This window comes from Oncorhynchus clarkii, chromosome 11 (assembly GCF_045791955.1).
Source record: "Oncorhynchus clarkii lewisi isolate Uvic-CL-2024 chromosome 11, UVic_Ocla_1.0, whole genome shotgun sequence".
In the NCBI taxonomy this organism is placed as follows: Eukaryota; Metazoa; Chordata; class Actinopteri; order Salmoniformes; family Salmonidae; genus Oncorhynchus; species Oncorhynchus clarkii.
The window spans coordinates 16,388,885-16,459,441 of record NC_092157.1 but is presented as its reverse complement, the minus strand read 5'-3'; the positions used below and the strand labels follow the sequence as shown (position 1 = coordinate 16,459,441).

The window sequence follows — 70,557 nt, the reverse complement described above, 5'->3', positions numbered from 1 at the left end:
GCCCTCAGATCCTCAAAAAGTTATACAGCTGCACCATTGAGAGCATCTTGACTGGCTGCATCACCACTTGGTATGGCAACTGCTTGGCATCTGACCGCAAGGCGCTGCAGAGGGTAATGCGTAAGGCCCAGTACATGACTGGGGCCGATCTCTCTGCAATCCAGGACTTCGATACCAGGTGGTGTCAGAGGAAGACGCTAAAAATAGTTGAATACTCCAACCACTCATGTCATAGACTGTTCTCTCTGCTAACGCATGGCAAGCGTTACCGATGCATCAAGTCTGGAACCAACAGGATCCTGAACAGCTTCTACCACCAAGCCATTAGACTGCTAAATAGTTAGTTAAATAGTTCATCAAATAGCTACCCGGACTATCTGTATTGACCCTTTTTGCACTAACTTTTTTGACTCATCACATACGCTGCTGTAACTGTTTATTATCTATCCTGTTGCCTAGTCACTTTATTCCTAGTTATTAGTACATATCTACCTCAATGACCTCGTACCCCTGCACATCCACTCTGTACTGGTACCCTGTGTTATCGTTACTCATTGTGTATTTATTATTACTTTCTCTCTACATTGTTGGGAAGGGCCTGTAAGTAAGCATTTTACTGTTAGTCTACACCTGGTGTTTACTAAGCATGTGAAAAATACCATTTCATTTGATTTAAACACTAGCCATTACTGGTGTTTTGTGTGTCTATGTGTTCCCTGTCTAGAGGTTAACTTCCTGCTGACGGTACAGAAACAGAATCTCCCTGTATCTCCATGACAACAGACATCCCTCTATCACCATTTGAGGAAGAAAGAGGGAGTATCAGAATTATGCTCTAAATTTAAACAGTCAGATTTTTCTTAAAGGCAGAATTTGTAGGGGAACAAGACCCGTATTCTCAAAGCGTCTTAGAGTAGGAGTTCTGCTGGGATCAGTTTTGTCCTTTAGATCATAAGTATATGGACGTGGATCAGCACTCTTACTCTGAGATGCTCAATGAATACAGGCCCAGAGTGTGACTGTGACAAGGTCATGTTGATTCAGATGGAGTGGTTCAGTAGATATCTGGCTCTGGGGGACAGGGGGATCCCTAGGTGGGGCTCTGGGGGACAGGGGGATCCCTGGGTGCGGCTCTGGGGGACAGGGGGATTCCTGGGTGGGGCTCTGGGGGACAGGGGGATTCCTGGGTGGGGCTCTGGGGGACAGGGGGATCCCTGGGTGGGGCTCTGGGGGATAGGGGGGATCCCTGGGTGGGGCTCTGGGGGACAGGGGGATTCCTGGGTGGGGCTCTGGGGGACAGGGGGATCCCTGGGTGGGGCTCTGTTTGGCCTGCAGCCCCTCACTTCCTCCTTTGCCTTTCTTTCTCTGCATCCATCTCCTCCCTTTTTTTCTCTCCCTCTCCTCTCTCTTCTGTCCCTCCCTTCCTGTGTCTCTCTCATAACTCTCCCCCCTCTCTTTCTCCTCCCTCTTCTCTCGATTAAAAGTGTCTGAGGGAAACTCCTAGAAAACCCCTCTGACCGTGTGTGTGTGTGTGTGTGTGTGCATGCAATATAATTGTTCTTAGAGAGTGTTCCATTCAGGAAGTGTGGCGCCTGATACAGAGATTGCATCATCACCTTGTGACCTCACAATAACAATCCCACAATGCTTCACTCTCATGAAGAGCCCAATGCCGGTAACAATCCCACAATGCTTCACTCTCATGAAGAGCCCAATGCCGGCTGTCCCAGTCTCTCAGTACTGTGTTGCACAATGAAATGAAAAAGAATATAGACAGAGAGTGTGTGCATTGCGTCATCCCCAGGGCAGTGATGAGCATACATATGGCAGGTTCTTTATTTTGGAACAGGCTCATTTGATATTTTTGGTATTATGTATTTATTAGGGATCCCCATTAGTTCCTGCCAAGGCAGTAGCTACTCTACCTGGGGTTTATTATGGATCCCCATTAATTCCTGCCAAGGCAGGAGCTACTCTTCCTGGGGTCCATTAGTTCCTGCCAAGGCAGCAGCTACTCTTCCTGGGGTCCATTAGTTCCTGCCAAGGCAGCAGCTACTCTTCCCGGGGTCCATTAGTTCCTGCCAATGCAGCAGCTACTGTACCTGGGGTCCATTAGTTCCTGCCAAGGCAGCAGCTACTCTTCCTGGGGTCCATTAGTTCCTGCCAAGGCAGCAGCTACTCTACCTGGTGTCCATTAGTTCCTGCCAAGGCAGCAGCTACTCTTCCTGGGGTCCATTAGTTCCTGCCAAGGCAGCAGCTACTCTTCCTGGGGTCCATTAGTTCCTGTCAAGGCAGCCGCTACTCTTCCTGGGGCCATTCGTTCCTGTCAAGGCAGCAGCTACTCTACCTGGGGTTTATTATGGATCCCCCATTAGTTCCTGCCAAGGCAGCAGCTACTCTACCTGGGGTTTATTATGGATCCCCCATTAGTTCCTGCCAAGGCAGCAGCTACTCTACCTGGGGTTTATTATGGATCCCCCATTAGTTCCTGCCAAGGCAGCAGCTACTCTACCTGGGGTTTATTATGGATCCCCATTAGTTCCTGCCAAGGCAGCAGCTACTCTACCTGGGGTTTATTATGGATCCCCCATTAGTTCCTGCCAAGGCAGCAGCTACTCTACCTGGGGTTTGTTATGGATCCCCATTAGTTCCTGCCAAGGCAGCAGCTACTCTACCTGGGGTTTATTATGGATCCCCCATTAGTTCCTGCCAAGGCAGCAGCTACTCTACCTGGGGTTTATTATGGATTTCCATTAGTTCCTGCCAAGGCAGCAGCTACTCTACCTGGGGTTTATTATGGATCCCCCATTAGTTCCTGCCAAGGCAGCAGCTACTCTACCTGGGGTTTGTTATGAATCCCCATTAGTTCCTGCCAAGGCAGCAGCTACTCTACCTGGGGTTTATTATGGATCCCCCATTAGTTCCTGCCAAGGCAGCAGCTACTCTACCTGGGGTTTATTATGGATCCCCCATTAGTTCCTGCCAAGGCAGCAGCTACTCTACCTGGGGTTTATTATGGATCCCCCATTAGTTCCTGCCAAGGCAGCAGCTACTCTACCTGGGGTTTATTATGGATCCCCCATTAGTTCCTGCCAAGGCCACAGCTACTCTACCTGGGGTTCAATCACATTAAAGTCACTTACATTACATATAAAACAAAAGATAAAACAGAACATCATATAACATTATTACACCACTACATATCTACAATACAACATGTATAATACCACCATACAACAATATTACAATGAGTGTGTGTGCTAGCACTTATGCATATGCGTGTGACTGTACCTTTGTGTGTGTCTCTTCACAGTCCTCGCTGTTCTGTTTTTTAAATCAAATTCTACTGCTTGCATCAGTTACTTGATGTGGAATAGAGTTCCATGTATTCATGTCTCTATCTAGTACTGTGCGCCTCCCATACTCTGTTCTGGACTTGAGGATTGTGAAGAGACCTCTGGTGACATGTCTTGTGGGGTATGCATGGGTGTCTGAGCTATGTGCTAGTAGTTTAAACAGACAGCTCGGTGCATTCAGCATGTCTCTCCTCCACTTTGAGTCAGGAGAGATTGACATGCATATTTGGGGCGGCAGGTAGCCTAGTGGTTAGAGCATTGGGCCAGTAACCGAAAGGTTGCTAGATCGAATCCCCAAGCTGACAAGGTAAAAATCTGTTGTTCTGCCCCTGAACAAGGCAGTTAACCCACTATTCCTAGGCCGTCAATGTAAATTAGAATTAGTTCTTAACTGGCTTGCCTGTTAAATAAAGGTAAAAAAAACAAAACAATTATATAATAATTAAATATCATTCATGTTAGTGTCCCTGTGTCCTTTTAAGGTTCAACCGTGCTGCCCTGTTCCCTCTTTGTGGCACCTGACCACATGACTGAACAGTAGTGCTGCTGTGACAAAACTAGGGCCTGTAGGACCTGCCTTGTTGATAGTTGTTAAGAAGGCAGAGCAGTGCTTTATTATGGACCGACTTCCATAATAAACCCCAGGTTGCCTTGCTGCCTTGGCAGGAACTAATGGGGGATCCATAATAATAGCTACTGTTGTATCAATATGACAGTTTATAATCCAGGGTTACACCAAGCAGTTTAGTCACCTCAACTTGCTCAATTTCCACATTATTCATTACAAAATGTAGTTCAGGTTAAGGGTTTAGTGAATGATTTGTCCCAAATACAATGCTTTTAGTTTTAGAAATACTTATTCCTCGCCACCCATTCTGAAATTCTTTACTCAAAGCCAGTGGCATGTCATTAGTAAAGATTGAAAAAAGTAAGTGGCCTAAACAGTTGCCCTGGGGAATTCCTGAATCTTCCTGAATTATTTTTTCCAAAAGTTTACTAAGGGTTGCTAACAGTGTGATTGGTCAGCTATTTGAGCCAGTAAATGGGGCTTCACTATTCTTAGGTTGCTAAATTACTTTTGCTTCCCTCCAGGCCTGAGGGCACACACTTTCTAGTAGGCTTAAATTGAATATATGGCAAATAGGATTGGCAATATCGTCCGCTATTATCCAAGGGTAATTTTCCATCCAAGTTGTCAGACCCCGGTGGTTTGTCATTGTTGATAGACAACAACAAAAAAATGCACCTCTTCCACACTCACATTACGGAATTCAAAGTACAATGCTTGTTTTCATAATTTGGTAAGATATACTTGGATGTGTAGTGTCAGCGTTTGTTGCTGGCATGTTATGACTAAGTTTACTAATCTTGCTAATTAAAAATTCATTAAATAATTGACAATATCAGTGGGTTTTGTGATGAATGATGGAGCGGAGTTTGCCTTTTTGCCCCAAATTTAATTTAAGGTGCTCCAAAGCTTTTTACTATCATTATATAATTTCTCTTTGTTTCATAGTGTAGTTTCTTCTTCTTTTTATTCAGTTTAGTCACATGATTTCTGAATTTGCAGTACGTTTGCCAATCGGTTGTGCTGACAGAATTTCAAATTCATTTTGCGTCGTCATCCCTCTCAACCATACAATTGTTAAATTTCTCATCAATCCAAGGGGATTTAACAGTTTTTACATTTGACTGATGGCCCTTTGTGATCTAGAACAATCTGGCTAGACAACACACACACGCACACTCTGAGGGCGTCTCAGGGGGAGTTGGAACATGCAAAAATTCCCATTCACACATGAGTATAATACACACTTGTACATGTGTGAAATAGGACAAATATAAGCACCCAGCAAATTATGTATGATTATTATTTTACACATACATATATACACGCACAAAAGCACACACATACATACACACACACAAGCACATAGGTCTTAAGGTTGATAAAGGCTGAGTAATATATCCTTCCTGTTTGGCCCTGTCCGGGGGTGTAATCAGATGGGGCCACAGTGTCTCCTGACCCCTCCTGTCTCAGCCTCCAGTATTTATGCTGCAGTAGTTTATGTGTAGGGGGGCTAGTGTCAGTTTGTTATATCTGGAGTACTTCTCCTGTCCTATCCGGTGTCCTGTGTGAATTTAAGTATGCTCTCTCTAATTCTCTCTTTCTTTCTCTCTCTCGGAGGACCTGAGCCCTAGGACCATGCCTCAGGACTACCTGACCTGATGACTCCTTGCTGTCCCCAGTCCACCTGGCCGTGCTGCTGCTCCAGTTTCAACTGTTCTGCCTGTGATTATTATTATTTGACCATGCTGGTCATTTATGAACATTTGAACATCTTGGCCATGTTCTGTTATAATCTCCACCCGGCACAGCCAGAAGAGGACTGGCCACCCCACATAGCCTGGTTCCTCTCTAGGTTTCTTCCTAGGTTTTGGCCTTTCTAGGGAGTTTTTCCTAGCCACCGTGCTTCTACACCTGCATTGCTTGCTGTTTGGGGTTTTAGGCTGGGTTTCTGTACAGCACTTTGAGATATCCGCTGATGTACGAAGGGCTATATAAATACATTTGATTTGATTTGAATAATTGAAGATAAGTTGTGAAAAATGACTAGTCGCTGAAACACCTGACTGCACACCCCCAATTTATTTTATTTGGGGGGGGGGGTATGATATTTATGCCTCTAACTCTCTCACTCATAATTTTCTACGATTCATTCATGATTATCCATAATCATGGTAGCATCCATGTTAATGTAGAAGTGCTCAGAAACATATTACATTCTTATTTACAATAAAAGGGACTCCAAAATGGCACAATACATTCATATTAATTTCTATTGGGCACAACATCATCCAAAACACAACAAGTTTGTAGAATCACAACCTTGATGTAGTCATTGTGTGCTAGGAATGGAACAAAATACTAAACATTTGAATAAATGTAACACTATAAGTGAATTTGTCCAAATACTTATGACACCTTCAAATAGGGGGACTAGATACATAACGTGCTTACACATGTTTTACCATTTAGAAATGTATGAAAATACCCTAAAATAAAAGGTGACATTCTGTAATGTCGCCTCATATTAAACATTTGATCTCAAATCCAAAATGCTGGAGTATAAAGAGTATAAAAGTTTCAGCTTCACTGTCGAAATAAATATGTAGGGTAGTGTGTGTGTGTGTGTGTGTGTGTGTGTGTGTGTGTGTGTGTGTGTGTGTGTGTGTGTGTGTGTGTGTGTGTGTGTGTGTGTGTGTGTGTGTGTGTGTGTGTGTGTGTGTGTGTGTGTGTGTGTGTGTGTGTGTGTGTGTGTGTGTGGGCGTTTAAAGACGCCAGAGAAAGTCAGTCCAGATGGCCTGAGAAGATTAAATACCATCTGCCAGCGAGCGCTGGACACAGCCAATCCCTCTCTCTCTGTCTCTCACAGACACATGCACACACACACATACACACACACGCACACACACACACACAAAGTATAATATACATCACATACACACACACTCTCCATAGGGACTACAACACACAGGGTCAAATACAAACTATTTTAGATTTTCTTGGCGTAGCTTCTTTAGGTCTATTCCATTGTTTCCGTCATATCAGGCAATCCAAATCACGTGTGTGAAAGAATTTGACATACATAAATGACCCAGATCTGACACACAAACACACACTTCCAGAAAAAGAGGGGGTTTCACAGTCTGTCTCCGTGACAACAGGGTGCGGCATTAAAGAGCTGTGGTCAGAGTGAGAGGAAGACCCCACTAAGATGCCCCTCGATGTCGTGTGTGTGTCCCTCTAGGGATATTAGTAATAATACCTGCTCAGCTCTTCTCAGACGGCAGATCTATAAGCCATCTCCTCTGCATTTAAATGTCTATACATACAGCTGACACACATACAGAGAGAATGAGAGAATGAGAGAGAGAGAGGGAGAGAGAAAGAGAGAGAGAGGGAGAGAGAAAGAGAGAGAAGACAGGCTATGTGCACACTGCCCACAAAATGAGTTGGAAACTGAGTTGCACTTCCTAACCGGCCAAACGTATGACCATATTAGAGACACATATTTCCCTCAGATTACACAGACCCACAAAGAATTCAAAATCAAATCCAATTTTAATAAACTTTCATATCTATTGGTGAAATACCACAGTGTGCAATCAGAGCAGCAAGAAGTGTGACCTGCTGCCACAAGAAAAGGGCAACCAGTGAAGAACAAACACCATTGTAAAAACAACCCATATTTATTTTCACCTTTGTACTTTAACTATTTGCACATTGTTACAACACTGTATATAGACATAATATGACATGTGGAGGGGGGAGGGGGGGGGGTTGAGTTTGTAGACTTACGTTACAGGACATAGAATCATCCTCTCCAATAGAATCCTCCAGAACATGCCGATGGGCATCCTGCAAAAACACAATAAACAACTATTAGTTATTGTAATGTGCATTTTAGGTCAATTTTATTTCAAAGAAGTCAACACAATTTCTAAATACCTGGTGTTGCTAGATGTAGTGAATCCCAACGAAACAACGTTGTAATGTATAGGTTATTACTGTGTCATTCCCATTTCACAACGTCGCTAAATACTTGGGAATGGATGTACCGTAAAATATAGTGAAACTGTTGAAGTGATTTTTGTACTGGCGCTGTCAGGTTACATGTTTCTTTAATATGAAAGTGATTGGATCGCTCAGAATAAACTGAGGCTGTAACATGGTTATTATTCATAATAGTAGCACTTATCATTATTATTACTTAGTTCAGTGCAGCAGTAAGCCTGATAAACATGTAACAGGATGATTGAAAGATAGAGAGAGGACGGGAGAGAGGGGGGGAGAGAGAGAGAGAGAGAGGGACAGAAAGAATGGAGAGGGAGAGGACGGGAGAGAGGGAGAGGACGGGAGAGAGAGAGAGGACGGGAGAGGACGGGAGAGAGAGAGAGGATGGAGTGAAAAGACAGAAAGTCATCTCACGGCCTCTGTCATGAAAGAGTTAATGTCTCTCTGTCATGAAAGAGTTAATGTCTCTCTGTCATGAAATGGTTAACTCTCTCTCTCACACATACACTCACTCACACACAGTGTGATACAGTGATGGCTATCTAATGGACCAGTATCGACTGAGGGCCCAACAGTCTAACAGTCAGTCTACCTGCTGCCAAAACTCATTTATTGTTAACTTGCTTAGTTGAGTAGGAATGATTGAGTGAGTGAGAGTGCTGTTGTGCCCTAGAAACATTCTCCCACAAAGCACTGAGAACACACACGTTACCAATAATATGTCCATCCTCTTGTTATCGAGCATGAGATACATACTGAGATAGACAGAGAACAGAGAAAGGTAGAGAGAGAGGGAGCTGTGTACAGTAGTACACTAGGGTATAATTATGAATCAAATGTGAATCAGAGAATGTCTTCAGACAATCATACGCGGGCGACTCTACTCACTTCTCTTTAAACACGTCACGCTTGCTTTAACCGCATCATCCAGGAAACACACACGCCCGCTGAAAGCCGCATCCTAAATCGTGCGGTCTGTCGGATGACCGCCCACTCGCCTTTCTCTCTCTCTATTATCCGAGGCTCAGCAACTTATCCATTTGGTTTTAGTAGCCAGCCTCAGACCCGTGGTACTACGCGTTTGTTTATATCTATAAAGTGCAGCTCAGAGACAGTCAACGTGACGCTTCAATATAATAATAATCTGTTCACATCTTTTCCCGCAGACAGTTTTCTGGTGATGGAAATGAATACTATCTCTCTCTCTCTCACACACACACACACACTCTCTCTCACACACACACTCACCTCGCTTGCCGCCCGCCCCAGTGCCATCTTCTGCCAGGGATCTGGCAATTGTGCCAGGGGCATCTTGGCGCTCGAGCTGTCCTGGTTTCCTCTGATCTATTCTAGTGTTGTCTATTAGTTAGAGCGCTAAAGCTCCACTCCAGACAGGACCGTAGGCAATCAATGTAGTAATCTAAAACTCTGTTCTATTCTAGTAGGCTATCGCGTTAGCCCCGAATGGGAGGAAAAATCAGTTTCTAAAACAGGGGCCGCCCCGTCGTTCTCTAGCGGAATAATGTTCACTACATTACACTAGCTGAGCTAACGCCTTTTACGGAAAACTGTCTCGCTCTCCACTTTCGCCCTTGTGTCACTATGCCGTGTTTCCACTGCCTATTCTCTCTCTCTCTCTCTCTCTCTCTCTCTCTCTCTCTCTCTCTCTCTCTCTCACTCACTCACTTCCGTTTTGACCCAATATGGCGCCGGGTGTCTTACCTGCCTGTCAGACTGACGAGTCACGCCTGCGTCATATTTGGGGGCGGGGCCCTCTTATAACGGGAGTACGGGACACCTCTTCCGAGCCGGACACAGGCAGGTGAGGGGGCTTGCTCTTGGAGTTACAGTCTAGCCGGGCCGGTCACATGAGACACCGGGTGAGAAGAGAGACTTTATTATTTGGTGAAGGCGGTGCGTTGTAGGCTAATGGTTCCGTAACCATGAAGAGCCCACAGTCAGAGTGCAGATTATGACTCTGATCAATACGGAGCTATTCAGGCGATGAACTGAAATATGCTGCAGGTTGTGTGTTGAAAATGATATATGATATAGATAAGGCTATAATAATTATATGATGTAGATAGGCGAATCATGGGCTTTATCATAGGCTACAATTCGCCCCAACATAGTATAGTATAGCTTAATATTAGCAGTTTAATTGCCACCCTTGACTTTGGAGGGGTCTGTCTCTGACTGTATGAATCGTTTCTCACCAGTTAAAGTTTGATGTTGGAGGTCCTTAGCGTGAGAGACTGCTTTATTATGAGCTATTTATAGTCCATCCACCTTATGGGCCCTATGAAGGATAATGAGAACCATGAACTGGCACAGAGTCATTATCTGTGACTAAAGAGGTGTGTGTGTGTGTGTGTGTGTGTGTGTGTGACTGAAGATGTGCTGTGGGCGGGAACAGTATAATTACAACCCAAAGATATTTATACTGAACTGCCAGACTGAACTTGGTGACAGAACATTAATCTCTGCCTTCTCTCCTCAGATAGATACAGCTGTACTGTCTGGGCGTGGACTTCTGGCGCTGTGGTGACATCTGCTGGCAGATGATGTCTTTTATGGATGTAAAATTAACTGGATAGGTGGAAGCAAGATGGCTCCATCTGCCCTTCATAAAACCAGACTGGGTATGTAATAATATTCGACTAGTATTGGACTTGATAGACTACAATGAGCACATTATGGAAGATAGCTTTATTTTATTTGTAGACTTTTACAAGGCATTTGATACAGTTGAACATTATTTTATTTTTGAGACTCTTCGATTGTTTGGTTTTGTTCAATATTTTCAAATTGTAATTAAGACCATTTACAATAATAGTAACAGCTTTGTTAAATTATCCCACGGAACTTCACAAAGATTCCACATTAGACGTGGAATGCCCAATTTCTCCTTTCTTATTTTTATTGGTCACACAAGTTATGGCACTTCATATAAATAAGGATGGTTTTAGGGGTATTCAGATACAAGACAAAGAGATAAAATGTTCACAATTGGCTGACGACACCACCATTTTTTTGGAAAGATCATAATGAAGTCAAGAAAGCTAGAGTGTATTAATGTCTTCACACATGTATCAGGTTTATCTCTGAATATTAGGAAATGTGAATTATTTGCATTGAAAAGATGTGACTGAAACTCAGTATGTAATATCCCTGTAAAAGATGTGATCACATATCTTGGTATTACAGTTAGCAAAGATCAGAAAGATTTAACTCTAAACTGAGTTTATACCTCCTTTGCCTTGGATGTTCCTCTGTCAGTAACTAAAATGGTTGATATTAAATTATTTAACTTCATATGGAGGAATAAACCTCATTATTTAAGAAAAGCAGTAATATGTAGCACCCAAGGTGAGGGAGGGTTGAATGCTCTGGATTTTAACACCTCTAATATAATATTTATGATCAAATGGATACAAAACTATTTAAGAAATAAGGGTTGCATCTGGAATATCATCCCTAATTTAATATTCCAACACATTTGTGGTCTAGAATTCTTACTCAAATGCAACTTTGATATGGGTAAAATCCCTATTAAGCTTGCAAACTTTAATAAACAAGTACTTCTAACTTGGAACATCACGTACAAACACAATTATTCCCCTCATAGGTATACAATCTGGAATAATAGAGACATAAAATACAAAAACAAGTCTTTGTTTTTCCAGAACTGGTTTGACAACAACATTATTTGGGTTAAACAATTATTGAATGATGGACAACTATATGATTATCCAGAATTTATTACAACACACAATGTTACATTCACTCCTGAGGAGTATCAAATTGTTGTTAGAGCTGTCCCTTAAGGTGCTATTCTTCTTTTAGAGGAATATAACAGTACTCCAAGTGCAACTGTTGAGGATTTTGTAGCCTCATTACAACTAGAAGGAATTGACATTTTAAAACATAAATGTAATAACATGTATATAAGGACACTATGTCAATATGTTACTATTACCTCTGCTAAAATGTACTGGAATGCAGCCCTAGGACAAGTGAACTGGAACAAAGTTTTGTTGTTATCTGGTAAATATTGTATATCTAATAAGGTGAAAGAAGTATCATACCAACACATTCATAGAATCTACCCTGTAAAGACCTTTATTATACACAGATTGAAAATAGCTGTTGACAACAAATGTGTATTTTGTAATTGTGACCCAGACTCTTGACCATTTATTTTGGGACTGTTCTTATGTCAGAAGATTTGTGTGAGTTAGAAGATTTTATTTTAAAGGAAAAAACTATTAATGTTAATTTGAAAGACTCTGTTATTATGTTTTATTTTGAACCAAATGATATGGACCCTGATTTAACATTCATTGTTAATCTTTCATGGAAGATTCTTTGTCCATAAAAAGGAAGTGGGCAGAGAACAAACCCCTCTTCACATTATTTCAGATAGAATATAAATATTATTTTGAAATGATCAGTAAATGTAAAAACAAAAAAGCAATACGCACCATAAAAGTATTTAACAAATTGAAAATTAATCTTGATATATAATACTGTTAGGTTTATGTACTCTTGTTTGTATATTTCTGTATGTTAGGTTTATGTACTCGTTTGTATATTTCAGTTTTTTTGTATTTGTTGCGTTCATAATAAGATAAAACATTGTTTTTTTAAAGATGGCTCCATCTGAGAAGCTAATCTCATGAGGTTTGGTACATTATTAGCTGTCTGCACACAGAACTCTGCAGTGTTATCAGACACAAACAACTAACATATCACACAGTCTCTGCCAATTTTATTGCTTCAGTCAAATCACAACAAACTGTACAACAATCGTTCAGTTTTTCAGTTCTTCTGTTAGTGCTTGGATCAGTATCCGCTGCTCACGGAAAGAAGGATAGATTGATGCCCGGGAGGAAGTTAAAGAAGGAGAGGAAGAGCAAGAAATAGACCACCATTGATGGTCCCTTTTTCTATGATGACAATAATGACTTGCAGTATGATATCTCATTAGTTTATCTATATAGTCAAAGTGCTACGGTGCTACAATAACATCTGGGTCAGAGGTAATACATACTAACAGTCTGAAACCTTACAGGGAGATGAACTTGGTTTAACCTAGAACCATCCCCACACACACTCCCTTATCCAGGGGTAGCCAACCCTGGTACTGGAGAGTTAGAGGGTGTGCAAGCTTAGTAAGTACCAGCGTGAACACACCAGATCCAGCTAATCAATGTCTTGATGACTGATTGAATCAGGTGTGTTAGTGCTAGGCTGGAACAAAAGCCTGCCCTAAGCCATACACCTCCAATCTACAGACAGGTGGTCCCTCAGTGTCAGGAGAATACATAAATATAAAACTACATAATATACTCAATACAGTGTCAATAAATACCAGTGACGTCAGTGTCAGAGGTGCCAGACTGGTTTGGATTGCTGCTACAGACTGAACTCCGACCTACAGGGTCATGACCTTCTTTCATATAGTGCATTTAGAGACAATTCATGAGGGAATAAGAGAAGGGAGACGGAGGACAGGAGGAGTAGACTTTCACCCAGGGGTTGGTTGCAGAGGGTAGAAAGGGATGTACAGCTGATAGACTGTACAGTAGTTTGGTCCATGTGTGTGTGTGTGTGTCTAACTGACAGACTTCAGTTTGACCCAGGGGTTGGTCCCACGGACCTCCATGGGTGGATTGTTGGCGAAGATGTGGTTGCAGAGCTCGTCCAATGGCGGCTCAGGGTCAGAGATCGCAAACTGGGCCGCATCCTCGATCACTTTCCTGATCTCTACATCTATCTCCTAATGGTAGGGAGGAAGGAAGTAGGTAATGAAGGAAGGAAGAAGGAAAGAAAGAATTGGACCACCTGTGTGTGTATGTTTGTATATTTGTTTGTCGGTGAAGGTGTGAGTACCTTGATCTCCTCCACAGAAGCCATGTTGTTGGACAGCATACGCTCCTTCAGCATGGTTATGGGGTCACTCTTACTGCGCACTTCCTGGATTTCCTCACGTGAACGGTAGCTACAGGACATTACATCACACACAGGAAGAAGAGGAGTTAGACCTTATTAGCAGGGTTCGGCTCCAGCCCTTCGTTGACGAGAGAGAGAGAGAGACAGAGAGAGAAAGAGAAACACACACGCACACAGAGAGAGAGAGCGATAGAGCAAGAGAGAGCTAGCACGCGCTGGAATGGAAGCGATGGTACAGTGTTATTAGGCACATCCCAAACCAACAATGAACGACACTGGGTGAGCCTACAGGACAGACTACATTGGAGAGTGAAGTAGAGCGGCTACACAAGGTAGAGGGCAAGAGAGACAGAAAGGAGAGGTGTGGTGAGGAGTGAGGAGGTGGAGAGAAACCGGGGGTCAGGTGACGGTCACAAGGTCAGGGGTCAGAGATCACATCTCACCTAACCCCGGGGTCACTCATGCTGTGTCCATGGTAACGGTAGGTCTCCAGCTCCATCACAATAGGACCCTGGCAGAGAGGTTTCAAAGCCAGGAGACTCAGAATGCTAACCAACGCTCCTATGACACAGCTGAATGGCCTGATCAGGGAATTCTACCCGCTTGGAAAGTGGAGACTTCATAAAACATCAAAAAGTTAACATTACTGGTGACACCTTGCAGCAAAGACATACAACTGATATATGGTCTGTCCCTTGCAGTTTTGGAAACTGCATCGACATTTGAGGTGGCTAATTAATGGTAAATAACTTAATTGTTTTGTCCCACAGTTAGCTGATGATTAGCTAGCCAGCTAAAATTGTTTACAGTTAGTAAGCAGTCTACACTATTTTTCTAGCTACAGTTGCGCCGCCAAGTCAATAACCTGTCTCCAAAGATGACCTGATGTCTCTATATCTATGCTCTTTGGCCCTGTAGCACACCAGGAGCACCATAAGTGGTTAAACTGGGAACAGTTACAGCTCTGTCCTATAGTCTCTTCCACAGACTGCCTTTATTCTACTGGTCACTGGGCTGAGCCTCCCTCTGTCAAGCAAGAGACACGTGTGATACTACATGCTGATCAGCCTTCTGAGATTTCACTGTCTGAGACAAAGTGATTCTTAACACTCTTCACGCTCTTAAATCAGTTATAACTTTCTCTGCCCCAATCAGATCTCATCTTTTCCAGCTCTACAAGCCATTATAGCTCACCTTCCCAGCTCTGCAGTAGTCTGCAGCAAACTTGATGGCCTCCCTCACACACAGAACGTCCATGCCATCCACCTACACCACAGGGACGGAGGGGTTAATATAGCAAAGATACACTCACTCACTGTGTGTGTGTGTGTGTCCTACCTTGATTCCAGGTATATAGTCTCCTCTCTTGAAGTAGTCAGTGCTCGCGGAAGATCTCTCTACAGACGTCCCCATGCCAAACTTGTTGTTCTCACAGATGAAGATACACGGCAGCTTCCACAGAGCTGCCATGTTGAACGACTCAAAGATCTGGCCCTGATTGGACAAGAGAAGAGACAATGATGATGATGATGATTTAATAACTTAATTGTAACCGTTAGATAGACCTCACCTGGTTGGCTGCTCCGTCTCCGTAGAGCGCCACGCACACCTGGTTGTTGCCTTGGTACTGACAGGCTAGTGCCACACCTGCCCCTAATGGAACCTGTAGACACACACAAACACACAGTGAGAATGCATGGGTGTGTGTTTGTGTGTAAGTGACCTGTTCAGATAGTTACCTGAGCCCCCACGATTCCGTTCCCTCCATAAAAGTGTTTAGCGTACATGTGCATAGAACCACCTTTACCCTTGGCCACACCCCCTCTACGACCTGAGAGAGGGAGATATAGAGAGAGAGAAAAATAATAGAGAAAGAGATTAGAGATCTATTTCAGGTAGAAGTTGCAGAGAGCTAAGATCAGTTTATCTTCCTTAAATCCTGACTGTAACCATTAGGGGGAAATAGAGATCTGACCTCAGATTAATGTCTAGGTGTATCCCACCTGTGAGTTCAGCCAAGATCTCTCTTACAGACACGCCCCTTGTGAAGGTGTAGCCATGGGCGCGGTACGCCGTGATCAGGTGGTCTGTTGGGTTGATGCCTGCCTCGATGCCCATCGCACACGCCTCCTGTAACACACCACCAACAGCAGCTAGGAGTGAGGGGGGGGGGGGGGGTATGTTCTTGTGTCCCTGAGAGTGTGTGTTTATATGCCAATCTAATGTGTGTGTGTGTGTGTGTGTGGTGACCTGTCCGTCGTAGAGGTGGCAGAAGCCTCTGATGATCTTCTGCTTGTACAGCTGGTCAGCCTTCAGCTCCATGCGTCTCATGGTCTGCATGGTTCTGTAGTACTGGAGGCCCTGTTCTCTGGTCAACACCGCTGTCTCAGAGGGGCCCGCCTCCAGACGGTGCAGCTCACACTTCTATTGGTTAACAACAGGGAAGGGAGGGAGACAGACAGCTCAACCAACCAATCAGATAACAGTTTTAAGAAGGAAGTTCCCTTGTCATATCTAGGGCTCGTCCAGCAGGGCGTGTTAAAAGTGTATGTGGACTCACCTTGACATCAAAGCTGGCCTGTGGGGTGAAGTCAGCGAAGGAGCGTGTGGAAGCCACCATCCTGGCCCCCTGCAGAGAGAGAGAATGACACATGAGAGAGCGATACACACACAGGAAATACAAGTCTAATAGCCAGCCACCCTCCTCCCCAGGCTAAATCCACCCACAGTGTGAAAGGAGGACTGGGAATTCTGCAGAAGAAACGTGGCTGTTTGGGGTTCAGGTTTCTCTGTTAGAGCCAGCCAGCCAGTCAGATACTAACTAGTGGTATTGGTGGTTGTCGGGGTGTTGCTGGGGCAGGCGGTGAGGTTATATTGACATATTCGGACAGACCAATTAGCAGCTGGGGAACAGAGGAACCATCCAATCAGACCAAAGCACGGCCAGAGGTGTCTGACAGCTGCCCTAATAGGGAGGAGCAGAGGGTCGGGACAAAGCAGACTAATCTGTAGTCAGAACTATCACTATCTACCACAGTGCACCAGTCAGGGCCTCTATCAGTACACACACGGGCTGTTTTCTATATGAGCTGTTTTGTGTTCATGGTCTGATAGGCTAAATCAGGCCTACAGGACAGGCTGTACAGCAGAGCTATGAGCTCCTTACCTCTGACACTGTTTGGGCTCCCTACAAGAAAGCCAGGGAGAGCGAGAGAGAAGGGGGAGAGCGAGAGAGAAGGGGGGGGATAGAGTGAGGGGAAAAGTAGTCATTGGGAGAGAGAGGAGAAAATGAGTGGTGTCTGTAATTAATCTTTAAAACACCAGGGGAACTTGTGCAAAAATTCATATAGCCCCTAGGGCCTAATATCTTTTTGACCATGAAAGGTGTGCTGATGAGTTTATGGTGAGAGAATGCGGCTGAGGGGGCTGAAGTTCACAGAGAACATTACAGAGGAAAATCTATAGACCAGAGGCAGACAGCCAAGAGAATAGCCCCAACCATCACTAGCCTACACACCATCCTTACAGCGCCACCGTGCGGCAAACTTGTAGACGCCGCAGGTAAAATGAAGCATCTAACTAGGATGCGGAAATCCATTGTTGTGCCCTTATACCCGCGCAAAAAACACGAAGCACCATGGACAGCACCAAGATTTTTTTTTTAAACTGTGGCTGTAGTTCGCGCTTATGTTCTTATTGCCTTTTACCCTGTTCTTTATAAGTGTGAATTTATTGGAAATAAATAGAAGAGTATGCAATAATCGTTGGTATCCCATTACACCCTACACATCTTTGTTGAAAAATTAATCTGGCAGAATAGAGCATGCATGCACAGGCTGTCAATGTATGTAACAACTCATATAAACAATACCCGCAGTAGACAGCGACAGTAAATCGATTTGGTTGTTGTGTCGTTGAGTTCGTACTGACTGACCATGTTACCAGGCCTACAAGGTCAGCACTGCTAGCTGGGACTGGAGCTACTACCAACCTCTCATCCGGCAAGTCTGGCTGGCTAGCTAGCTTGCTATCTCAGTGCGAAATCACCTCGCTAACTTTCAGCATCATGGACAGCGGCACGGAGGTTGTCAGTAGACTACGTACCACATTCTTGCTGGCGTTGCCCAGTCGGAACACGTTCGAGATGAGGGTCAACATATTTTGCATGCTACTGGACACCCTGCTCTACCAGTACAGAACAGCAGACCTAATTAACAGATTAACGCCGACAACACAGATCAGCTGGTCGGGTGGCCAACTACAACTATCCCGGGGTTGGCCAATACAAAATGAAATTACATGATGATAATAAAGATTATAAACTACAGGTGCATTCCTGTACAGAAGTACCCCCGCATTCTTATCGTTCAATATCTAGGCCTATTCTAAAAGTGCTTGAAATCTATTTCAGTTATTGCCTGGCTGTATCCTTAAATGTTCTAACGTTTTCACTGCTCTGACGGTATTTGAAAAATGTATAATGTCCAGCTGCTGTCAGTCTCGGTAGCTACCCAGGAACTTTCTCTGTCATCAGAAGAAAATAGTTTATTCACAGATGTTCTACTTCTGTAACTCTGCTGAATCGTCGGACAGCTAGAAGGACCATTGCCCATCTGTCCCCAGTCGTTCCCTTCACCTGAGAAAGGCAAGTGAGTCCGACCTGCCATTCACCTGATCTCGGTCTCACCTGTGCACAGTATAAATTAGACTACATATGCCTACATAGAGTATGTAAGGAAGCAGGTAGCCTAGCAGTTCTTGCTTTTGTCAGCTTAATCACATCACATTGCAGTTTATACAATTAATCAATTTCATATTTTAATTAGGGGTCCTAGCATTGAAGGTGCAGGAACCCTACAATTATTGTAAACAAAGATGGCATTTCCAGACCAGTTGATGGCGCAATAGCACACTTTAGGGCTATAACTTCTGAACTGTTGACTTTGAGTCATGCAATTTGGTAAACATTATGTACATAAGGACAGTAGAATATGTTATGCAGATATTGTGACTAGATATAGTACAGCTACGACTGGTAGTTACTTTTCATAGCAGGTTAGGAGAGTAATTTAGCTAACCTTAACCTCAGTCTCCTAACCTGCTACAAAAAAGTAACTTCTGGTCGTAGATGTATTCCCCAGTCAGAACCCTATGCGGGACCATAAACAGATCATTGTGGGGCTCCGGCCTTGTACTAGGATGACCCTGGAATGCTGCTTGCAGCTTCAATGAATGTAATATCTATATATCTTTTCCGGGAGAGACTGATGTTTGTGACTCACTCCCTAGATCATCCCAGATCCAGGGGAATTATAATCCAGTATTTAGACCAGTTGATGTGAACGACTGAGTCAAACCAGAGGGATCTGCTCAATGAAGTTAAATGTTCAGAACATAACAGATAGAAATGTAATGAATAGAGCCGACATGATGTCCTTTTCTACATGACAGGCAATCATATCTGTTCTACACAATACATTTCTATCTGAACATTCTGGAACGCTGCACCCTGAACAGACTTTAGCCAACTCAACAACCTTCACTTGAAGAAAATAAAACTCTTATTTGCTCAGTCGAGTTGACTTTTAACGTGTATATGGACACTTACAACAGCTTCCTTCCTTAAAATTTTTGATAGTTGAACATGAGTAAAAGACGGATGGATACACGTGAATCACAATGAAGGATAAATATTTATTGCAAATATGTGTCATTTGTTACATAACTTTGATCGAATCGAGCAAAGATGCCACTTTCCCTTAAATAACCCATACACACCCATTCACTCGCTCTAGTGTACACACAGATGGAGATTATATCAAATAGAATATATAAAAATAAGACCTGTGATGAGTATCTGTCAAAAACAAGTTTTAAAGCTGTAAGACCGTGTAGCATGAATAACATTTTGACAAAATATAAAATCCTGTTGATGTAATCATGCTAATCAAATGGCTAGCCAGACTATTTGCATTAACCGCCTATCCTTTATTTTACGCTGCTGCTACTCGCTGTTTATTATCTATGCATAGTCACTTTACCCTTACCTACATGTATATATTACTTCCATTACCTCGACTAGCCGGTGCCCCCGCACCGGTACCCCCTTTATATAGCCTCCTTATTGTTCTTTTATTTTTTAACTTTAGTTTATTTAATCAAAAAATTATTCACTCTTATTTGTCTTAAAACTGCATTGTTGGTTAAGGGCTTGTAAGTAAGCATTTCTACACCTGTTGTATTCGGCATGTGACAAATAACATTTAATTTGATTTCATGTTGAAGATATGTAGAAAAAAAGTGATAGCACTATTGACATCTGTGTTCCCAAACCAGGATCCCAGAACGTAAACAGACTCCAGAAGAATCAACCACCAAACAGACCTATACTAGACAGACAGCATGCATATATTTAAGCAATAAGGCATAAGGGGGTGTGTTATATAGCCAATATACCACAGCTAAGGGCTGTTCTTAGGTACGAGGCATTGCGGAGTAACTGGATACAGCCCTTAGCCGTGGTATATTGGCCATATACCACAAACCCCCAAGGTGCCTTATTGCTATTATGAACTGGTTACCAGCATAATTAGAGCAGTAAAATTAAATGTTTTGTCATACCCATGGTATACGGTCTGATATACCGCGGCTGTCAGCCAATCAGCATTCAGGGCTCGAACCACCCAGTTTATAAATAAATATATATATATATATATATATTTGGTACATAGAGGTAAACAAATTAATAGATACCTTGTTATGCAAATAGACACACACATACACATACACACACACACACACACACACACACACACACACACACCGTACGGTAAGGAGGGCGGGTGCGGTGGCTGGACACTAAGGCTTTAGCAGGTAGTTGTGTTGGGTCATGGTTCGTCAGTATTCATCACGTCTCACTGAGACTCCAGGGTCTGGTTAAAGTGTCTCTTTCCATCCAGGTACAACATGGACTCTGGAGATAGACACATACGACCAATGTTAGACTGTGTGGAATCTACAGTAAAAACATTTCAATAACTTTAATCTCTTTCTGTTGGCACAAACGTTCCAGTAACAGTACTTCCGTAGCTCTGCGATGCAATGTTAGAGTTTAAAGGTCCGGGGTTAGAGGTCATACCTCGGTAGCTCTGCGGTATTATTGCTGAGTTCACGTCATGTCAGAAACTCAAACTGACATTTCCAACTTGCTTACTCGTAATATAAACAAACCAGGGTTTCCCACAAGGGAAGTATCCGAATCAACCAATATGAAGCTCTACATAAATAACGTTAATTTTAACTCAGAGGTCGCGAGTTTCCGACATGACTTAAATGCGGCATATGTTAGGGTTAGAGTTAAAAGGTCAGGGCTTAGAGGTCATACCGCCGTAGCTCTGTGGCACTATGTTGGGGACGTCTTTGTCTGTGACGAAGGTGAAGTGGAAGACATTAGTGGTGTTGTGCTGCCGGGTCAGGGGGTCAAGAACCTCTGTATGAACTCTGACCTGGATGTACTTTCCCTCTGTGTAACACACCTGGAGACAGAGAGGGGGATGTGTCAGCACTGAAATTGGAGATCATATAACACACAAATGCACATGCTTGCATGCGCACACCCACACACAAACCTGTGATGAGAGCAGGAGTAGGGAGCCAATCTCTACTGGCTTCCGGAAGAGGATATCGTCCACGGCAACCAAGTTAGGCCGACACCCCCTGGAGCAGAGCGAGAGAACACACACACAATGAGGATGCGCAAGTGTACAGTGCATTCAGAAAGTATTCAGACCCCTTGACTTTTTCCACATTTTGTTACGTTACAGCCTTATTCTAAAATGTATTAACTTGTTGTTTTCCCCCCTCATTAATCTAAACACAATACCCCATAATGTCAAAGCAAATACAGGTTTAGAAATTTTTGCAAATCTATTCAAAATAAAAAAATTGAAATATCACATTTACATAAGTATTCAGACCCTTTACTCAGTACTTTGTTTTAGAACCTTTGGCAGTGATTACAGCCTTGAGTCTTCTTGGGTATGACGTTAACAAGCTTGGCACACCTGTATTTGGGGTGTTTCTCCCATTCTTCTTTGCAGATCCTCTCAAGCTCTGTCAGGTTGGATGGGGAGCGTCGCTGCACAACTATTTTAAGGTCTCTCCAGAGATGTTCGATCGGGTTCAAGTCCGTCCTCTGGCTGGGCCACTCAAGGACATTCAGAGACCTGTCCCGAAGCCACTCCTCCATTGTCTTGGCTGTGTGCTTAGGGTCATTGTCCTGTTGGAAGGTGAACCTTCGCCCCAGTCTGAGTTCCTGAGCGCTTTGGAGCAGGTTTTCATCAAGGATCTCTCTGTACTTTGCGCTGTTCATCTTTCCTTCGATCCGGACTAGTTTCCCAGTCCCTGCCGCTGAAAAACATCCCCACAGCATGAGGCTGCCACCACAATGCTTTACCGTAGGGATGGTTTCCTCCAGAAGTGACGCTTAGCATTAAGGCCAAAGAGAATCTTGTTTCTCCTGGTCTGAGAGTCATTTAGGTGCCTTTTGGCCAACTCCAAGCGGGCCGTCATGTGCCTTTTTCTGAGGAGTTGCTTCCGTCTGACCACTCTACCATAAAGGCCTGATTGGTGGAGTACTGCAAAGATGGTTGTCCTTCTGGAAGGTTCTCCCATCTCCACAGAGGAACTATGGCGCTATGTTAGAGTGACCATCGGGGTTTTGGTCACCTACCTGACCAAGGCCCTTTTTAATTATAATTGTTTTACCTTGATTTAACTAGGCAAGTCAGTTAAGAACAAATTCTTATTTTACATTGACGGCCTACCCCAGCCAAACCCTTCCCTAACCCAGACGACTCTGGGCCAATTGTGAGCCACCCTATGGCCGGTTGCGATACAGCTCAGGATCGAACCAGGGTCTGTAGTGACACCTCTAGCACTGAGATGCAGTGCCTTAGACTGCTGCGCCACTCGGGTATTGTGTGTAGATTGATGAGGGATTTTTTTTAAATCCATTGTAGAAAAAGGCTGTAACGTAACAAAATGTGGAAAAGGGGAAGCGGTTTGAATACTTTCCCGAATGCACTGTAAGTGATGGACCGATACAAACGTAGATCTTCTCATTTGTACCCGTCCACACAACCCAGCAAACTCAAATTGGTTCTGTGAATGTTCAGGGAACGTTATTGGAACAATGATGCATGTCAAAACATTACACTAGAACTTTGAGTCTTGTGGGAATGTTCCTTGTTTGATGTTATGGGTGTTTTAAATAACATCTTCATCAACACTAACAGAACATTCCTGTAATATTTCTGCAGAATGATTTGAATTAAATCCAGACATAGTTGCTGAGGTGTGTTTAGGGTACATGTCATAACGTCACACCGTAACTGGGAATGTTCTCGGTTGCTGGGAACACATTCGCTCACTCACCCGTAGACACATGCGTTGGCCCAGCCCAGCTCGTAAGCCTTCCTCATCAGAAACCCTCCAAAGATCCTGTTAAAGATGTTCCTCTCCTGAAAACACACATCTTAGTCAGCACAAATTAGAAATGTTCCAGGTTGTAAATATCTCTGCCTCTCTCTCCCTCCTTCCTTCTCTCGCTCTCTAACCTGTGGATGGCAGATCTCCAGTCCTTTGACTTTGGCATCCTCCATCCATACTGAGTTAGGAGGCAGAACTCTGCTACGGAAACTCACTGTCCTACAGGACAACACACAGACAGACACAATCACCACACACTCACAAAATGCTTGTGCTGGATTTTATGATGTGTGTGTTCTCATCATTTAATAAGGTAACACTTGTAATTTGACAGTGAAGCAACAAAAAAATCCATAATATTTTGTACAGCTTATGATTCAGTGAGTTTGCTCTTGTATATTTTTATGCCTTACAGTCTGGCAAAAAAGTATTTAGTCAGCCACAAATTGTGCAAGTTCTCCCACTTAAAAAGGTGAGAGAGGCCTGTAATTTATCATAGGTACACTTCAACTATGACAGACAAAATTAGAAAGAAAATCACATTTATTTGCAAATTATGGTGGAAAATAAGTATTTGGTCAATAACAAAAGTTTCTCAATACTTTGTTATATACCCTTTGTTGGCAATGACAGAGGTCAAACATTTCTGTAAGTCTTCACAAGGTTTTCACACACTGTTGCTGGTATTTTGGCCCATTCCTCCATGCAGATCTCCTCTAGAGCAGTGATGTTTTGGGGCTGTTGCTGGGCAACACGGACTTTCAACTCCCTCCAAAGATTTTCTATGGGGTTGAGATCTGGAGACTGGCTAGGCCACTCCAGGACCTTGAAATGCTTCTTACGAAGCCACTCCTTCGTTGCCCGGGCGGTGTGTTTGGGATCATTGTCATGCTGAAAGACCCAGCCACGTTTCATCTTCAATGCCCTTGCTGATGGAAGTAGGTTTTCACTCAAAATCTCACGATTCATTCTTTCCTTTACACGGATCAGTTGTCCCGGTCCCTTTACAGAAAAACAGCCCCAAAGCATGATGTTTCCACCCCCATGCGTCACAGTAGGTATGGTGTTCTTTGGATGCAAGTCAGCATTCTTTGTCCTCCAAACACGACGAGTTGAGATTTTACCAAAAAGTTATATTTTGGTTTCATCTGACCATATGACATTCTCCCAATCTTCTTCTGGATCATCCAAATGCTCTCTAGCAAACTTCAGGCCTGGACAGGCCTGGCTTAAGCAGGGGGACACGTCTGGCACTGCAGGATTTGAGTCCCTGGCGGCGTAGTGTGTTACTGATGGTAGGCTTTGTTACTTTGGTCCCAGCTCTCTGCAGGTCATTCACTAGGTCCCCCCCCGTGTGGTTCTGGGATTTTTGCTCACCGTTCTTGTGATCATTTTGACCCCACCGGGTGAGATCTTGCATGGAGCCCCAGATCGAGGGAGATTATCAGTGGTCTTGTATGTCTTCCATTTCCTAATAATTGCTCCCACAGTTGATTTCTTCAAACCAAGCTGCTTACCTATTGCAGATTCAGTCTTCCCAGCCTGGTGCAGGTCTACAATTTTGTTTCTGGTGTCCTTTGACAGCTCTTTGGTCCTGGCCATAGTGGAGTTTGGAGTGTGACTGTTTGAGGTTGTGGACAGGTGTCTTTTATACTGATAACAAGTTCAAACAGGTGCCATTAATACAAGTAACGAGTGGAGGACAGAGAAGCCTCTTAAAGAAGAAGTTACAGGTTCTTTGAGAACCAGAAATCCTGCTTGTTTGTAGGTGACCAAATACTTATTTTCCACCATAATTTGCAAATAAATTTATTAAAAATCCTACAATGTGATTTTCTGGAGAAAAAAAATACTAATTTTGTCTGTCATAGTTGAAATGTATCTATGATGAAAATTACAGGCCTCTCATCTTTTTAAGTGGGAGAGGCCAATTGGTGGCTGACTAAATACTTTTTTGCCCCACTGTATATGCGTTTGTACAATGGGTCTGAAGTCAGTTAAGATTATTGCTACCTTAAATTAACTTTAATCTAATTTTAATGGGAACATCAATGTGACAACAATTTGATATGACAAAATATGACTGTAGTCATTGTGATCCGTGTGATTTAAAGATAAATTATGGAAGTTTAGTTGCTTATTGTTTACGTAAAAACAAATATTTGACGTGTGTGTGTGTTTGTGTCGTACTTGCTGTCCAGGGTGTTGAGGAACAGGCTGTGTACGATCTTCCTCTCCTCAGCAGTAGGGGCCACCTTTAGTAGAGACGCTGTACTCAGCTCTATACGACGCGTCTTATTGACTGGAGGGACACACACACACACACAAGGTAAATAACACAAACACAAACACAGTAATATATACACATAAGGATGTAGTGTGTCTTACTCTCTCCCTGGTGAAACAGTTTCTCCTCCTCAATTCCCTCTGGCTTCAGAGGGTTAACAAACGCTGCCCTGAGAGAGACAGAAACCGACAGAGAAATAGAGACATCAGTCATAGATGGATACTGTGGATGGTTGGTTGAATGGATAGATGATTGGATGGATGTTGTATACCTCTTGTTCTCAGGGTCTCTGGCCACCATAACAAACGTAGCATCCAGAACTGGAGTGTAGGCCCCACCGTGGTACTGTGCATACACACAGACATAACATCACTATTGTGGACATTAGTATATTACTGTGTGTGTGCGCGTGCGTGTATACCTGAGACATGTGCATCTTGGCTTCAATGGAGGTCTTCCCCACCCAGGTCACGTGACCAGTGAACTTGATGTCACAGTCAGGGTGGATGATTTGTTTCCTCATGTCTGTGACATCACATACAGGGGAAATAAGCCACAACTATAAAACTGCAACAGTAACAAACAATATATATTCAATGACACTAGGAAAAAGTGTCCCTGGATTAGATTTGAGAAACACTACACTGGTCTATACGGTACACCCTGGTGTTGTACCAGGACTGCTAGGTGTCATACCTATCTTATCCACCAGGGCAGTGACGATGGACAGAGGAGATCTTTGAAGTGTCTTGTTATGGGTGTGAGAGTAACAGATCAACACTGGGGGGGGAGAGATACAAAGAGAGAGAGAGAGAATAGTAATACCAGTGTAATACCATGCACCAGTGTGTTGTTGAGGTGATGATGTCGGCAGGTTAGAGCGTTGGGCCAGTAACCGAAAGGTTGCTAGATCGAATCCCAGAGCTGACAAGGTAAAAATCTGCCGTTCTGCCGTCATTGTAAATAAGCATTTGTTCTTAACTGACTTGCCTAGTTAAAGGTTAAAATAAAATAAAAAAAATGGTCATATGGTCATACCTGCTAGACTGTCCAGATCCTCCAGGATACGGCCAAACCTGGAATAGAGACAACAGACAGAGGGGGGAAGGAAGTGTGTGTGGGTGTGTGTGTTTGAGAAGAATGTGTGAGTGTGTATCTGTTACCTGACACCTTTGAGGTAGTTGAGGTATTTCTCTCTAAGGGTAGGGTCTGTGCCCAGGGGAAGGTGGGCCTCTATGTAGCTGTCCTTCATCCTGCGGACAGGAAGCTCATCCTGAGAACCAGCCAGCTGATTGGACAATGACAAACGGTCAGCTAGCGCCTGCTGGTGGTCTCTACAGGATGGGAGATAGCGAGAGATACATCAGGAATGAGCTGTGAGTTTAACAAGGTCATACATCTATAACAAGTAAACACAGGCCTTCCTGTCATGGTATGAATATCTCAATACAAAGTAGCTTTTCTGGTTCTGTTACCGTACCTCCAGTTAGTGGATGCTCCCACAATCTCTCTCAGCCTGTTGCGCACTGAAAAACAACCACACAGTTGATCAGCTCTCAGTGTGTGTGTGTGTGTACTGATTCTGTGCTCAGAACAGAATGTGCAATGGGAATCATATGATCTCAGACAGAATGACAGCAGCAAGCTACAGAGTACTAGTGAGGTCTGGGTAGGATACACAATATCAGCTCCACTGTTGTTCCAGCTAGCACATGGAGCCACTGAGTGGCTTTGCCCTGCAGCTCGAGGGTGTACGCGCAATGCAGAGAAATCACTAGTGCACTGACAACGTAATACGGTGTCATTTGAGATTTGCCTATTGATTTGTGGCCCACCTGACTGGCGTCGCTGTGATGTCATAATGTTGAGACAATATGAAACAAGACACTTGAGAGAGAGAGATGACCAAGACAGGTCCGTATACTATAGAATAGGGTACAGCAGCATCGTTAAGAGGTGCCCGCCACTGCCACAGGCCAGGGGTGCATTCATAGTTCAGTCTGTAAGAAATGGAAGAGAGAAACAAGGCCGTACAACCAGCTCAACAGACCACAGGGTGCTGGATAGAGATAGAGAAATAGAGAGAATGCGTTAAAGGCAGTGTGTTTTAGAGACAATGAGCTAAAATACATGCAGGCAGGATTAAGTTGAATTTAGACTGAATTAAGTAAGTGTTTTATACAATTAGGATTCAGGGTTGGTTACCAACACACCATTGGACATTAGCAAGTGAGCATTTCCTGTGGAGAGTGGAGACACAAAACAAGTAATGGGTTAGAGGTCAGGAGACTAGATGGAGTCTCAATGTCCTCTAGTCTTGTCATCATACCCAAAGAGTAGTAAAAATTAAGTTCATAACAGTGAGTCAGTTAATCAAATAATCAATTAACAAACCAATATATAAATATATATATATTTTTATATATAAATCAGTCAGTCAGTCAGTTGTATATGGCCTTACCCTCAGACATGTCCGGGGCCTTCCCCTGCAAAGACACAGGCCCCCGGGAGAACGTCCTGGTTGTCAGGGACGCCACCGACCTTAGGAACCGGAACCTGTGGAATGGAAGGAAGAAACACTGACATGTCAACACAGCAAGCCCACAACATTCACACTCAAGGTTCCAATTACTACAGATTCATCGTGGAAACCTATTAATAAATGTGTCTGGGAATTTCAGATGTCAGTCAAGTCCCTGGCACATAGCCCACTGAGTTTGGACAGCACATTCCAGCACAGTACAGAACAGCACAGTGGACCTCAGTACAGTAGAGTTCACAACTCAATCACTGGTTGAAGAGTGTTTTCTGCCCCTCCCAAAATATTGAATTTGTAGATAACTGGCCCTCTTTCTGGGACTCCCCCACAAACAGGACCAAGCCCTGCCTGCTGAGGAGTGACGGAATCCATCCAAGCTGGAGGGGTGCTCTCATCTATCAACATAGACAGGGCTCTGCCAGCCTGCAAGCTAAGTGGAGTCTGCCACTATCACTGTCAGTGTAGTCAGCTCAGCTTTCCCGCTGAGACCGTGTCTGTGCCTCGATCTAGGTCGGGCTGAACTAAAAACATGGCAGCGTACGCCTTAGCAAACTCACTGGAGTAAAGACCTCCTCCATTCCTGTCATTATTGAAAGAGATTGTGATAATATCTCACATCCCAAAATATAACTACTTCATGTTAGATCCCTCACTTCCAAGGCAGTCATCGTCAATGAACTAATCACTGATCATAACCTTGATGTGACTGACTGAAACATGGCTCAAGCCTGATTTATTTACTGTGTTAAATGAGGCCTCTCCTCCTGGTTACATTGGTGACCATATCCCCGCGCATCCCGCAAAGGTGTTGCTAACATTTACAACAGCAAACTTCAATATACCCTTTTTTTTCATATTTTGAGCTTCTAGTCATAAAATCTATGCAGCATACTCAATAACGTTTTATAGCTACTGTTTACAGGCATCCTGGGCCATATACAGCGTTCCTCACTGAGTTCTCTGAATTCCTATCGGACCTTTTAGTCATGGCGAATAATATTCACATTTTTGGTGACTTCAATATTCACATGGAAAAGGCCACAGATGCACTCAAAGGCTTTCGGAGCCATCATCGACTCAGTGGGTTTTGTACAACATTTCTCCAGACCTACGCATTGCCACAGTCATACCCTGGATCTAAACTCAGCAACAACAAAAAAAACTCCCCTTTTCAGGACCCTGTCTTTCAAAGATAATTCGTAAAAATCCAAATAACTTCACAGATCTTCAATGTAAAGGGTTTAAACACTGTTTCCCATGCTTGTTCAATGAACCATAAGCAATTAATGAACATTCACCTGTGGAACGGTCGTTAAGACACTAACAGCTTACAGACGGTAGGCAATTAAGGTCACAGTTATGAAAACTTAGGACACTAAAGAGGCCTTTCAACTGACTCTGAAAAACACCAAAAGAAAGATGCCCAGGGTCCCTGCTCATCTGCATGAACGTGCCTTAGGCATGCTGCAAGGAGGTATGAGGACTGCAGATGTGGCGGTGGGAAATAAATTGCAATGTCGGTACTGTGAGATGCCTAAGACAGGATCGTGGCAGACCCCTTGTAACACCTGCACAGGATCGGTACAGCCAAACATCACACCTGCGGGACAGGTACAGGATGGCAACAACTGCCCGAGTTACACCAAGAAAGCACAATCCCTCCATCGGTGCTCAGACTGTCCGTAATAGGCTGAGAGAGGCTGGACTGAGGGCATGTAGGCCTGTTGTAAGGCAGGTCCTCACCAGACATCACCGGCAACAACATCACCTATGGGCACAAACCCACCGTCGCTGGACCAGACAGGACTGGCAAAAAGTGCTCTTCAATGACGAGTCGCGGTTTTGTCTCACCATGGGTGATGGTTGGATTCGCGTTTATCGTCGAAGGAATGAGCGTTACACCGAGGCCTGTACTCTGGAGCGGGATCGATTTGGAGGTGGAGGGTCCGTTATGTTCTGGAGCGGTGTGTCACAGCATCATCGGACTGAGCTTGTTGTCATTGCAGGCAATCTGTGAGGGTTAAGGCCATTCTACCCAGAAATGTCCGGGAACTTGCAGGTGCCTTGGTGAAAGAGTGGGGTAACATCTCACAGCAAGAATTGGCAAATCTGGTGCAATCCATGAAGAGGAGATGCATTGCAGTACTTAATGCAGCTGGTGGCCACACCAGATACTGACTGTTACTTTTGATTTTGACCCCCCCTTTATTCAGGGACACATTATTCCATTTCTGTTAGTCACATGTCTGTGGAAATTGTTCAGTTTATGTCTTAGTTGTTGAATTTTGTTATGTTCATACAAATATTTATACATGTTAAATTTGCTGAAAATAAACGCAGTTGACAGCTCCCTGGTATACAGAAAATACCCGAGCCCTGAAGCAAGCTTCCTGAAAATTGGAACGGAAATGGCGCTCCATGATACTGGAAACCTTCCAAGCTAGTCGGAATATGTAATATTGAAGAGTCCTCACTGCTGCTCGATCAGCCTACTTTTCCAACCTAATTGAGAAAAACAAAAACAATCCTAAATGTATTTTTGATACTGTCGCCAAGCTAACTTGGTCTTTACTACAGCAGTTTTGAATTCATATATATATATTTTTTCCTTTATTTAACTAGTCAAGTCAATTAAGAACAAATTCTTATTTACAATGACGGCCTACCGGGGAACAGTGGGTTAACTGCCTTGTTCAGGGGCAGAACGACAGATTTTTACTAGAGGTCGACCAATTATGATTTTTCAATGCCGATACCGATTATTGGAGGACCCCCAAAAAAGCTGATACCGATTAATCGGACGATTTTTATATACACTGCTCAAAATAAAGGGAACACTAAAATAACACATCATAGATCTGAATGAATGAAATATTCTTATTAAATAATTTTTTCTTTACATAGTTGAATGTGCTGACAACAAAATCACACAAAAATGATCAATGGAAATCAAATTTATCAACCCATGGAGGTCTGGATTTGGAGTGACACTCAAAATTAAAGTGCAAGGATCTCCTCCCAGACCTGGACTAAAGCATCCGCCAACTCCTGGACAGTCTGTGGTGCAACGTGGCGTTGGTGGATGGAGCGAGACATGATGTCCCAGATGTGCTCAATTGGATTCAGGTCTGGGGAACGGGCGGGCCAGTCCATAGCATCAATGCCTTCCTCTTGTAGGAACTGCTGACACACTCCAGCCACGAAGTCTAGCATTGTCTTGCATTAGGAGGAACCCAAGGTCAACCGCACCAGCATATGGTCTCACAAGGGGTCTGAGGATCTCATCTCGGTACCCAAAGGCAGCCAGGCTACCTCTGGCGAGCACATGGAGGTTGTCAGTAAAGGACATTGTCACTCTTCTTCATCTCTTCAGAATGCTGTGCGGCCCCCAAAGAAATGCCACCCCACACCATGACTGACCCACCGCCAAACCGGTCATGCTGGAGGATGTTGCAGGCAGCAGAACGTTCTCCACGGCGTCTCCAGACTCTGTCACATGTGCTCAGTGTGAACCTGCTTTCATCTGTGAAGAGCACAGGGCGCCAGTGGCGAATTTGCCAATCTTGGTGTTCTCTGGCAAATGCCAAATGTCCTGCACGGTGTTGGGCTGTAAGCCCAACCCCCACCTGTGGACGTCGGGCCCTCATACCACCCTCATGGAGTCTGTTTCTGACCGTTTGAGCAGACACATGCACATTTGTGGCCTGCTGGAGGTCATTTTGCAGGGCTCTGGCAGTGCTCCTCCTTGCACAAAGGCGGAGATAGCGGTCCTGCTGCTGGGTTGTTGCCCTCCTACGGCCTCCTCCACGTCTCCTGATGTACTGGCCTGTCTCCTGGTAGCGCCTCCATGCTCTGGACACTACGCTGACAGACAAAACTTCTTGCCACAGCTCTCATTGATGTTCCATCCTGGATGAGCTGCACTACCTGAGCCACTTGTGTGGGTTGTAGACTCCGTCTCATGCTACCACTAGAGTGAAAGCACCGCCAGCATTAAAAAGTGACCAAAACATCAGCCAGGAAGAATAGGAACTGAGAAGTGGTCTGTGGTCACCACCTGCAGAACCACTCCTTTATTGGGGGTGTCTTGCTAATTGCCTATAATTTCCACCTGTTGTCTATTCCATTTGCACAACAGCATGTGAAATGTATTGTCAATCAGTGTTGCTTCCTAGGTGGACAGTTTGATTTCACAGAAGTGTGATTGACTTGGAATTACATTGTGTTGTTTAAGTGTTCCCTTTATTTTCTTGAGCAGTATATATATATATATATATATATATATATATATATATATATATATATATATATATATATATATATATATATATATATATATATATATATGATATATATATATATATATATGATATATATATGATATATATGATTACCGATTGTTATGAAAACTTGAAAATCGGCCCTAATTAAATCGGCCATTCCGATTAATCGGTCGACCTCTAATTTTTACCTTGTTAGCTCTGGGATTTGATCCAGCAAACTTTCGGTTACTGGCCCAACGCTCTAACCATTTGGCTACCTGCCACCCCATTCATGAACGTCTTCAATGAAAATATCATGATCATTAGAAAGCAAATGACTCCTCTTTGAATCGGCATATTACTCCAGAACTCAGTTGTCCTGAGTCTGCACAGAACTGCCAGGACCTAAGGTCAATGGAGACACTCAAGTTATTTAATCCTGTATCTCTCGACACATTCACGAAAATAGTCATGGCCTGTAAGCCTTCCAGCTGCCTACTACTGAAAGAGCTACTTCCTGTGCTTGGCCTTCCTATGTTGAACGTAATAAATGTCTCCCTATCCTCTGGATGTGTACCAAACTCACTAAAAGTGGCAGTAATAATGCCACTCTTGAAAAAGTCCAACTTTGACCCAGATTTGTATTTTATTTTTATAAGCAGACCCTATGAGCTGAACATAACAATATGCCAGTGGAAGGAGACCCTATGAGCTGAACATAACAATATGCCAGTGGAAGGAGACCCTATGAGCTGAACATAACAATATGCCAGTGGAAGCAGACCCTATGAGCTGAACATAACAATATGCCAGTGGAAGCAGACCCTATGAGCTGAACATAACAATATGCCAGTGGAAGGAGACCCTATGAGCTGAACATAACAATATGCCAGTGGAAGGAGACCCTATGAGCTGAACATAATAATATGCCAGTGGAAGGAGACCCTATGAGCTGAACATAACAATATGCCAGTGGAAGGAGACCCTATGAGCTGAACATAACAATATGCCAGTGGAAGCAGACCCTATGAGCTGAACATAACAATATGCCAGTGGAAGGAGACCCTATGAGCTGAACATAACAATATGCCAGTGGAAGGAGACCCTATGAGCTGAACATAACAATATGCCAGTGGAAGGAGACCCTATGAGCTGAACATAACAATATGCCAGTGGAAGGAGACCCTATGAGCTGAACATAACAATATGCCAGTGGAAGCAGAGACCCTATGAGCTGAACATAACAATATGCCAGTGGAAGGAGACCCTATGAGCTGAACATAACAATATGCCAGTGGAAGGAGACCCTATGAGCTGAACATAATAATATGCCAGTGGAAGGAGACCCTATGAGCTGAACATAACAATATGCCAGTGGAAGGAGACCCTATGAGCTGAACATAACAATATGCCAGTGGAAGCAGACCCTATGAGCTGAACATAACAATATGAGTGGAAGGAGACCCTATGAGCTGAACATAACAATATGCCAGTGGAAGGAGACCCTATGAGCTGAACATAACAATATGCCAGTGGAAGGAGACCCTATGAGCTGAACATAACAATATGCCAGTGGAAGCAGACCCTATGAGCTGAACATAACAATATGCCAGTGGAAGGAGACCCTATGAGCTGAACATAACAATATGCCAGTGGAAGCATGAGTGGAAGGAGACCATAACAATATGCCAGTGGAAGCAGACCCTATGAGCTGAAAATAACAATATGCCAGTGGAAGGAGACCCTATGAGCTGAACATAACAATATGCCAGTGGAAGGAGACCCTATGAGCTGAACATAACAATATGCCAGTGGAAGGAGACCCTATGAGCTGAACATAACAATATGCCAGTGGAAGGAGACCCTATGAGCTGAACATAACAATATGCCAGTGGAAGGAGACCCTATGAGCTGAACATAACAATATGCCAGTGGAAGGAGACCCTATGAGCTGAACATAACAATATGCCAGTGGAAGGAGACCCTATGAGCTGAACATAACAATATGCCAGTGGAAGGAGACCCTATGAGCTGAACATAACAATATGCCAGTGGAAGGAGACCCTATGAGCTGAACATAACATTTTTTATATAACCTTTATTTAACTAGGCTTTATTTAAATATGTCAGTGGAAGGGAGGACAGTAGCAGGAGACCCTATGAGCTGAACATAACAGTATGCCAGTGAAAGGGAGGAGAGTAGAATTCAGTTGCAGTCATTTTGTTACTGATTTTTTGGTCACTGTTAAAGATTTGGTAACACATTTATTAAGTGATTGAAATGTGTCAATCATAAACCAAATGATCAGTAAAAAATAAAAACAATAGCTAATTGGTAGGTCTACCTTTACCTGTTACTTCTGTGAACTTATATTATCCTCCCTCCTCGTGAGGGAGAGAAATGCGAAAATATCTTAAAGATATGTGGGTTTTTGTTAACAGAATGACAAGAATGGCGCCGGAAGAAATGGCAGCAGTTTTACGGCCGCCCAACCAATTGTGCTATTATGTGTTTTTTTGCGTTATTTGTAACTTATTTTGTACATGTTTCTGCAACCGTATCTTATGGCAAAAAAAGAGCTTCTGGATATCAGGACAGCGATCACTCACCTCGGATTAGACAAAGAGCTTCTGGATATCAGGACAGCGATCACTCACCTCGGATTAGACAAAGAGCTTCTGGATATCAGGACAGCGATCACTCACCTCGGATTAGACAAAGAGCTTCTGGATATCTGGACAGCGATCACTCACCTCGGATTAGACAAAGATTTTTTCTTCAACAAACAAGATGCACAAGACATCCTCCAAACACCCGGCAGGGCTGACATCCACGTTATTTGCAAGAGGAAGCGACGCAGGTACAGAGGACAAAGAGCCGGATGCCTGGTCAGGACCCGAAAAAGGTCCTGAATGACGACATGGATATTCAGCTAGCGGAACACACGCTGAACCGGCAAGATAGAACAGCGCACTCCGGTAAGACGAGAGGGGCGGTCTGTGCATATTTGTAAACAACAGCTGGTGCACGAAATCTAAAGAAGTCTCTAGATTTTGCTCACCTGAAGTAGAGTATATTGTTATAAATTGCAGGCCACACTACTTGCCTAGAGAGTTTTCAGCTATACTTTTCGTGGCTGTTTATTTACCACCACAGACAGATGCTGGCACGAAGACTGCACTCAGTGAGCTGTATAAGGAAATAAGCAAACAGGAAACCCCTCACCCAGAGGCAGCGCTCCTAGTGGCCGGAGACTTTAATGCAGGGAAACTTAAATCAGTTCTACCAAATGTCCATCAACATGTTAAATGTTCAACCAAAAGGAAAGAAATCCTAGACCACCTTTACTACACACACAGAGACGCATACAAAGCTCTCCCTCCATTTGGTAAATCCGACCACAACTCTATCCTCCTGATTCCTGCTTACAAGCAAAAATTAAAGCAGGAAGCACCAGTCACTCGGTCTATAAAAAAGTGGTCAGATGAAGCAGATGCTAAACTACAGGACTGTTTTGCTATCACAGACTGGAACATGTTCCGGGATTCTTCCGATGGCATTGAGGAGTAGTCACACCACATCAGTCACTGGCTTCATCAATAAGTGCATCGAGGACGTCGTCCCCACAGTGACTGTACGTACATACCCCAACCAAAAGCCATGGATTACAGGCAACATTCGCACTGAGCTAAAGGGTAGAGCTGCCGCTTTCAAGGTGTGGGACTCTAACCCGGAAGCTTACAAAAAAATCCTGCTATGCCCTGTGACGAACCATCAAACAGGCAAAGCGTCAATACAGGGCTAAGATTGAATTTTACTACACCAGCTCTGATGCTCATCTTATGTGTCAGGGCTTGCAAACTATTACAGACTACAAAGGGAAGCACAGCCACGAGCTGCCCAGTGACACAAGCCTACCAGACGAGATAAATCACTTCTATGCTCGCTTCGAGGCAAGCAACACTGAGGCATGCATGAGAGCATCAGCTGTTGCAGGCAACTGTGTGATCACGCTCTCTGTAGCCGACGTGAGCAAGACCTTTAAACAGGTCAACATACACAAGGCTGCAGGCCCAGACGGATTACCAGGACGTGTGCGTCGGGCATGTTCTGACCAACTGGCAGGTGTCTTCACTGACATTTTCAACATGTCCCTGATTAAGTCTGTAATACCAACATGTTTCAAGCAGACCACCATAGTCGCTGTGCCCAAGAACACAAAGGCAACCTGCCTAAATGACTACAGACCCGTAGCACTCACGTCCATAGCCATGAAGTGCTTTGAAAGGTTGGTAATGGCTCAGATCAACACCATTATCCCAGAAACCCTAGACCCACTCCAATTTCCATACCGCCCAAACAGATCCACAGATGATGCAATCTCTACTGCACTCCACACTGCCCTTTCCCACCTGAACAAAAGGAACACTTACGTGAGGATGCTACTCATTGACTACAGCTCAGCGTTCAACACCATAGTGCCCTCAAAGCTCATTACTAAGCTAAGGATCCTGGGACTAAACACCTCCCTCTGCAACTGGAACATTTGAACATCTTGGCCATGTTCTGTTATAATCTCCACCCGGCACAGCAAGAAGAGGACTGGGCACCCCTCATAGCCTGGTTCCTCTCTAGGTTTCTTCCTAGGTTTTGGCCTTTCTAGGGAGCTTTTCCTAGCCACCGTGCTTCTACACCTGCATTGCTTGCTGTTTGGGGTTTTAGGCTAGGTTTCTGTACAGCACTTTGATATATCAGCTGATGTAAGAAGGGCTATATAAATACATTTGATTTGGTAGGCCTGATCACTGACAACGACGAGACAGCCTATATGGAGGAAGTCAGCGACCTGGCTGGGTGGTGCCAGAATAACAACCTATCCCTCAACGTAACCAAGACTAAGGAGATTACTGTTGACTACAGGAAAAGGAGGACCGAGCACACCCCCATTCTCATCGACGGGGCTGTAGTGGAGCCGGTTGAGAGCTTCAAGTTCCTTGGTGTCCACATCAACAACAAACTATAATGGTCCAAACACACCAAGACAGTCGTGAAGAGGGCACGACAAAGCCTATTCCCCCTCAGGAAACTAAAAAGATTTGGCATGGGTCCTGAGATCCTCAACAGGATCTACAGCTGCAACATCGAGAGCATCCTGACTGGTTGCATCACTGCCTGGTACGGCAACTGCTCGGCCTCTGACCGCAAGGCACTACAGAGGGTAGTGCGTATGGCCCAGTACATCACTGGGGCTAAGCTGCCTGCCATCCAGGACCTCTACACCAGGCGGTGTCAGAGAAAGGCCCTAAAAATTGTCAAAGACCCCAGCCACCCCAGTCATAGACCGTTCTCTCTACTACCGCATGGCAAGCGGTACTAGAGTGCCAAGTCTAGGACAAAAAGGCTTCTCAACAGTTTTTACCCCCAAGCCATAAGACTCCTGAACAGGTCATTATTTTTTTTCACCTTTATTTAACCAGGTAGGCTAGTTGAGAACAAGTTCTCATTTGCAACTGTGACCTGGCCAAGATAAAGCATAGCAGTGTGAACAGACAACACAGAGTTACACATGGAGTAAACAATTAACAAGTCAATAACACAGTAGAAAAAAAAGAGAGTCTATATACATTGTGTGCAAAACGCATGAGGAGGTAGACGAATAATTCCAATTTTGCAGATTAACACTGGAGTGATAAATGATCAGATGGTCATGTACAGGTAGAGATATTGGTGTGCAAAAGAGCAGAAAAGTGAATAAATAAAAACAGTATGGGGATGAGGTAGGTAAAATTGGGTGGGCTATTTACCGATCGACTATGTACAGCTGCAGCGATCGGTTAGCTGCTCAGATAGCAGATGTTTGAAATTGGTGAGGGAGATAAAAGTCTCCAACTTCAGCGATTTTTGCAATTCGTTCCAGTCACAGGCAGCAGAGAACTGGAACAAAAGGCGGCCAAATGAGATGTTGACTTTAGGGATGATCAGTGAGATACACCTGCTGGAGCGCGTGCTACGGGTGGGTGTTGCCATCGTGACCAGTGAACTGAGATAAGGCGGAGCTTTACCTAGCATGGACTTGTAGATGACCTGGAGCCAGTGGGTCTGGCGACGAATATGTAGCGAGGGCCAGCCGACTAGAGCATACAGGTCGCAGTGGTGGGTGGTATAAGGTGCTTTAGTAACAAAACGGATGGCACTGTGATAAACTGCATCCAGTTTGCTGAGTAGAGTGTTGGAAGCTATTTTGTAGATGACATTGCCGAAGTCAAGGATCGGTAGGATAGTCAGTTTTACTAGGGTAAGTTTGGCGGCGTGAGTGAAGGAGGCTTTGTTGCGGAATAGAAAGCCGACTCTAGATTTGATTTTAGATTGGAGATGTTTGATATGAGTCTGGAGGGAGAGTTTACAGTCTAGCCAAACACCTAGGTACTTATAGATGTCCACATATTCTAGGTCGGAACCATCCAGGGTGGTGATGCTAGTCGGGCGTGCGGGTGCAGGCAGCGAACGGTTGAAAAGCATGCATTTGGTTTTACTAGCGTTTAAGAGCAGTTGGAGGCCACGGAAGGAGTGTTGTATGGCATTGAAACTCGTTTGGAGGTTAGATAGCACAGTGTCCAAGGACGGGCCGGAAGTATACAGAATGGTGTCGTCTGCGTAGAGGTGGATCAGGGAATCGCCCGCAGCAAGAGCAACATCATTGATATATACAGAGAAAAGAGTCGGCCCGAGAATTGAACCCTGTGGCACCCCCATAGAGACTGCCAGAGGACCGGACAGTATGCCCTCCGATTTGACACACTGAACTCTGTCTGCAAAGTAGTTGGTGAACCAGGCAAGGCAGTCATCAGAAAAACCTAGGCTACTGAGTCTGCCGATAAGAATATGGTGATTGACAGAGTCGAAAGACTTGGCAAGGTCGATGAAGACGGCTGCACAGTACTGTATTTTATCGATGGCGGTTATGATATCGTTTAGTACCTTGAGCGTGGCTGAGGTGCACCCGTGACCGGCTCGGAAACCAGATTGCACAGCGGAGAAGGTACGGTGGGATTCGAGATGGTCAGTGACCTGTTTGTTGACTTGGCTTTCAAAGACCTTAGATAGGCAGGGCAGGATGGATATAGGTCTGTAACAGTTTGGGTCCAGGGTTTCTCCCCCTTTGAAGAGGGGGATGACTGCGGCAGCTTTCCAATCCTTGGGGATCTCAGACGATATGAAAGAGAGGTTGAACAGGCTGGTAATAGGGGTTGCGACAATGGCGGCGGATAGTTTCAGAAATAGAGGGTCCAGATTGTCAAGCCCAGCTGATTTGTACGGGTCCAGGTTTTTTTTTATTTTTTATTTTACCTTTATTTAACCAGGCAAGTCAGTTAAGAACAAATTCTTATTTTCAATGACGGCCTGGGAACAGTGGGTTAACTGCCTGTTCAGGGGCAGAACGACAGATTTGTACCTTGTCAGCTCGGGGGTTTGAACTCGCAACCTTCCGGTTACTAGTCCAACGCTCTAACCACTAGGCTACCCTGCCGCCCCGTTTTGCAGCTCTTTCAGAACATCTGCTATCTGGATTTGGGTAAAGGAGAACCTGGAGAGGCTTGGGCGAGTAGCTGCGGGGGGGGGGGGGGGGGGGGGCGGAGCTGTTGGCCGAGGTTGGAGTAGCCAGGAGGAAGGCATGACCAGCCGTTGAGAAATGCTTGTTGAAGTTTTCGATAATCATGGATTTATCGGTGGTGACCGTGTTACCTAGCCTCAGTGGCCTCAAATGGCCACTGAGGCTAGCTGGACTATTTGCATTGTATGTCCCCCCCCCCCCCCCCCCCAACCCCTCTTTTTACGCCCCGGCTACTCTCTGTTTATCATATATGCATAGTTACTTTAACTATACATTCATGTACATACTACCTCAATTGGGCCGACCAACCAGTGCTCCCGCACAGTGGCTAACCGGGCTATCTGCATTGTGTCCCACCCACCACCCCCTCTTTTACGCTACTGCTACTCTCTGTTCATCATATATGCATAGTCACTTTAACCATATCTACATGTACATACTACCTCAATCAGCCTGACTAACCGGTGTCTGTGTGTAGCCTCGCTACTTTTATAGCCTCGCTACTGTACATAGCGTGCCTTTTTACTGTTGTTTTATTTTCTTTACCTACCTATTGTTCACCTAATACATTTTTTGCACTATTGGTTAGAGCCTGTAAGTAAGCATTTCACTGTAAGGTCTACACTTGTTCTATTCAGCGCACGTGACAAATAAACTTTGATTTGAAGACACTAGGCGATATTTCTTAAAAGGTCCTGAACAGTCATTCTGATCATGTAAAATTGCCTTTTGGGTGACTAAAATATCCCCCATAATATTATGAGTAACTAAATATCAGCCATAATAACAGCTCTTTGAAGCGCCTATGTCAAGAAACTTGGATGCAGTGAGCAGGGTTGTTTCAGGCTGGCTGAAGACCTAGCTAGCCAGTAAGTAGCTAACACCAGACACAGATGAAAGTGGAAACATAAGTATATTTGCCATAGATTAATAATGTAAACTTTTAATTATATATTTCCTGACACTATATAGTCAAATGTATACACCAGCAAAGTAGCTATCTAGCTACAGAACCTTTGGAAAGTATTCAGACTAGAGGTCGACCGATTATGATTTTTCAACGCCGATACCGATTATTGGAGGACCAAAAAAGCCGATACCGATTAATCGGCCAATTTTTTTAGATATTTTTTTATTTGTAATGACAATTACAACAATACTGAATGAACACTTATTTTAACTTAATATAATACATCAATAAAATCAATTTAGCCTCAAGTAAATAATGAAACATGTTCAATTTGGTTTAAATAATGCAAAAACAAAGTGTTGGAGAAGAAAGTAAAAGTGCAATATGTGCTATGTAAGAAAGCTAACGTTTCAGTTCCTTGCTCAGAACATGAGAACATATGAAAGCTGGTGGTTCCTTTTAACATGATTCTTCAATATTCCCAGGTAATAAGTTTTAGGTTGTAGTTATTATAGGACTATTTCCCTCTATACCATTTGTATTTCATCAACCTTTGACTATTGGATGTTCTTATAGGCACTTTAGTATTGCAAGTGTAACAGTATAGCTTCCGTCCCTCTCCTCGCTCCTCCCTGGGCTCGAACCAGCAACAAAACGACAACAGCCACCATCGAAGCAGCATTACCCATGCAGAGCAAGGGGAACAACCACTCCAAGGCAGTTGTTCCCCTTGGTACAGTATCGGCGTTGAAAAATCATAATCGGTCGACCTCTAATATGGACAGGAGTCTGCCTTTCCAAATCCTGTCCAATCAATTTAACTTACCACAGGCAGACTCCAATCAAGTTGTAGAAACATCTCAAGGATGATCAATGGAAACAGGATGCACCTGAGCTCAATTTCAAGTCTCATAGCAAAGGGTCTCAATACTTATGTAAATAAGGTATTTCTGTTTTTATATTGTTATTACATTTGCAAACATTTCTAAAAACCTGTTTTCGCTTTGTCATTATGGGCTATTGTGTGTAGATTGAGGGGGGAAATGATTTAATCAACTTTAGAATAAGGCTGTAGCGTAACAAAATGTGGAAAAGGGTAAGGGGTCTGAATACTTTCCCAAATGCACTGTATATAAACCACGTCCCTCTGAAAACATACCTTCTCTTATGTTGGAACTTTAAATTAGGTAAGAGCATATCATGATACCATTGGTGTATTAAAATAAGAGTTAGGGTGATGTCACCCTATTCCCTTCATGATCCATGCTCCTGAATCCTATTCCCTTAATGATCCAGGCTCCTGAATCCTATTCCCTTAATGATCCAGGCTCCTGAATCCTATTCCCTTAATGATCCAGGTTCCTGAATCCAAGTGTATAACATGAGGGAGGGAAGCAATAACTTTATGATGTAGAAGCAACAATACTTTGTCATCATACTTTTATCTAGTTTCATCCAAATATAATCAAATTTCACAAAAAAACATGATTTTAACTGTTCATTACCTAGAAAATGATTTCTGCAAAACTTAATATAAATGATGAAATTAGTTGTCAAGGGTCTTTACAGGATTGTATTTTTATGTATTTCTAATAGATCTTTTCTAAGACCTCTTTTCCATATGTTTGACCAGAAATCAAAGCCGTTGCTTATTACACATTTTTGGGATGAAAAATTATTAGAAAATGCATATATGCCTTCTTTTTTCAAAAACATACTCAGCGTTCATTTTACACCAATTTTTATACGCTCCTTTGAACTTCACGTTAGAGCTCATTGTGTTTTTTTTGTTGTTTTTTTACAAAGAAATGCCTTTTAACTAGCTAACGCTACTACATTAGCAAACTATCGTTAGCTAACTAGCTTTACCATTTCTGTGAAATCGACTGGTTTAGCTAGCTCTTCTACACCCTCACACTCACCCCGGTGACAGCATTTCCGTGTGCTATATGAAGATGTTTGAGAAGTTAGCTGTAATTTGCTAAATACCGAAATACAACTCCAAAACGGGGGGACAGATTAAGCTAATTATACAAAGAATGACAACACTGAAATTGTAGATGATTTCCTGTGGACATTTGCCCTTGCCTGTACGTACCGTATTACTAAAAACAAGTGCGCAATTATTTTGCGGATATAATGGATGGCGTAAAAGCGTTCATCAATTCACTCTCAAATTCATAAACAGAGCTATGGATGCAAGGACTTACCATTAAAGATATGTTTTATTTTGTTTTAAGCATTGAGGCTATGTTTGTTAACAATTGTTAAAAAAACAATGGAGAAAAATAAGCTTATATCTTGGGTTGTGATGGGGTACCAGTTTAACTTAAAGCTCATGAGGCATTTATAAGTTATATTCTGCTAGAATCAATGGGTATATTCCATATATATTACTTAAACGTTCAAAAATGTATGTACAAATGGCAGATTGCCCCTTTAACCTCCCTGTATGTGAGTGCATATGGCCTCCGCCAAGAGGTCAGCAACTTTATGACACAGCTTCCCTGTAACTGCAGTTCCACTGATTCAAGCCCCTCTGTCTCTTCTCCTTTAGATAGGGCCCAGTTTGAGAGGAACATTAGACCTCTGTTGGCTCCGTCACATACTTTATTTGTTATTACCATTTACAGCTCCTCATTATGCCTGCGTCATGATGAGGCCTTTGTCATTAATAGTAGTATTCCACATTCAATTAGCTATTCTGGGCTGTAACATGGAAAACCCCACATTCCAATCCACACTCTCACCTGTGAGGGTCAGTGGAGGAGGGGCTGGGGGGCAAGGTGAGAGAGAACAAAGTTGTTAGATTTCTGAAGAGAGTACTAATTTTACTGTCCCCACTACAATAACCCTGAAGAAGGCACAGTGATGCCGAAACGTTGGTGATTTACCCAATAAATTACTACGAGTTTTTATATAGAGTGTGCGACTCTCTGTTATTTTTATACCCACAACAAACATATTTAAATATATGTACTTTTGTCCTTGATACATTTAATTGAAATACTGTAGAATTCCATTCATTCCTATGGAGGACTGCTCCTACTAGCACCAGCAATCCAGGGCCTATATAAAAGTAACTGGTCGTGCTGCACTGGCTACAATCCAGTAATTACTGGATAGGCTACTGAGCCTGTTATTATCGGCCATTCCACTGTAGTCTTGGCCTGTGCAAAATCTATGTAACCAATTTCTGTAGATATTTATACTCAATACATTATGTAGAATTCCACTATGTATAAATAGTTAAAGACATTTAAAGAAAAAAAGTGCTAAAGTACAGACTAGGCTAGATGCAGTGAAAAAAATATAATGTGCATCTGTTATATCGTTGCCTGGCTACTCATCCACATCGCATGGAAAAATTACGTTATAGCGAGCAGCAGAATGGCCCTACTTCACTTGTGAGATAAGGCCATTAAATTCAGGGTGACTCGTCAGGCAAGTTCTCTCTTGATCGAAGAAAACAACAGAGAAACTTGCGACGTGTCGGAGATCTTTCGTTCCAATTGGCCAGAAACTGCCGAGTTCCGGTTAACCTCCCCAACCCTCTCCGTCCGTATAAAACCGCGGTGCGAGACAAAGCACGATCCAGTCCAGCTGATCCGACCCAGATAGGTTACTGCTGCATGTAAACTCTCCCGACAAAGGCGTCAGGATCCCAGACTGACTGTGGAGGTTTAAACTCCTGGGACGCGAATGAAGAAACTTCTCCTGCTTCACTTCACATACAGAGGTTTAGTGAGAAAAGGGAAAAAGAGTAAAAGAAGAAAATGGACCGTTTTAATTTGCGGAAAGCGGAACCCAAAGATGTGCCTGACATACTGCGACTCATAAAGGTAGGCCGTAAACAAAAACAACATTTGACGAGGAGAATAAGTAAATGCACTGTCTAACTACTGTTTTGCGTAGATTCACTACGCTGTTGTTTTGCGAAAATATACTGAAGTATGTTTAGCCTACACTACACACCCATTTGGCCCTCGCCCTGAACGTGAGACCATTTGTTGTTGTTTTTTGTATCCCTGCTTAAGCCTAGACGAAACCGTTTTATTTGACTTCATTCAAAGAAACTCTAAACTTGTGTCTGAAGGTGACATAAATACCGACGATTTCCTCTGGATATCCTTCGGTATCACAGTTGGCTCTGTAGTTTAATTGTTTACGTTGGCAAGGAGCCTTGTTTCCTCTGTTTGAGGTGTTCTGTCCGTTGACGGTCACTTACCTCAGTCAGTGATATACGTTCCCCATTTGACTTGCTCTTGGTTTTGAATCTGACAATTGTTTCCGCTTCTGTTTAGGAACTGGCTAAATATGAAGACATGGAAGATCAAGTGATACTGACTGAGAAAGGTGAGTCTGAATGAAACTAAAACCAGTATGTCCTGCTTACCGTGTGATTGACTGCACACAGAGCTTAAATTGCATTTATAACGTTTGTAATAACAGATCTGCTCGAGGACGGATTTGGGGACCACCCATTTTACCACTGCCTGGTGGCGGAAGACCCCAGTGAGCAGAGCAACAACAACAATGGTAAGAGATTGTGAATCTCCAATCCCTCCAACATTGCCTCTCAATGCATGTAGTTACTTTCCCTATGCCAGACATAGATCAAACCTGTAAGCCCAGTTTGTGCTGTATACAGACGCATGTCTGTCTTCAGTTATATTGTCAGTGTACACAATAACATGATATTTGATGTCTGGGAGGAGCCCAACACTTTACTTACACTTTCTATAAAGAGAAGTATGTAGGTTTGAAACATTGTAGCTGTACACGTCTGTCTCTCTCAGCGAGAGGCTGATGGGTACACATTGTCTTACTTCCTCTTATGGTCTGTGTGTGGGTGTCAGACACATTTGTGTGATAAACTGCATGCGTTCAATTCTCCCAACACAACCCCAACTGCAGTGGTGGTAAAAGTACTGTATTGTGAAAGTCACCCAGTAAAATAGTACTTAAGTAAAAGCAAACCAGACTGCACTATTTTTTACATTTACGGATAGCCAGGGGCTTTCGCCAACACTCAATTTACAAATGAAGTGTGTGTGTTTGGTGAGTCCTCCAGATCAGAGGTAGTAGGGATGACCTGGGATGTTCTCTGTTTAGTGAGTCCTCCAGATCAGAGGCAGTGGGGATGACCCGGGATGTTCTCTGTTTAGTGAGTCCTCCAGATCAGAGGCAGTGGGGATGACCCGGGATGTTCTCTGTTTAGTGAGTCCTCCAGATCAGAGGCAGTGGGGATGACCAGGGATGTTCTCTGTTTAGTGAGTCCTCCAGATCAGAGGTAGTAGGGATGACCTGGGATGTTCTGTCTAGTGAGTCCTCCAGATCAGAGGCAGTGGGGATGACCCGGGATGTTCTCTGTTTAGTGAGTCCTCCAGATCAGAGGCAGTAGGGATGACCAGGGATGTTCTCTGTTTAGTGAGTCCTCCAGATCAGAGGCAGTGGGGATGACCAGGGATGTTCTCTGTCTAGTGAGTCCTCCAGATCAGAGGCAGTGGGGATGACCCGGGATGTTCTCTGTTTAGTGAGTCCTCCAGATCAGAGGCAGTGGGGATGACCCGGGATGTTCTCTGTTTAGTGAGTCCTCCAGATCAGAGGCAGTGGGGATGACCCGGGATGTTTGACCATTTTCCCTGTCCTGCTAAGCATTCAAAATGTAACAAGTACTTTTGTGTGTCAGGGAAAATGTATGGAGTAAAAACTACCTTATTTTCTTTAGGAATGTAGTGAAGTAAAATTTGAATGGAAAATATAAATAGTAAAGTACAGATACCCCCAAATACTACTTAAGTAGTACTTTAAAATATTTTTTACTTAAGTACTTTACACCACTGCCCAACTGACACGTTTACACAGTCCTCTGGCCTCACTAAAACCAGACTGAGTTTAGAGCTGAAGGTTGAAGTTATCCTTAATCACAGATGTGATCCACAATCCCACATCCTAGCTGCTCAGCCGTCATTCAGTGTTTTGGGGGTAACTCTGGTACAAGCTCTGTTGTACTACGTCAGGCTTGTATTTATGTGATTACTTATTTTTGTCTAGGTCCTGTGGTAATTGGCTTTGCCATGTACTACTTCACCTATGACCCCTGGATCGGCAAGCTGCTTTACCTGGAAGATTTCTTCGTCATGAAAGAGTACAGGGGTAAGCACAAACACTTCCTCTCCTTCTGTCTTTCTTCCTCACTGACCTTACCAATAACCATAAACTCTCATCGTCCGTCCATTTTTACTGCTTTCCCATTGTCTTCTCTTCTTTTTCCACCAGGGTTTGGCATCGGCTCAGAGATCCTCAAGCTCCTCAGTCATGTGAGTAACTTAGGAGTTATTACACAGTACAAACATAGTACCAACTAGATGGTAGATGTCAAAGTTTTTACATGGCTCTGGTCAGAATCCTATTGTAGAAGTAGGTCAATGACTCAAACAGAATTCCATACTTTCTATAAAGCCCATTTCAGTGAGTTATGATTCTTTGTACAAATAGCTGATTCCACTCCTGTTCTGTTTATTGCTGTTGAAATAATCAATGAATATGTATTGGGGAAAAATAAATGGTGTTGGCAGGGAAAGCTTATTTTTAGATTTGGATGGCTTTGTGTGAGGGGGGCGGGGAAAGCTCACAATCACTGTCCGGTACGCTGACGCCTGCTCTCTTTCTCTCTCCCTCAGACGGCGGTCAAGTCTCGCTGCAGCAGCATGCACTTCATCGTCGCCGAGGGCAACCAGGCGTCGATAGAGTTCTACAAGCGTCGCGGCGCCGCCGACCTCTCTCTGGAGGAGGGATGGAGACTCTTCAAGATCGACAAGAGCTCCCTCCTCAAGATGTCATCCGGCCCCGAAGAGTGAGCTGGCCCAGAGACACAGAGAAAGATGGGGATTGGAATGAGAGACTTGGGGTCGATTTCAATTCAGTTAATTATTTGCCTGTCTCTCACTTCAGCAGTGGGGTGTGTGACTACTGACAAAATATTATTATTATTAGTAAAAAGGGGCATTAAACATTACTAATCACTTAATTTAGGGTTCATGAATATTTTTGTTTTAATAGATCAAGTATTTTATCTAAAGCCATCATTTTAGTAGTAGATGTAGTTTTTAGTTTATTCTGCCAATCAACAAACCTTAAAGCCTTTTGTGTAGGAATCCTATCTAGAACCTGAAAAGGGTGTAGCGTGCTCCTTTTCCTTATGGACCAATCTAGGTAACTCATTATAAGATATAGTGATTTGTAGTTTTAATCTGTTTAGTTTTCTGCAATTAAACAGTTCAGAGCATATTTGTGTGGTGACTGACTTTTCTAGATCAAGGAAGCCCGGGGGCTTTACAATGAAATCCCAGAATGGTGATGTCATCAGCCTTTTCCTCTCTCACCCCCTCTGTCATACTTTCTCTTCCTCTGTGAAAGGGGAATGTGTGGTCTGTTACCAGTCTATGGAGAGCAGAGGAGTGAAACACGTGCAGGCACACAAACGTTCTAGTCAGATCTTGCAGAAACCAGGGGCGTAGAAATGCATATCAATGTGATGGTTTGTTTTTCACTGACTGCACATTCACTACAGCATTGCCTGATCAACAAACACTTTCACAACCAAACAGTGTAGTGGCCCAGTTCACAGTATACAAACACTGCATCCCCACCCTTTTCCCAGACCGATCCTCTTTACTGTCAACACAGTGGGCCTTTCTCAGGGTTTTCCCCAACACTCAAACTAAACCCAGAGGAAAGGCCTAACGCTCTAATTACGACGTTTCACAGCTCTCCTTTGTCTATTTGGCTTTTGCCAAATGTGTGTGTTTGAGGACAGCAGTTTCAAGTTCAGTAACCCAACTAAAAGAGTGATATTAGTCTTCCATTGTCTTTAGTGGACAGTTATACTCTACCCTAAACCCTCATATGGACTCTGAAAGCTGGTAGGAAATAGGGCAGGACGGTGCTTAATTGACTTCGTTAAAGTTGATCCACGTACAGTACAGACCACAATTGTAACAGGTGCGTGTTGGTGGCAGGGAAGTCAGGCGCAGGAGCATGAACTTGGTTTAAACTGAGTTTAAGTGCTTACAAAAACTCAAACCATAAATGGGTACAAAACCTATCGCGCACCAATACATGACTAGCACAAACATACAATCTGACAAGGACATGAGTGGAAACAGGGTTAAATACACATGTAATTGATGGGATTGGAACCAGGTGTGAAGGAAGACAAAACCAATGGAAAATGAATCAGTGATGGTCGGTGACGTCGACCGCCCGAACAAGGAGAGGGACAGACTTTGGCGGAAATCGTGACAACAATATTTACATCTGAGAGAACGAGGGGGTGGGGGGAAAGAGACAGCATCCTTCATCTTAAAGGCAATATTTTCATAGACTCCAGTGAGCCTCGCTGACCTTTGAACCTTTGGTCTCAGCCAATGGTTAATCTCTTTAAAGACACATCAGGGAGATTAAAACACTTAACTCCCCATTTGGTCTTTATTCAACCCTTTCTAAACAATGTTCTATTCTAGTACACACACACACATTGGATCACTTGGTTGCACAAATACAGGCATTCAGTCACACCTCCCACGGCCTCAAGGTCGAGTGTCAAGTCACCAACAGACACTCCCACCCCCAATATATCTACCCTACTAACTTGCTCACCCTCACTGCAGAGGGAAGCTGGAGTCTACTTCAAAACAACTGCAGTGATCATTTGGTAAGGGTTACAGCAGAGTGTTAGCCTGGTCCCATTAGTAAGGGTTGGTAGAGGAGTTGGCTAAAGCACATCAAGATGTGGGGCCAGGCTGGAGTTGAAGATGAACAGCTTCCTCATGTAAGTTTTACAGGGTGGGAACAGTCCCTGTTTGAACAACTAATTCCACACATAAAAAAAGCCTTCAGACATGACCAGAATATCCCAGATAGAGTATGAACAGACTACCCTTTCAGTGAGAATTTAAGTTTATTAACAATAACACACTCACAATAAGATATGAGATTAATTTATTAGGACCATTTCTCTGTTCCTAGAAAGTAGATTTCTGGGGGTGGACAATCAATACAAAATCAATCTGAAACACAAAATACTTAAAAAATATATATATACACAATGCTCAAATACATCTTCAACGTTTGAAATAATTTATGTACTGTGCACTCTGCAGTGGATCCAAAACAAAATACTATGAGCATTAAGATTTGGCTAGACATAAACATTCAATTGAGGTCAGAGGACAGCTGACAGGAGTCGAGGGTGTCCGTTGGCATGGTTAGTTGGGATGGTAACAGAGCAGGAGGAAATGGGATGTATCATGTTACAGGAGAGACAGGTGTATGGGGGGTGTTGTGTGTGTGCCTGTGTTTGTAGTCCACGGAGGCGCTGTGTATATAGGGGTGTTGAATGTGTATTCTATCCACAGGTACAGACCTACATGGTTGATTTCACCTCTAGTAATCCAGGTCATGTCATTGAAAACAAATGGCCTTTACAACAACAACCTGGTTATCAATTGGTTGTTCAAACCACCCAAAACCAATTTAGGCATAGATGATGGTAATAACAGTTACAGCAGGCTCTCAGCACCGGTGGGTGTGATGACATCCTCAAAGTATATGAACATCTAGTTCCAAAATTCAAATAAGGGAGAGTGGGTTAAGTTGAGCCACTCATACATAAAATTAATAATTTGACCAAATATTTAGGAAGAGGTTATCATTTCATGGAGTCTGTGAAGGAAGAAATCACATGGAAAAAGTGGACCGCAAGTGAGGTCCAAAAAAAGTCAAATGAATATATTGTGTTAGAGCAGGGGTATTCAACTCTTACCCTACAAGGTCTGGAGCCTGCTGGTTTCCTGTTCTACCTGATAATTAATTGCACCCACCTGGGGTCCCAAATCTAAATCAGCCCCTGATTAGAGGGGAACAATGAAAAAAAAAATGCAGTGGAACTGGCTTCAAAGTGTTAAAAAAAAGTACAAAGTGTTGCTTCAAATGCCTGTGTGCTTCAAATGCCTGTGTGCTTCAAATGCCTGTGTGCTTCAAATGCCTGTGTGCTTCAAATGATTAAAAGACAAAAGCGATTGTGATTGTGTTGAACTGTGTTTGGGAAATAAAGATAGACATGGTTTTAAAAAGGTAGTGGTAATATTTCATCCAAGATACCACTTTTTTTTGGACAACTATGTTGTCAAACTAATGTTTAAATGAATCAGATTATTTCCAGGGATACACAACATCCTGAAATATATGCAGATATCTTTGTTAGAAAGAATACTAGAATACTAAAACAATTAACCAGCACTTGCACTTGACCCCCACTACTCTCAACTAGTAATGCTCTTGTCCACGGGCCTTCTCAACTTACCTGAGGGGAAACAGGAAGCAGTAATGCACATCATTATTACTGACACATTTCACCTGAATCTCAAACATCTTTCCTCGATTCCTTGTCATGATGATGACTTACCTTGCCCTTGCCAAATGGCAGGTCCTTCCAGAGCGTCTTCCCAGCTTCCCGACCCTGCTGACTCCAGCTATACATAGAATACCAGTTCACCTGAGATAAGAGATCCACCACACACGCACAAATTTTGACTTAGGCACAACGGAAATGTGCAATAGAAAAAGGCCAACAGTGTGTGTGTACATGGGGCAGAGGGGTTCCTACTATGAGGTCTGACCTCAACCAATCAAACAAACCATCTGACAGATCTAATGCCCATAAACACATCTACTGTCCCAAAATGGATCATTAAACACCCAATACACACTAAATCACTAATTAAGTGTTTTCGTAGCTGTCTACATATCACCACAGACCAAGGCTGGCACTAAAACCGCACTCAATGAGCTGTATTCCTCCATAAACAAACAGGAAAACACTCATCCAGAGGCAGCGCTCCTAGTGGCCGAGGACTTTAATGCAGGGAAACTTAAATCACTTTTACCACATTTCTATCACCATGATACATGTGCAACCAGAGGGAAAAATTATTGACCACCTTTACTCTACGCACAGAGAAGCTCTACCTCGTCCTCCCTTTAGCAAATCTGACCATAATTCTATCCTCCTGATTCCTGCTTACAAGCACAAATTAAAGCAGGAAGCACCAGTCACTCGGTCTATAAAAAAGTGGTCAGATGAAGCAGATGCTAAACTACAGGACTGTTTTTCTATCACAAACTGGAACATGTTCTGGGATTCTTCCGATGGAATTGAGGAGTACATCACATCAGTCACTGGCTTCATCAACAAGTCCATCGAGGACGTCGTCCCGACAGTGACTGTACGTTCATATCCCAACGAAAAATATGTACGTACAAAATGGTCAAAGACTCCAGCCACCCTGGAGGTTCTCTCTGCTACCACACGGCAAGCGGTACCGGAGCACCAAGTCTAGGTCCAACAGGCTTCTAAACAGCTTCTATCTCCAAGCCATAAGACTCCTGAACATCTGGTCAAATGGCTACCCAGACTACTTGCATTGCCGCCGCCGCCGCCCCCCCCCCCTCTCCCTAATTACCTCGACACCGGTGCCCCTCACACATTGACACATTGTATATAGTGCCGCTATTGTTATTTACTGTTGCTCTTTAATTATTTGTTATTCTTCTCTTACTTTTTTCTGGATTTTCTTAAAACTGCATTGTTGGTTAAGGGCTTGTAAGTAAGCATTTGTAAGATCTGTTGTATTCGGCGCACGTGACAAATAAAACTTAATTGTATTTGATTTAAACTGACCATAACTCACAAAACTACATCCATTACCCCAGTCAGAGGTCACAGCTTTCCATCCTCCCTCTCATCTGCTGTCTACTCATCACTTTCCTATCCTGCTTCTATAATTACTCCCTCTTCTATCATCCTTCCTGTCTGTCTGATCTGGCTGTGTTGGTGCACACACATACATACACACCTGTATCCTCTCTGGGTGTGTCTCTCAGACAACCACATAAAACAGACCCAAAATATCCCAGGCTTCTACACAACAGCATGGGACACCGCTTTAAAATGAAAGGGCAGACTATTAACCACATACCTTCTCCACACACACACGCTTACCTCACAGCCAGAACTCCCTACAGGAAACCACAGCCCTTCCCGTTGGGGGGAGAGAGGGAAAGGGGTGGAAGACACACACTAACATTGCACCCCCTACATACACAGACCTTGGCTAAGGCAGTCTGCTGGGGGTAGAACATGGAAGCACTGAGAGCCATCAACCTTACAGGAAACACCAGCCTCTTCACCCTGGAACCTAGAGAGACTGGTACTGGTACGGTGTTCACACCCCTTGACCTTTTCCACATTTTGTTATGTTAAAGCCTGAATTTAAAATTGATTTGAGATTTTTTGGTCACTGGCCTACACACAATACACCAAAACACGTTGGATTAAAAAAAAACGTTGTTTCTATTGAACATGCCATACAAATAAAGGCATTTTAATTAATTATATGAAGAGTGCCTTGGTCATCCTTTCTTTTTGATATCCCATGTTCCTGATTGGCAGTTACAGCTTTGACATAAATCTGCTTGAAAATCAATGGCAAGACCTGAAAATGTTTGTCAATAGGTGATTCTAACATGTATTGACTCACAGGGTTGAATTCTTATCTAAGCAAGATAAAAACATTATATATGTATATATATATATATATATATATTTTTTTTTTTTTTTTGACAAATGTTGGAATTTTTCTTCCACTTCGGCATTACAGTATTGTGTAAATCGTTGACAAAAAAAGACAATTCAATCCAGTTGAGTCACACTTTGTAACAACAAAACGTGGAAAAAGTCAAGGAGTGTGAATACTTTCTGAAGGCACTGTAAATGTCTGTGCGTGTGCACATTACCTTTGGCCAGGTACAGGCCTAGGAAGCCAGAGAAGCCTACCACCCCGACTCTGGGATAGAGGTCAGGAGGAGGATCTTTGAGGAACTCGTACGTCTCTGTGTGTGTGTGTGTGTGTGTGTGTGTGTGTGTGTGTGTGTGTGTGTGTGTGTGTGAGAGAGTCTGAGAACACAATTAAGTCCATAATATCCATAATATGTAATGTAAATGAAAGTATCAGGATGATGTGTGTCTCCTCACCTCTCACTGTCCTGATGGAGGTGCTCACAGTGGGCTCTACAGTCCTGTAGACTTCCTGTTCCACAGGATATGACATCAAGGAGAGGAGATAGAGAGAACCTTAATCTATGCTTCAGTATGTCCTTTCCCAAAATTAAAAATGGACAGAAAGCTCAATGTGTGTTAGTTATGCGCGGGTCCCAGAAGTTATATATGCGAGGAGGGCAGGTTTAAGGTCATTTATTTATTGTACCTTTATTTAACCAGGAATGGCTCATTGAGATTAAAATCTATTTTTCAAGAGCACCCTGGCCAAGATAGGCAGCACCAAGTCATTACAAAACAATTAGACAGACAGACAACATGAAAAACTACAAGTAATCTAGTAAAAGCCATTGAATTCACAAGAGTATAAAACAGCAAATTAAAAACATTGACAGGTCAGGGAATCAGCCTCAAAGTCCTTCATCAGTGATTTAAAAACACCAATCGGGACAAGTTCTTCCAGTTTAAAAGTATTTTGTAAGGTGTTCAAAGACGATGGCGCAGAGTACATAAAAGCCCTTTTACCAAATTCAGTTGGGACATTTGGAACAGTTAGCAGGATAAAGTCCAGCGAACGAAGAGAGTACCCACCACATTTCTGAACAATAAAAATGCACAAATAAAAAGGTAGTAAACCCAAAATGGCTTTGTAAATAAAAGTATACCAGTGACTGAGCATACAAGTGACTAGAGAAGGCCAGCCAACCCTGGTATACAAAGTGCAGTGGTGCGTAAGGGTTTTGCAGTATAAAATAAATCTCAAAGTGCCATGGTAAAGAGTGTCAATTGATCTCAAACACTGAGCGGAAGCATTCATATATAAAATATTGTTAAATATTGTGTGGATGAAGGGCGGGTAGGTGGCATGCGGGTTGAATAAAGAGAGAATACATTTAAAAATCCATAAAGGTATAATTCTTGTGCAATTTCTAGCTATAGGCTACATTGAGGTTTTTCTTTCATTATTTTAGACTATCTGCCATTAGTGCGTAAGCCTAAGATTTAGTGCCTAACTGTACACGCGACAAATATCCTACACGCCAATCACCAAATGCTTTTGTGAATGGGCAGAAAAAGCAATTCAATTCACAGAGGCAAAAATTGACAATGTCTGGGTTTAATAAGATAAAAGCTATGAAATGGAGAAGGGAGGGCCAGAAAAGTAATGTTTGTGAAAGATTTGGAAAAGTGGTAAAAAAGGAATATAGCAGTGCCAGCTATGTTGTGTGATGATTGTGAGGAGCTATACAAATTTGAGTCACAAGACGGGGACTTCAAATAGGCCTTTTACTGTTCAGATGGGTTAAATGGAAACGGAAATCTGGACACTGACTGACTGTAGGTCTATAACCTCTCACATAGCCTTAATATTAACTCCTGCAGAATTAAGCATTTCTATCAGTAAAATTATACACCAAATGTAGGACACATTTTGAAATATGATTTATTTATTTCAGCATTTTGAGAGAATTGCAAACGTGCAGTTAGATAGGTTACCTTCTTTATCAGAATCATAAAAGCTGATAGCTTATTTCAAAACACAAAATATGCATCCAAGCCGAACTGAAATCTTATCAGAAACATATTAGGTCGTTTTTACATCTTTCTATTTCCCTACAACCGGTCGCACAGAAAATCTTTCCGTTTTTTTTTTAGCTATTGCATTTTCTCCCCGGTCCCTAAACAAAAGAAGCAGAGATGACAGTGAAAACCTTAGATGTCAACTATATTGAAGCATTCATTCTACCGATTTAGGACATTATTCTAGTGAGCAAGGGTTTATTTTGTCTTCTAGGGCAACATATGACAAAAGAGTAGCTTCATGTATCTAATTATAGACAAGTTAACTAAGAACTAGCCAACAAAAATGTTGGAAATTATGAGCCCAAAAAAATAGTTTGGCCATCACTGACTGTAGCCTACAACGCATTTTCTATATTAGCGGGTTAGGGCTGGGTGTGGGCCTTAGATTTTCACTTTATCACATATAGCCGGGAGGTTGAGGATGGCTTATTAGCAATTGCGGACGGGTGCAGGTGAACAAACAGTTGATCCGTGCACCACTAGTGTGTGTTTGTATGTCTAGTCTTAGTAGACAGTGTCTGTCACCTACCTCTACTTTCTCCAGGGCAACCAGACCCGTTTCCTACAGGAAAACAAACAATTACCAAAACATTCTTAAATCTCAGCATTCAACAAGATAATGAGGGAGATGCCACTTGTGATATCCTAGATACACCCATCTTGTTCCAGATGATAGGTTCGATACATACATCGCTGAGGAAGAGGTATACCTGACACTGGTCGGTGAAAGGTTCGGCCCATTTCCTCAGCTCGGCCACACCCTGTTCCACTGGCCCCGCCTCTGACTCCACTTACTCAGAGCTGGGGCTCTGGAGTAGTGTAGAGGGACGGGAGCTGAAACACACACTTTAATCCAGCAGACTACGTTGTCCTGTCAAATAAATGTCATCTGCAAAGGCCCGTGTGGGGGCCAACACAAACACCAAAACAGACATTATTAGCAGATAAGATCTGTCCATTCATATCTGGGTCGTAGCCAGAAATTCATTGTTGGGGGGCCAACAGAAATGTGGGCAGGCCTGGCTCCCCAGTTGGTGGGCCTGTGTCCACCCAGGTCCACGCCCCTGCTTCACATAACTGCCACATGTGTTCCTGGACAGGACATTAGAGGGACAGGAAAGCCATACTAGCTACCTCTTCAATACTGAGACTCAGAGCTGCCAGTTTCTCCTTGACCTCTCTAGCAGCCAGGACAGCTGCAGTCCCCGTCATCAAACCCAGGACACCTGACACAGCGGCAGACAGCGGAACCTGGCAGCAGACAGACACATCGTGGGGAGGACAGTTACTTTATGGTAAATGTATGGCAGGAGTCAGGACATTTATGGCAGGTATTTGAGAGTAAGTTACACTAACGTTAACATAAGGTGAACGTTCTGCTCAAAATAAAGAATAAAGCTATTAGTCTAGGACTGCTAAAAAAAATACTGTTTCGTCCAGTCATGTCATAGCCATAGTTGACTAAAAGAGAAGACGTTTTGCTAACGTTTCAGCCAATGCTCAGCCCCACCACCATCATCACGCTTTACAACGGTATTATTACTGTTGTCATACTGTAGTCTGTCATTAACTACGAGTGTAAGTCTATAATAACCCGAATGCATCTTACAATAATAAAGTTGAGCCATTACCAGTTTCCCAAAGTTTCCTGCCTAGTGACTTTTGTTTTTGTACGGTGACTCGAACGGAAAAAAAACATTCGATTCTAAAATTTTAGAACGATGTGCATCTCAACAGCGACATCTGGTGGCACACTATAGTCAGCATCACAGGTGACAAACACCTTTCCCAAACACACCAAATCACCGTTTCTCAAACACGGTCCTCGGGACCCTAAGGCACCTAAGGTGTTGTTTGCCCTAACACTACACAGCTGCATAAAAGTACGAAAGAATGATGATTAGTTGATTACTTGAATCAGCTATGTAGTGCTAGGGCAGAAACCAAAACGTGCAGCCCTTGGAGTTCCATGGACCGAGTTTGGGAAACCCTGCACTAAATTAACCACAAAAGGAAAGCTGAACAGTATGAACATTTATTTCTGGATAGAAATTACAAAGTGTTCCAAATAGCAGTGTCTACTCAGATTATAGTAAATACATTGTTTATCTATTCATTTTTTTTGTCAAATAGTCATCATACAGGGTATTTTTATCCTCAATATTCTATTATTTTATCCTACTGAGACTGAGGGCTGATGAGGATTAAATGCTGAGCAATGACAGACATACAGATAGACAGGCAGGCCATGTCCAAAATAAAAACAGCAGGAGTAGTAGATACACATGTTGAACAGCAGAGGGAGACAGCAGTTTGAAGACAGGAGTTTGGCATAATATGGGCCCTTTGGCCAGACGCATACTATTCCTGGACCCAAAAACCGATTTCAATGGAGATTCTCTATTGCACATTGCTTTTCAGTCCAGAAGCAGCCTTACGTCTGGGAAACCAACTGGGCCTTAGAGTTCATGATATTGATAGTCATTTTCACATGGGAAAATATACATTGATACAAAACAAACAAGAGATGGGAGATGATGACAGAAGACCATATTAAATCTAACCTGCCTTTGTGATGTGTAAACTGAGACTGTTAACATGACTGCCTACAGCACACACACATATATTACTCGGTCAAATGGAGACATCTATCTGTGAGGGGGGTCTACCTGCTATTTATACAGTACCGCAAACCGCTCTGAGACTTTATCTGACTGTGCGGGGAAAGGTATGTTTGTAAGCTACTGCATAAATACTGCACTTGGGGGTTTTACTGAATAAAACCATGAATGTAGGCAGGAGGATGTTGCATAGAGGAGAGGAAGGAGAGAAGAGGGAGAGGTATAGCACAGAACAAGTGGCACAATCTCTCGCTCTCTCTCCCTCTCTAAAAGCATCATAAAGACCATGACCTATTGCAATGCAAATCATATCAACATCATATTCTAAACCACAATCACACCAAGTTACCTGGTGGTGGATGGGTGTTAGATAAACACACATAAAAAAGACTGACAGAACTGCAGAATAATGTGTTTTAGCCCTTTTCATTGTTGCTCATGAAAAGAAGAATGAGATAGAGATGAGCAGGTTCATTCGATGCAACTGGCTCAGTCAGTCAGACAGAGACAGACAGGACTAAGGTCAGGGTAGGGTTTCACAAAGTAGGATTAATAAGTAAGCCAGATAACTGACGCTCAAGATATCAACTCTTGATTAGAAGGCAAAAATAGTTAATGGCATTGCATTACTGGGAGTATTGAGTAAGGAACGCCATGTCCATTTCAAGTTCATCTTTAATGTAAACTCATCTTATTTTTTTGTATCAACTTTTTATTTCATTTATTTTTTAATTCAAAAGTTGTTTCTAGTACATTTGTGGCCAACACCCTACTCCTACCTTGCAAAAAAAACCTTCAGCAGTCAGTCACAGTAACACTCAAAGCAGACAGAGTTAACGTCAATAAATCAAGTGTAATCTTACATACAGTACTGCCAGAGAGACCAGGACCTTAACAATTCTGTCATCCCCAACCAGGGTCGGCTCTAGCCTTTTGGGCACCCAAAGCGAGATTTGGTTGGGCCCTAAGCGAGACTTGTAGGGCTTACTTCAAATTCTTGCTAGTAACAACATTAGCACAGCTTGCTAGTCAGCTTACATTAGGTACAACCAACATAAGCTAGTGCCACCTTGTGGCCTGGAGTATTTAAACTAAGCAAATCGGAGGTAAAACTGTTCTATGTGAACAACAAAAACATAACTGCAGACACTCTGAGCAGAGGTGCCCCCCTGGAGGTCAAGGCCCCTGGGCACGTGCCCTACATGCCCGGTCGGTATTTGGCCATGATTACTACAGGTTTATATGACTGGATAGACTTACAATCAAAATAATATTAGCTGACATGGCTAATTGAGTGACTAAAACGAACCAGATTTCCATCTAACCTTTTTATGCGAGTAAGGTACCTTGGATTAAAAATGTCAGGACAGCTTGATGGATACAGAAAATTGGTCGGTAAACTTTCCAAATGTCGACAAAACCAAATATGTTAGATATGGTGGGACCTTTTTGTGTTGGGAAAAATGAATTATGCAGTTTAAACCTTTTATGTGCCAATATAAATATAATAACCATCATATCTTAGTAAACTTGGAGTCCTGCGATGACATGTTGTGTGGTCCTCCCACTACAACTCATCAGGAAAGCATGCAGTTTATTAGGCTACAGATGAAATAAGTTATGAACTTCACAGGGTGGTGAACATGCACAGTGATGAGCTTGATGCTCCTTTCCAATAAATAATCGAGGGTCTTATTCTGGTGACATGATCATAGATGTTTGGCTGCCGTTTTTTAAATACAAATAATCCACAATTTGATCCATAATAATCTCATCACGTAGGCCAGGGATGGGAAACTCCAGTTCCCTGGGGCCTGATTGGTGTCAAACTTTGTCCCCAGCCCCAGCAAACACATCTGACACCAATAACTGACTAATCATGATCTTCAGTTTAGAATGTAATTAGTTTCATCAGCTGTGTTGGCTAGGGACGAGGAAAGTGACACCAGTCCAGACCCTGAGGACTAGAGTTACCCATCCCTGATGTAGGCTATACCAGCAATGTATTGGCGAGCTGTTGGCTAGAGCACACGTGTCAGTACCAGAGTGGGCACACTCGCTATATAGAGCAACATGTTTTGTGAGAAAACCCATCAGTAGAGTTGAAATGTGATGGAAACACATTGAACTTCTATATTTAATTGTATTCGGTACATGGGAATCTAACCGCAAAAGGTATTTTATGTGTACTACGTCCTCACGCACAGCCTTTTAACTGCAAAGAGTCAATTTCATGGAAACACATCTCTGGTGGGAAAATGCAGTATATTGTTTTTAGGTGGATTTTAGAATATATGAAAATCTGTCGCCAATTGGATGGAAACCTAGCTAGTGACTGATAAACAAGAGGAAACTTGTTTGCACCTTGAGCATTCTATTATTCTCTTAACAGTAAATTTAGACACAGACTGAGTTCCTAAAAAATATATATAGTTTCTTAAACTCCGTCCTGAGGTCCTCACCGAGTGCACCTTTGGTTTTTCCCCCTAGCACTACAGCTGATTCAAATCACCAACTCATCACCAAGCTTTGATTATTTAAATCATCTGTGTAGTGCTATGGAAAAACCCAAAGATGCAACCGGAGAGGGGGCAGGACCAAGTTTGGGAAACCTTGACCCAAGTGACCGCTTTGCCTGTAGCCGGCCCTGTTCCTGACCTCTGACATGGTTCTCTCAGTCAGCAGATCAACAGTGTTATTGCAATGTAGTCATGACAGCACTAAATCATCACCATGATCATCCTCTTCGTCACAAAAAATTAACTTTCTCACATGCCCACTAGTATGATGTGTGCATACTTTTTTCCCCTCATTCTGCTCATTCATTTATCCACACACACACACACACGCTCCAGATCCCCAGACTCAGAGAGGGGGTTACAAAGAAACTGCATGACATCACATGGTGGAGAGACAGACAGAGGGTTCAGAGGACTGTAGGTTGAAACTGAATCATAATAATTACAACAATATGAAACTGACCTCAGTCCAAAATAAACCAGCTAAATCATGAAAAACATTTTCTCAATATTTTTAAATTTCTTCTGAGAAAGCTAATTTTGAAAATGATCAGCTTGAGTTACCCACCACCACTGATCACAAGTGAGTCTACCTTTTCTGCCCGTGAGTAGGACAGATTACTATGGCATGTTTAGTCTCGTACAACAGTGACTAGGGTCTAGTTTCAATGCAGGACTCTTTTGGCAAAGAGGAACTATGTCACTGTCGACATCACTACTTTCTCTGTTTTAAAAAACAACTAAATAGTAGCTAGCAAAATGGAAATTATGGAAGCTGGTTTTAAGGAGTGCCTTTTGCAAGTGGCTAGTTTGCATGAACTACCTTAACGATAAAAACATTTGAATTGAACCACTTTTTGACAGAATCCCTTTCGATTTATACAAAACGTTCCATACATGTTTGCCCATGGAAGAAGTGGTCAGGAAGCGTCTTTTTGGACCTGAAAAAGCATTTTGCTACACCCACAATAACACCTGCTAAATAATGTGTATGTGAGCAATAAAATTAGATTTGGTGCTGAAAATTGACCCATTGTGCATACTCCACCATACCATAAGACATCCATGTCTTCTTCACTGGAAAAGAGAAACAGTTGAGTTCAATATCATTTAAAAGCTTACCTACAGTGATGTCAAACTATTTTATTATTTCAAAAAATAAATAATTTATTTAAAAAAAATTTTTTTTTTAAATCATAACTTACTATTGTTTTTATATTCACATTCGTTGTAGCTTAGGCCATATTTCACATGAAGTTGTTGTGTTGTGCCCACCGTCGGTTGATAAACAGCATGCTCTTAATACAGGGTGGGTGTCATTTCAATCATAGAATGGACCTATCCCTACAGACCACTGCAATTTAGATGGTACGCCATTGAAATTGAAACAACATTTTTACTTCTAAATTACCAGCCCGTCTACCCACCATCGAATGTCAACTTAATATGGTCAAATCTATTTTATTATCCATATTTCTATGATTTAAACAGGTTTTCTATGGATGATTGACAGTATAACTTACACAGATATTCCCATTCAAATCAACATGTGTGGACATCTTTGTGGTACCATTCAAAAGTTGACATTTCAATTTTTTCCTCATTTTAGAACTTTTATCAGGCCAAACACGACACTCAATCTGTATTCAAGAGCATGTTCTCAACAGATGGCGGTCACAAAGCCTTAGAGGATGTAAAATAGGGTCGAAGCTAAAACATATGACTAGGAGTTTACGTGTTTTTAGATCATTTATGCTAAAATTGAGAAAAGTTATTACCCCCAGAAATGATAAAATAGCTTGACAACCCTGTTTGTAAGCCTTTAAATTATATACATCAATAGTTATCTTTTCCAGTGATGAAGAAGATATGGGTGTCTCATGGTATAGTGAGGTACAGTTGAAGTCGAAAGTTTACATACAATTAGGTTGGAGTCAATAAAACTCTTTTTAAACCACTTCACACATTTCTTGTTAGCAAACTATAGTTTTGCCAAGTCAGATAGGACATCTACTTTGTGCATGACAAGTAATTTTTCCAACAACTGTTTACAGACAGATTATTTCACTTATAATTAACTGTATCACAATTCCAGTGGGTCAGAAGATTACATACACTAAGTTGACTGTGCCTTTAAACAGCTTGGAATATTCCCGAAAATTGTGTCATGGCTTACTTAAGAAGCTTCTGATAAATGCTGTCAATTAGCCTGAGTCAATTGGAGGTGTACCTGTGGACGTATTTCAAGGCCTACCTTCAAACTCAGTGCCTCTTTACTTGACATCATGGGAAAATCAAAAGAAATCAGCCAAGACCTCAGAAAAAAAATTGTAGGACCTCCACAAATCTGGTTCATTCTTGGGAGCAATTTCCAACCGCTTGAAGGTACCACGTTCATCTGTACAAACAATAATATGCAAGTATAAACACCATGGGACCACGTAGCCATCATACCGCTCAGGAATGAGACGGGTTCTGTCTCCTAGAGATGAACGTACTTTGGTGCAAAAAGTGAAAATCGATCCCAGACCAGCAAAGGACCTTGTGAAGATGCTGGAGGAAACAGGTACAAAAGTATCTATATCCACAGTAAAACGAGTCCTATATCCATATAACCTGAAAGGCCGCTCAGCAGGGAAGAAGCCACTGCTCCAAAACCACCATAAAAAAGCGAGACTACGGTTTGCAACTGCACATGGAGACAAAGATGTCCTCTGGTCTGATGAAACAAAAATAGAACTGTTCGGCCATAATGACCATTGTTATGTTTAGAGGAAAAAGGGGGAGGCTTGCAAGCTGAAGAACACCATCCCAACAGTGAAGCACGGGGGTGGCAGCATCATGTTGTGGGGGTGCTTTGCTGCAGGAGGGACTGGTGCACTTCACAAAATAGATGGCTTCATGAGGGAGGAAAACGATGTGGATATATTGAAGCAACATCTCAAGACATCAGTTAAAGGTTGGTCGCAAATGGGTCTTCCAAATGGACAATGACCCCAAGCATACTTCCAAAGTTGTGGCAAAATGGCTTAAGGACAACAAAGTCAAGGTATTGGAGTGGCCATCACAAAGCCCTGACCTCAATCCTATAGAAAATGTGTGGGCAGAACTGAAAAAGCGTGTGCGAGCAAGGAGGCCTACAAACCTGACTCAGTTATACCAGCTCTGTCAGGGGGAATGGGCCAAAATTCATACAACTTATTGTGGGAAGCTTGTGGAAGGCTACCCGAAACATTTGACCCAAGTTAAACAATTTAAAGACAATGTTACCAAATACTAATTGAGGGTATGTAAACTTCTGACACACTGGGAATGTGATGAAAGAAATAAAAGCTTAAATATATCACTGTACTACTTTTCTGACATTTCACATTCTTAAAATAAAGTGGTGATCCTAACTGACCTAAGACAGGGAATTTTAACTTGGATTAAATGTCAGGAATTGTAATATAAAAAAAAAGTTCAAATGTACTTGGCTAAGGTGTATGTAAACTTCCAACTTCAACTGCACATATGCAAAATGGGTTAACTTTGAGCACATTTATCTCGATTGTTTTGAAATTCAGGTCCACAAACTTTGTGAATGCTTATAAGATATGCAAATGTATATGGAAGGTTTCGTTCAAATCAAAAGGGATGCTGTCAAGAAGTGATGGAATTCAAATGGATTTACACTTAACTAAGTAAAACCACTGCAAAGGTTTTGCCTTCAAACTTTGGATTTGAATCTCGATGTTCTGGCATGTCTGCCTCACGATTTGCTGAGCGAATCCCCAAAATATTTATTTTCCCTTATCGGCGTAGGCAGTGACGTAGTTCCACTATGCCAAAAGCTTCCATCATTAAAACCAGACCATAGTCATGGTGTTGCCTAGGATCGGGTTTTTGAGACTGCTTAGTCCATTCTGTGTCTCTAGTTGAGAAGCTTCTGTGTAGTTAGAGCGTTAGTGTCACACCTGTAAACACTTATCCTCCACCGCCCAGCCCACATCTGCCGTCTGGAGCCTGTGGGAGAAGTCTGTCTTAAAAAGGGGGGCATTCCCAAACCTTAAAAAGGAGCATGTCTGAACTGAACCAGACCTCAGCTGCAGCGCCGGACGTGCTCCAGGACGTACTCAGGGAAGTGTAGAGTGCACACCTGCAGCCCGTCCAGTTTGCAAGGCATCCTGGGATACTCGTCTTCCTTCCACTTGTTGTCGTCGGGGTCGAAAGTGAGGATGGAGTCAGAGTAGTGTCCATTATAGCAGAGGCCCCCCAGCACCATGATCTGTCTGTCCAGCACCGCCACACCGTGCCCACTGCGTCCGATGGGCATCGACGCCAGGATGGTCCACTCATCTGTCTCAGGGTCGTAGACCTCTGTGGATGGGCAGCCCTGCGACTCGAATGACGCCCGGAGGATCACACACACCCCCCCGAACACGTACAGCTTCCCGTTATGGGAGATCATCTTATGGAAGCAGCGAGCGTAGTTCATCTTTGACTTGTTCTCCCAGCAGCTGGTGTGTGTGTTGGGGAGGATGGGGGTGCGAGCTGAGCGTGTCCTGTGTGTGTCCGTCGTTCCTGCTCCCCCCGAGCCCGCTAAACACACCCCTCCCCCTGCGTCTCGCCCAGGGTCAAACACACACACCTGTTTGGAGGTGGATGAGGATGTGATTCCTCCTGTGATGTAAAGTTTACCGTTTAGGACTGTGCCCTCATGACCGTACTTGTTGACCGGGTACGGGTCCACAAACTCCCAGCGGTCCGCCGTGATGTCATAGCGCTCCGTGGAGTAGAACGTCTCGTCCCGCGTCCGGCCAGCAACAGCGTAGATGAACTTACCAATGACCCCCACTGCAAACTCTGACCTGGAAGTAAAGACAATTGTTTATAAATACATTTTTGCTAAAAAAAAAATGTTTTATTTACCCCTAGTAGACCTTGTACAAACATGAAACCATGTACCACCTGGGTACAGACAACTACAGACCTGTGTACTGACAACTACACAGGTACAGACCTGGGTACAGACATGTCGGCCATGCGTAGCCAGGAGTTCTGGCGGGGGTCGTAACGGTAGACTTTAGAGGAGGCGTGGAACTCCCCGTCAGGCCCTAGCTCCTCCCCACCCAACAGGAAGGCAAAGTTGTTGACGATGGCCAAGCAATCTGGACGGAGAGGGACCTGGGGACCTTCCAACTCCCACCACACCTACAGACAGATCATACAGACATTACACGTCACATATTACACCAGGGGTTCCCAACCTAGGGGCAGCAACATTTCATTGGGGGGGGGGGGGGGGGGGGGGGGGGCTTCCAGTTAAACAAATGAATGCATTCAACGGAAATGTGTCTTCCGCATTTAACCTAAACCATCTGAAGTAAACCGATCTAAAACAATGCCTAAATATGCGATGCTTTAGGCTAGAAACAAGCAGTAAATGCCAGAGGAAGACGTGACTCTGATGCACATATATTTGGTTAGGCTCTGACGCTCTTGACTTTGCTTGGGAAGTTTTTGTATTATTTTTATTACGTTTCAAATTACAATAACAACAAAAATTGCTTGGGAAGTAATATTATACAATGTATATCAAAAGAGAATATGTATGATTAAATTGAGAGTTCATATAAATGATCAGAAAACATTTGGTAGCGGAATAACATATTCCTTATCCATTATTATTAATAATATCAGCCTACTTAAAAGATGTCAAGAGTCTTGTTAAACTATACTGAACAAAAATATAAATGCATTATGCAATGATTTCAACGGTTTTACAGTTCATATAAAGAAATCAGTCAATTTAAATGAATTCAATGATCTCAGACGATCTCGCTGGTGAAGCCGCCGGATGTGGAGGTCCTGGGCTGGCGTGGTTACACGTGGTCTGCTGTTGTGAGGCTGGTAGGACATACTGCCAAATTCTCTAAAACAACGTTGGAGACGGCTTATGGTAGAGAAATTAACATTAAATTATCTGGCAACAGCACTAAGGTAACATTCGTGCAGTCAGCATGCCAATTGCATGCTCCCACAACTTGAGACAACTTGAGAGCATTGTGTTGTGTGGAACAACTGCACATTTTAGAGTGGCCTTTTATCAAGCTGGTGGTGTATTTAATATAGGCTACCTCAATAAACAAAAGATTTTCAACTGGGAGAAAGGGCACCCTGGGGAAAAAAAAGGTTGGGAACCCCTGTATTAGAGAATGGCTGCAACAAAATCCTCCACACTTCAGGAGCGTTGTTCATACCTGCTGGATCTTACCTTGGGTCTGTGCAGCAGTAGGATCTTACCTTGGGTCTGTGCAGCAGTAGGATCTTACCTTGGGTCTGTGCAGCAGTAGGATCTTACCTTGGGTCTGTGCAGCAGTAGGATCTTACCTTGGGTCTGTGCAGCAGTAGGATCTTACCTTGGGTTTGTGCAGCAGTAAGATCTTGCTGTTGACCATGCTGTGTCCGATCATGCCCCTGAACACGGCGGTCTGTGGTCGGACTGAGCGGATGCGGTTGGACCGCGTCTCAACCAGCGGCTGCTCGTTGACGTCGTGAAAGTAGCCGAGAGCCTGGTCCACCTCCTGACGCAGCCGTCGAGAGTAACGATAGAACTCTGACGTCTTCACCTGAGGGAGGGGAGGAGCGGGAGACAAAGAATAATTAGTAAGAGGTGATGTCATAGAGAGCAGGTTGCACACATGGGAACCATGTGATTCATCTTGTGTGTGTGAGTGTCTTACCTTCTCGAAGACGTTAGCAGCAGTCATCAGACAGAAGCGTAGAGACTGGACGACAGCGTCTGTGTGTCTCCAGCGGCGGCGGTCGTGTCGTAGCCAGGCCTGGACAGACTCATAAAGCTCTATCTCCGGGAAGCGACTCAGGGCATCACTGTCCAGGTACGCCTGACACACACACACACAGTTAATAAGAATATATCACCTGTTATAAAGAGCATCACTTTTTAGGTACACACACAACTAATATGTGAGAGTTATTCCAGCCCACCTGCAGTCTCTCAAGGCTGAGGTAGGACAGGAAGTCAGGTCTGCTCATCAGAGGAACAAAGTTCTCCAGCAGGAAGTTGTCAAGCTGCTCCTGCACACCCTCCACCCCCACGCTGAAGTCCTCTAGCAGCCTCAGCACTTCAGCACAGTTCTCCAGACAGATCTTAGACAGCAGGAAGGAACAACAGAACTCTACCACCTCTGTCAGCTGGACGTACATGGCTGCCTAGAAGGTGAGGGGAAACAAAGAGAGAGAGTGACAGATCATCAGCAAGAAGGAACAAGAGAATTGGACATACATCACAGCTTAAAGGGTTAAAGAGACAGTTGTGTGTGTGTGTTAGTTACCTGTAGTATCTCCTGCACAGTGACCATGCTGAGCTCCAGTGAACCGTAGTACATGAACCTCAGTACGTGGCCGAAGCCGGCAGCTGTTAACCCCTTCATGTGGATCTTGTCCTGGTCTCTCTCTCTCATGTCTGCTGTGAACATGACCCGGAAGTAGTCACTCTGGGTCGCTAGCAGGGCTTTGTGAGCCTGGAGGAGGGGATAACATTACATTAGTGTGAGTGAGTGAGTGAGTGAGTGAGTGAGTGAGTGAGTGTGAGTGAGGCTAACCTGGAAGTGGTGTTCCTCTATGAGCAGTGTGACGTCCAATAGGAGTCTCTCCTCGTAGAGCGCCCGAAACCCTGAGGACACGCTCCCATCATGCACCTGGGACAGGTACATCTCCACCTCCCCCGCCGACATCACACACCTGGAGGAGGAGAGAGGAGGTTAATAGCTCACACACACCTCCCCATGGACAACACACACCTGAAGTAAGGAGAGGGGATTAATAACACACTAGTAATATGATGGTAGTAATGCTTTACTGTTCAACCACAGACCAATAAGAGTCACTCAAAAGGGATGCATCACACTGCAGTTAAAACACAATGTTGTATTTCTCTTTCTAACACATGGCTGTGTTTTTTCTAACACACGTACGTGTGTGTGTGTGTGTGTGTGTGTGTGTGTGTGTGTGTGTGTAAAAGTCTGTCTCAGTGGAAGGCTCTAGAATGACGTCAAGCACATTCAACATTCACACCTCAGCGCTCATACAGACAGACATCGAAATAGACACCCACACTAAAATACATACCCACACTAAAATACACACCCACACTAAAATACACACCCACACAGAAACGTGTGCTGCATGCGTACACCCAAACACACCAGCAGACAATTATGCACTCACACACTAGCAGCAAACCCACTCACCCACAGACAATCAGATACAAATGCATGCATTCATTCTCTCACACAATGCACACTCACCTCTGATTGGCCACGGGCATGTCAGAGGGGGTATTCCGAGCCAATCAGAGGACAGTGGCCCTTGTGTCCCGGGAGAAACTAACAACACCCTTCTCTGAATCACCTGGACGACAAACCCAACATTTTATTGTACATCGAAACTGTATGTTGAAAATCAACTAAAAGAAATGTAGCAATAAAAAAAAAGGTTACTCAAACCAAACCGCAGGCTAGACCTAAAGCTACTGAGTAAGTTAAACAAGATGTCTGAACAGAACTTTCCCTGATTGAGAAGAACACATACTGAGGCTCCAAGAACAGGCTGCCTTGGATCCCCATTCCAATACTCAAAATTGCACCATTCCCTCCTGCTTTGTCAGATCAATGGCTGGTGGCCCTATTAAGGAAGAAAGGATCCCTCCTTTCGGCCACCAGCCGTGGATGGAGGATGTAGGCTACAGGTAGAAGTAGGAATGGATGGTTGTTATGGTTGTCATGGAGATTGTACCTTTTGGGGGCCTCGAGGTCAGTCTCTAACTTAGCTGACAGCAGGCTGAGGGGACGCTCACATTTCCTCTGTTTATGTTTGCCCTGATCTAGAGACAGAGAAAAACATTCTACAACGCTAGAAATTAATTCCCCCCTTATGAATTAAATCATAATTGATAATATAGCTAGTGCATTTAACGTTAACTGACTCAAAAACATTAGATTCGCCGTGTAGGCTAATCTTTGACGTAATCGTGTTGGCTAGCAAACTGACGTTACAACGTAGCTAACCAGTGAGCTCGCGCAGTCGGGAAAATCACAGATTGTTTATTTTTCGCGCAAGGCCATGACAGGACAGTCAAAATGATAGCCAATGTAGCTAGCCAACTTCCTAACGGCAATACACATTTTATTGCAAGCTTGAATGGACTTGTAGCTCACGACATCCCGTGGAATTATTTATCGCTAGCTAGCTTAGCAGGCTAGTGTCTCTCACCTCGGCGCTGCGAGTCCCCACAACCCCTCTTTGACCAGGCAGACCTGGCTTCTTCTGACATGTGTTGCGGGTTTACATCCGAGATCAAGAAAAAGGACAATAAAAAAACATGGCCGAAGATTCCTTATCGTCCATTTACAAATCCACCGCGGCTTTAATTAGTCGTTATTTTAACTTGATATCAATATACTGTTTGTCTGTAGAGTCCATAGACACTGCAGACGCCATATTCCCCGCACTGACGTCATTTCCTAGGTATAGCCTGTTAGAACGGAACTTCAGTGGCGTCGTTGTGCAGTGCAAGTGAACCTGTCAATCAAAATCATCAGGCAGGTGTTCTAGGGTCAACCTGCGATTATAGAGCTGCAGTGGTGCAGAATAATTGAGGCCTCTCTCTTCATATTATTAATGAGAACTTGTTCTCAACTAGCCTACCTGGTTAAA

General features: G+C 43.3%; 5 protein-coding genes and 1 pseudogene across 11 annotated transcripts in view; 1 reads left to right on the top strand and 5 right to left on the bottom strand.

Moving 5' to 3' along the window:
• LOC139420284 (ribosomal protein S6 kinase alpha-3-like) overlaps positions 1-9,553 on the bottom strand; it is a 33,298-nt gene extending 23,745 nt beyond the window's left edge. Inside the window, exons 1-2 of the mRNA XM_071170193.1 lie at positions 9,184-9,553; positions 7,720-7,779 (exon numbers count right to left, since the gene is read on the bottom strand). Of these exons, the coding sequence (XP_071026294.1) occupies positions 7,720-7,779; positions 9,184-9,246 (123 nt within the window). The 5' untranslated portion in view covers positions 9,247-9,553. The remainder of the gene's footprint in view (positions 1-7,719; positions 7,780-9,183) is intronic.
• Positions 9,554-12,688: 3,135 nt separating this feature from the next.
• LOC139420283 (pyruvate dehydrogenase E1 component subunit alpha, mitochondrial-like) lies at positions 12,689-18,142 on the bottom strand. 2 transcript variants are annotated; one of them, XM_071170190.1, is made up of 12 exons: positions 17,995-18,142; positions 17,057-17,077; positions 16,451-16,519; positions 16,141-16,314; positions 15,894-16,020; positions 15,630-15,721; positions 15,461-15,553; positions 15,229-15,384; positions 15,085-15,156; positions 14,334-14,401; positions 13,831-13,939; positions 12,689-13,717 (listed from the first exon to the last, which is right to left on the bottom strand). In XM_071170190.1, exons 1-12 carry the CDS (start codon positions 18,055-18,057, stop codon positions 13,553-13,555), a joined length of 1,209 nt encoding a protein of 402 aa, XP_071026291.1. In that variant the 5' UTR covers positions 18,058-18,142; the 3' UTR covers positions 12,689-13,552. The 2 variants fall into 2 exon arrangements, with proteins under 2 accessions (XP_071026291.1, XP_071026292.1); XM_071170191.1 differs by lacking the exon at positions 17,057-17,077 and having other exon boundaries at positions 17,995-18,138.
• A 1,422-nt stretch (positions 18,143-19,564) lies between these two features.
• LOC139420282 (acyl-coenzyme A thioesterase 9, mitochondrial-like) lies at positions 19,565-43,086 on the bottom strand. 4 transcript variants are annotated; one of them, XR_011635489.1, is made up of 16 exons: positions 42,913-43,073; positions 28,128-28,222; positions 27,147-27,192; positions 26,830-27,000; positions 26,705-26,742; positions 26,363-26,446; positions 26,088-26,191; positions 25,938-26,011; positions 25,768-25,835; positions 25,570-25,681; positions 23,508-23,598; positions 23,326-23,411; positions 21,519-21,606; positions 21,275-21,425; positions 20,436-20,863; positions 19,565-20,351 (listed from the first exon to the last, which is right to left on the bottom strand). XR_011635489.1 is itself a non-coding variant. In XM_071170186.1 (16 exons), exons 1-16 carry the CDS (start codon positions 42,924-42,926, stop codon positions 20,805-20,807), a joined length of 1,308 nt encoding a protein of 435 aa, XP_071026287.1. In that variant the 5' UTR covers positions 42,927-43,086; the 3' UTR covers positions 19,565-20,804. The 4 variants fall into 4 exon arrangements, 3 of the variants coding, with proteins under 3 accessions (XP_071026287.1, XP_071026288.1, XP_071026289.1); XM_071170186.1 differs by adding an exon at positions 27,880-27,906 and having other exon boundaries at positions 19,565-20,863; positions 42,913-43,086; XM_071170187.1 differs by having other exon boundaries at positions 19,565-20,863.
• A 1,452-nt stretch (positions 43,087-44,538) lies between these two features.
• Positions 44,539-48,283, top strand: LOC139420280 (diamine acetyltransferase 1-like). The gene is made up of 6 exons (XM_071170185.1): positions 44,539-44,832; positions 45,295-45,346; positions 45,443-45,529; positions 47,048-47,149; positions 47,273-47,313; positions 47,677-48,283. The coding sequence occupies exons 1-6, from the start codon at positions 44,767-44,769 to the stop codon at positions 47,851-47,853; spliced, it is 525 nt and encodes a 174-aa protein (XP_071026286.1). The 5' UTR covers positions 44,539-44,766; the 3' UTR covers positions 47,854-48,283.
• A 2,273-nt stretch (positions 48,284-50,556) lies between these two features.
• On the bottom strand, positions 50,557-60,174 carry LOC139420543 (MICOS complex subunit MIC26-like; annotated as a pseudogene).
• Positions 60,175-64,291: 4,117 nt separating this feature from the next.
• LOC139420279 (kelch-like family member 15) lies at positions 64,292-70,344 on the bottom strand. 3 transcript variants are annotated; one of them, XM_071170183.1, is made up of 10 exons: positions 70,114-70,124; positions 69,637-69,724; positions 69,150-69,252; positions 68,445-68,583; positions 68,175-68,363; positions 67,828-68,052; positions 67,563-67,724; positions 67,239-67,448; positions 65,840-66,030; positions 64,292-65,687 (listed from the first exon to the last, which is right to left on the bottom strand). In XM_071170183.1, exons 3-10 carry the CDS (start codon positions 69,167-69,169, stop codon positions 64,919-64,921), a joined length of 1,905 nt encoding a protein of 634 aa, XP_071026284.1. In that variant the 5' UTR covers positions 69,170-69,252; positions 69,637-69,724; positions 70,114-70,124; the 3' UTR covers positions 64,292-64,918. The 3 variants fall into 3 exon arrangements, with proteins under 3 accessions (XP_071026284.1, XP_071026283.1, XP_071026285.1); XM_071170182.1 differs by lacking the exon at positions 69,637-69,724 and having other exon boundaries at positions 70,114-70,333; XM_071170184.1 differs by lacking the exons at positions 69,150-69,252; positions 69,637-69,724 and having other exon boundaries at positions 70,114-70,344.
• Positions 70,345-70,557: the final 213 nt, after the last annotated feature.

Coding starts and splice junctions, on each gene's coding strand:
- LOC139420283 (XM_071170190.1), bottom strand. CDS start 18,057: ATGCAAAATATGTTGACCCTCATCTCGAACGTGTTCCGACTGGGCAAC. Junction 17,078..17,994: donor GCAACGCCAGCAAGAATGTG/GTACGTAGTCTA, acceptor GCTTTCTTGTAG/GGAGCCCAAACAGTGTCAGA. Junction 15,554..15,629: donor ACGGAATCGTGGGGGCTCAG/GTAACTATCTGA, acceptor GTGTGTCTACAG/GTTCCATTAGGGGCAGGTGT.
- LOC139420282 (XM_071170186.1), bottom strand. Junction 27,001..27,146: donor GGAGCATCCACTAACTGGAG/GTACGGTAACAG, acceptor CCCATCCTGTAG/AGACCACCAGCAGGCGCTAG. Junction 20,864..21,274: donor AGTGCCACAGAGCTACGGCG/GTATGACCTCTA, acceptor GTCTATCTCCAG/AGTCCATGTTGTACCTGGAT.
- LOC139420280 (XM_071170185.1), top strand. CDS start 44,767: ATGGACCGTTTTAATTTGCGGAAAGCGGAACCCAAAGATGTGCCTGAC. Junction 47,150..47,272: donor CGTCATGAAAGAGTACAGGG/GTAAGCACAAAC, acceptor TTTTTCCACCAG/GGTTTGGCATCGGCTCAGAG. Junction 47,314..47,676: donor TCCTCAAGCTCCTCAGTCAT/GTGAGTAACTTA, acceptor TCTCTCCCTCAG/ACGGCGGTCAAGTCTCGCTG.
- LOC139420279 (XM_071170182.1), bottom strand. CDS start 69,169: ATGCCCGTGGCCAATCAGAG. Junction 68,584..69,149: donor ATGCCCGTGGCCAATCAGAG/GTGAGTGTGCAT, acceptor CTCCTCCTCCAG/GTGTGTGATGTCGGCGGGGG. Junction 67,725..67,827: donor TCAGCCTTGAGAGACTGCAG/GTGGGCTGGAAT, acceptor TGTGTGTGTCAG/GCGTACCTGGACAGTGATGC.